The sequence below is a fragment of the Mytilus galloprovincialis genome, chromosome 8 (assembly GCF_965363235.1).
Source record: "Mytilus galloprovincialis chromosome 8, xbMytGall1.hap1.1, whole genome shotgun sequence".
NCBI lineage: Eukaryota > Metazoa > Mollusca > Bivalvia > Mytilida > Mytilidae > Mytilus > Mytilus galloprovincialis.
This window is the reverse complement of record NC_134845.1, coordinates 48,996,262-49,068,350: the sequence shown is the minus strand read 5'-3', so window position 1 is coordinate 49,068,350 and position 72,089 is coordinate 48,996,262. Positions and strand designations below refer to the sequence as shown.

The 72,089-nt window shown below is 32.2% G+C and overlaps 1 protein-coding gene and 1 long non-coding RNA gene across 2 annotated transcripts; both read right to left on the bottom strand.

Moving 5' to 3' along the window:
* Positions 1-39,295: 39,295 nt before the first annotated feature.
* On the bottom strand, positions 39,296-41,415 carry LOC143043339 (uncharacterized). The gene is made up of 3 exons (XR_012968322.1): positions 41,211-41,415; positions 40,048-40,124; positions 39,296-39,376 (listed from the first exon to the last, which is right to left on the bottom strand). It is a non-coding gene; the product is annotated as an uncharacterized LOC143043339 (long non-coding RNA).
* Positions 41,416-45,863: 4,448 nt separating this feature from the next.
* Positions 45,864-51,281, bottom strand: LOC143042116 (perivitellin-2 67 kDa subunit-like). Its single transcript, XM_076214371.1, has 4 exons — positions 51,040-51,281; positions 49,948-50,528; positions 48,991-49,150; positions 45,864-46,679 (listed from the first exon to the last, which is right to left on the bottom strand). Exons 2-4 carry the CDS (start codon positions 50,274-50,276, stop codon positions 45,909-45,911), a joined length of 1,260 nt encoding a protein of 419 aa, XP_076070486.1. The 5' UTR covers positions 50,277-50,528; positions 51,040-51,281; the 3' UTR covers positions 45,864-45,908.
* Positions 51,282-72,089: the final 20,808 nt, after the last annotated feature.

Below are 72,089 nucleotides of genomic sequence, written 5' to 3'. Positions count from 1 at the left end.
AATTAAGCAAAGAAAAAGAGGTATTATATGGCAAGTCGTTCTCGTCAAAACTATGTTTAAACCATTTTTCGAAAAATTTACACACTGAGAATTACAACAAAGCACACTGAGATTTAAAAACATCAAAACGCACATTGAGAATTGAGAATTACACACTGAGAATTGAGAATTACACACTGAGAATTAAAAATTACACACTGAGATTTCATAAAGACGCACTGAGATTTCAAAAATGAAAAACGCACACTGAGAATTGAAAATTACACACTGAGAATTGAAAATTACACACTGAGATTTCAAAAAGACACACTGAGAATAAATAAACTGAAAACACATACTGAGAATTAGAAATTACACACTGAAAATTTAAAATTACACACTGAAAATTTAAAATTACACACTGAAAATTTAAAATTACACACTGAGAATTGTGCGCACTTTTTATGCGCACATAACTTATTAGCATACTTAATCTGAATCTATTACAAGCTTAAAACAACAAGGGGACAAAACTCGTTAGTCCTTCGATTTGGTTTCAAATTATTAATAAAAAAACTTTAGAACTACAAGAACAAGAAAAATACCCACTTACTCTTATTACAAAATATAACCAAATGGTGAAAAACTTTATTAAAATTATAAGAAAACATTTAAACAATCTGCAAAAGAATGCAGTGAAATTTTTACTCAAGTGTCTATTATAGCATATAAACGTAACAAAAATATAAAAGATTAACTAGCGAAATCAGGGAAACAGTTGGAAGACCTTGAAAAGGGACACATGTTTAATTACTGGTAGTAATGATCTGAATTATAGGCAACAAACTTATGAATATGAGCGATGTTAAGTCTTGAAATTTATTACGAATGTTGGTTGAAGGAATCGCATTTCATTATAATGACAAGAGTTCTTGAGATCAAGATATAAATCTGTTGAATTATTCATCTCATGAATATTCATTAGTAATTTGCATATTAATCTCAGTGCGTATTTTGGAAATCTCAGTGTGTAATTAACAATTCTCAGTGTGTGTTTTTCAATTTATTTCATCTCAGTGTGTCTTTTTAAAATCTCAGTGTGTAATTTTGAATTCTCAGTGTGTGTTTTTTATTTTTTTAAATCTCAGTGTGTAATTTCGATTTCTCAGTGTGTTATTTTAGGTTTTTAATTCTCAGTGTATATTTTTTTCGAAAAAAGGGTTTAAACATAGTTTTGACGAGAACGGCTTGCCATAGTATTACCTGAATTCGACTGCAGTCCTTTTATCAGTGTTTGTTGTTGCTGTACGATTGTAGCTTGCTGTTGAATAAACAAAGACTGTTGTCTCATCGTGTTGTTCAGTATAGCTAACGTATTCTCCATTCGGTTCAAACGATCCTGCACAACGTCCGGATTATTCAACAGCAAACGCCTTTCTTCGGTTTTCACAGCAACGTATATTAATGCATGTATACAGCAGAAAAAGTGAACTCTGGAATTATATATCATGGTACTTATTACTTTTTAAAATCTTATCTATAACGTAACTGACCTTGATCATTCTGTCACATATGATCTTAATAAAATGCCTGACCACAAGGACGGTATGTAGATAGGACAATATATGAATTTGAAGTAATTTCTGGAAAAGTTAAAGTTCGTATTCACAACAATTGCGAGGTAGAAGTGAATTTAAAAACAAACATTATTTTTTTTAATTTGTGTCAAATCTGACTGAAGACATTCAAAATGTATGGAGATTTAAATAATAATCTTTAAATTCTCCCTCATGAATTCGTCCGAATTTAAAACATTTCTATACTAAATACATGGCTAAATAAGAGACAAGTCATAATTTAGGTTTGTTTGCTCGCAGTAACTTTCTTATTTTCTCAGCGAAACAACATTTATATCTTGTGAACATTTTACAATTTACAAAAATATACCACAATTCCATCTATATACATTCACAATGTCCTCTAAATACATATCAATACAAACATAACTGTAATATATTATGCAGAGCTTAACGTTAACTTCGTCTATCAAAGTTACTCGAGCACATCGATAATAATCAAACGTAATCAGGACTTATATATGCCTATATATATATGCCTGTTGTTTGCTTTATGGTCGGGTGGTTGTCGCTTTGACATTTCCTTTCTCAATTTTACTATAAAACCCCACCCGTACTACCGTCCTCGAAATATTCGTGCAGAAAACAACAGTAACATCAGACCACTTCTGATTTACATACTAGCCAAATTTGTACCACAAGTCTAAAGATAGAAATAGAATAGGGAAATTCCAAATATAACGGAATAGAAATAAATTGACTTTTCCACCATGATTGCGTGCATTTTTGAAAATTAACGTGATGTACTTGGAAAATATCATTTGCTATTCCAAAAATTCTTTACAGAAATGGACCAAATCCATGATATTTGCGTACGGTCCAAATACTCACATGTTCTGAAACATAAATAAAGAAACTAAAAATGCAATAAAAAATGAAGGGTTCGTGTTCTTGTCTTCGAATTACAAGCCATTGAAAATTTGGCGGGAAATAATTCTCTTTAGACTTTCATATATATTAACGTTGACACCTTTTTCTTTCAAAATTATGAAAAAATAGAAAGGATTTTATAGATTTTTCAAATATGGCTTTTTAAACTATATGTAATAAAATTGTACGAAAAGAAAAGCAGAGGTTTGCTGGGGAAACTTTTTATTTACACTACATGGAAAACCAGAGGAATCCAAATATCTGGCAAAAATTGAAATACAAGTAAAGCGAACATCCTTAAAGACAACTGAGTTATGATATATATTTTCGTACATTGTGCGCACCTATATATATATATATATATATATATATATATATATATATATATATATATATATATATATATATATATATCAAATATGTTTATTGTCATGGGGAGTATATTACGTTAAAGAATATTTGCTTCCCACCTTTTGGTTTTTGCTTCGTATCTTTAACCCTCTGTCATTTCCCTAAATTATGCTGTATAATAATTTGTGAAACACTATATCAAAAAACGCCTATACTTCTCATAACTTTGTTAAAGCTATCTTCTCAAATAAACTTTGCGTAACATATTTATAATTTATGATTTTTCTTATCAACTCTTGACAAAGAAAATGTTCCCATTCATTGTTCTATAAAACATACAGACATCTGTGCCTATAGAATTTATAAACAAAGACTAACCACAAAGTTATAAGCCTATCTTTTTATTCCTTAGATTTAATGTATCATACATTTTTTTTATTGTAGAAGAAAATTTGCAAAGGCTTAGGTGCAGTGGCTTCTTTTTTTTTTCAAAACAAATATTGAATATTAAAAAGGCACACGAAAGAGAATAGAGAGGATAGCGTGTTGTTCAGTGTAGGCCGAGGAATTAAATTAAATGTTTATGCACAAAAACGATCCTCGAGAATTTGCACCGACAACAATCGACTGTTTTCTGAAAATATAAATAAATTTCAAAAGTTAACAAAAATTTTGAAGCTCAATTCAATTATTTAAGACGACAAAACAAACACATAAGATGTATAAAATCCTAAATTAGTCAAATTCATTAAACTTTTTTGTCCATAGAAACAGATGTAAACAATTCAAATTTACAAACTTATCCTTTTATTTACCTTCTCTAGTACAGAATTTCATTTCTTTTGTTTAATTCTAACCGTGTTTCCGCCTGTTAAGAAGTTCAATGATCATAATAACATTGTTTATCAGATATTAAGGCGGCTACATGATTCTTGTTGATTACTCGTGAGCTAGTGTATTGAGATTGTTGTCGTATTGACTTATACCCAACATCTCTGTTCATTCAAAGTTAGTTAACAATGACAATTAATTCATTAATTATAAAATATTTACTGTAACGATCTAACAAAGCAAGACATATTTCCATTATTCAGTTGAACAATTGAACCAGTAGTTTCACAAAGGGTTAATATTGTTTAACAAAATCTATGGAAGTTTCAAATTAATTCAACAGTAATTTTGGTAAATATTTCATGATAACATAATAAAAAATTGCGAATGGAAATGTAACATAAATAAATAGAAAATGGAATATGACCTATGTTATAAGATCAATATACTCTGTTCTTTAGCATCAGTTATGACGTCATTACGAAATATACTTGAATAATGAATTTAAAATACAGGTCAAAGATACCAAAGGGACATTCAACCTCATGAGTAGTAAAAAAACTGACACTGCAATGGCTTAAAAAGAAAAATTCAGGAAGACAAACAATTATTAAAGTACACAAAACACAACACAGAAAACTAAGACTGAGCAACACGAACCTGACCCAATACTGGGCGTGATCACAGGTTATCCGAAAGGGTATGTAGATCATCATTGACATGTGGCCCCCGTCGTGTTGCTCATATTAGTTCAAACCCGGTTATAAGTCTAATTCGGTATGTCACATTTGAGGAAAAGGGGACATTACAACTCTAGGCACATATCCGCCATCATATGTGATATAGACAACAGGTATAATATCATAGCTTTGGAGTTGTCAAAGATGACTAAAACAACCGAAACCGACCTTTTATTTAAATATGCTTTGAAATGTTACAATTTGTTTTGAGAAATGAAATTACATGTCCAAGTTTATGGCCAAACAAGGACTTGTTTTACCATGAGACCTCTTTGTTGGGTTACTACTGTAATTCAGAATGATTATAACAAATGTCTATAAGATTTCAAATTATAATTAATTGAACTTAGATTCTAAAATCAATTCAGATGTCGTGTTACGGAACCTAGAACATACTGTTCCCTATTATCCACCCACATTGAATTATAAAGAAAATTAAGTTGAATGTAATTTGAAATGTCTTTCCTTCGCTTTTATCTTGACTATTGATTAAACAATAGAAAATACTTATGGTTTGCAAGATTGGAAAAACATAACTACATGTATTATACATTACACTGAAAAAGAATGAAACTGAACTGAACAAATAGTTATGATTTTGATTGCCACAAATTTCAGTTGCGTGTTTGATATAACAGTATCCGACTCATGCAGGAATATAAAATAAGGAAATTTGATATGATTGCCAATGAGACAACAATCTCATACAAGTTCAAAATGAAGCAATTTAAGACGAAGGAACTTCAAGACTGAAAAAGGGTTGAGGTACATGTAATGTGTAGTTAAATTTGTTAATATCCCAACTCAAAAGTAGTACGTTAACAAAAGATTAGTGCAGTTATTCATTTGTGCTGATTTTTGGATCAGAGTATAATATAAAAAGGTGTACATATTGTGGAAAGTTTATCAACATTGAACCCTAAAATTTAACCACGTAACTATGTGATAATATACCTGCTTCCAAACAAGCCATCATACATGTACATATCAAAATTTCCAATATGGCTGAGAAATCTGAGAAATAGAGGAAAAGACTACCATTGCCAAGTATCTGAAATGAATATCGCATCTTGACAAAATATTACTCTCAACAGATGTTGATAGATATAAGAAGATGTGATATGAATGCCAATGAAACAACTCTCCTTTCAAATCACAATTTGTTAAAGTAATGAGCACGCTCGAGTAACAGACATTGTTTATGGATACGTTTTACAAATGTAGTACGACGAACCAACCATAAAAAAAACCTCTAAATATCCGTGGTAAAAACAATTTGGTTCCAAATTTAAATGTAGCAATAAACATGATATAAATCACTAAGTCCGATAATAAACAAGATAAAATCATGCTCAGGTGTTTCTAGTTGGCGTAAAGTGGTCATTTGTTTAAAATAATACTGCTTTATGGTTTGTTTGAAAGTGTTTCTCATTAGGAAACATTATTAACATGATCAATAATTATATTTAATATCATATTTGTATTATGGTCAGTACATTAACTTTTCATGGCTTATTCAACTATATAAACTATATAAATGGATATTTTGTATTATGGTCAGTACATTATTTTTTCATTGTTTTATTCAACTATATAAATGGACATTGTTGAATGCGTCTAATCAGAAACGTTGTTTAACTATTATAGCCGCCTTTATTGATCAGCTACCTTATGACAGGATCTAATCATCCAAGAATTAGATTGGATTCTAAAAGTACATGACAAGACATCCTTTGTAATACCAGAAACACCTGATTCCTGATTGGATATCTAACCTGATATTTACTTCTTAGTTTTGAAATTATTTTAATCAAATATCGAAACGTTACTATGTTTGTCAAGTGAAAGTTGTATATGTTGGACTATAAAGAAACTGTTTTGAGAATCTTAGAAAATACTTCGAGGAAAATAGTATTTGAATAACTGTAGTAAAAGGACGAACTGTGTTGAAAAGTTACAAAATATTGACTCAAAATGACTAATAACTCCAGTTTATTTTATTCAGAGAATGTAACACAAACCGGAAGTCTGACTCCTACCGAACATTTACTTGTTCCTATTATATACGTTGGATGCCTTTGTGTTCTTGGAATTCCAGGAAATACACTTGTTATTGCTGTTTATGGCTTAATGCGTAAGTCGTCGGTATACAGAACAATCATTCTTGTCCTAGGTGTGAACGATTTGTTGGTATGTGGAATTACTTTACCCTTTGAACTTTATACCATGAATAATCACCTTTCTTTCCGTGAAAAATGGACATGCAAGGTTTTCCGGTTTTTGAATTATCTGTTTGTTCATAACTCAATTTTGGTTCTACTGCTCATGGCAATTGAACGATATCGAAGAGTTTGTCGACCGTTAAAACTTCAAATGTCAACTAAAATCGGAAGAATTTGGATTCTTTTTATTTTCTTATTTTGTTTAGTGTATACTGTTCCAAACATTTTTATAAGAGGGATACACACAGTCCAGATTTATGCAAATCTAACTGGTCACGAATGCGCAACATCAGACGATTTTATCAACAGTAATATTCCCATCATTTATACGTCCATAAGCTTCTTTATATGCCTTGGAAGTATAGCAATTCTTATTATTGTGTATTTTTGTATTGGAAAAAACATATTCGAACATTTCAAATTTGTTAAAAGTTTGAAAATGGAAGGTAAATCAGATCATCAAGCAACAGTCGAATGCACCGCCAATTCGAAGTCGATATCTATATCAGACAATTGTGATCTAGAATCCGTTGGTAGGATTTCAATGCATTCCAGATTTTCAAGTTCATTCAAACAAAAGTGGCCAAGCATGAGATATTCACAAAGACCGAAGAAAGTTCCAGCACACCACAGCAACAAAAGTACTAAAATTGCTTTATTAATAACAATAATTTTCGTCTTAAGTTATATCCCGCATTTAGTGGCGAGCACTATGTCAGGAATTCATGGCGACAGTTTCATTTCCAGGTATCTGCCATTATCAGTTTTTCATTTAATGCAAAGAACATACGCCATGAACCACGTGGTAAATCCTTTTATCTATGGTTTCATTGACAGAAGATTCAGAATTGAATGCAAAACTGTTATAATACTAATTGTCCAGAAATTTAAATGCAGACTTAATAAAATAAATAAATAAATATCTTGATACGCTCAATGTACGGTTACAGTTTAATATTTTTAAATTGTCTTTTCGAACTTTTCTGATATTATCTAAAACATTTAAAGAATTTCTAAAATGATCAGAAAGTTCGTTTAGAGAAAATAAAATAGATGTGACATTGATTTAAGTTTTATTTACCTTTCTTCGTCTCATTTTTACTTTGCATAAGTTCTACTCAGCGGGTATATATTTTTCAAAATTGTTTGTTTATTGCGTTTTTGATGGACATGTATTATGTGTTAAATTAAATGCTATCAAATGTATTGATTCTTTGATATTATTAATTTTAGATAGCATGTTAAATTACAATACCGCAGTAGGAAATCTTTCATATTTTTATTTCATTAGTAATGATGTCGTGACAAGGTACATAAATAATATAAAAAAGAAGATGTGGTAAAATTGCCAATGAGACAACTCTCCACAAGAGACCAAAATAACACAAAAATTAAGAACTATAGGTCACAGTATGGCCTCACGCAGTATCTTCTTCCAGATTCCACATGGTGCATACATTTGTATATGTACCTTATAGTTAACAGCTCGTCAAATAAATCGTTTTATATGTCCTGCTTTCTGCTTTTTTGTATCGAGACTGAGTACCTTATTCAGTACTTGTCAAACATCTTGCATATCATCGAAATAAATACCCGATGAAGGTTCTTCCAGAAAGGAATTTTATCAAATATCTATTCCACAATTCGCAAAAGATTAAAGTGAATAGATGTTGCATTAGAGTTTTTTTTATATACCACAAATTTATTATTTTGAAAAAGGTCATTTAATGGTAAAAATTATTTTGCAACTTAGATATATAACTTTTCAATAAAAATAGCATTGTTAGAACGGAATGACAAGGAAAGGTGTTAACATCTATTACAAATAGGGAAAAAGTTGCTCAATGTGCTCAAATGATGATATGTGATTGAAATATTTGATATTTTTCTGTTTTTCATTTCTTCCATACGCTTGCCCAAAAAAAAGCTCATGTTACAGACCATTTACGTATAAATATACGTTTGCACCATTAGGTTTTATCATGTATGCCTAAATTTTAGTATACAATTACGCAAATCCGTATAGAAAACTTTATTTAAGTTTAATATTATGAAAGCCACGTTTGGAGAATAACACTAAAAATCAAAATGAAAGCAAGTGAATAAACAATGCACCTCCGAATAAGTAAGGACCACAATCTAAAATAATCAAAAATATTACTGGTTTGCACATACATGTACAGTGTTCGATGTGAGCCAAATCTCTGTGTTGAAGGCCTTTACCTATAATGGTTTACTTTTACAAATTGAGACTTGAATGGATAAGTCTCTCATTGGCACTCGTATCATATCTTCTTATATCTATACACATATGCATGAAGTATGTTTGCAACAGTATATTATTATACAGCTATTAAAAAGTCATAAATCGATTGAGAGAATATAAATCCGGGCTACAAACGAAAATTGACACATTACATTTCTGCTTTTTACCACATGCAAAGTGGTGCGATTTCAGATGCGGAAATTGATACTTTCCTGAAATAAAATGAAGAACCTGCCTTTATTTAGTGATAGTAATTGCAAATATTAATATGAACTGTATTGAAATTCATAGAATTCAACAAGTAATAAGTGTTTGTTTTCAATGATTACAATTTCAGATTTCAAATAAGAAAAGTAGAATGGAGAAACATTATTCATTGATTGTAGTACGTCACATAAAAAAAATCAAATTGTTATGAAAACAAAATGTTACTATAATTTAAAAGGATATATACAGTGCAGACGACATCTTTTGTTTATTTGTTCTCGACAATTTTAGTCAATTTTGACAATGCACTAGTGAAATGATCAACGAAACATATTCATGTTTTATAAGGCATATACATGTATAAAACATAGAGATGGAGGTTACAAATAATTTTTAAGGTATTTTAAAACTCATTAGTCGAATATTTACACACACACACACACACACACACACAAAAACTCCATGGGAAAAAAAACAATAAAACATCAAGAAGATGAACGTACTGACGAAATACAAAATAATGAACTTTTACGTAGCAACACACATTTAGGATTTTAGTTTCGTATTATGGCCATGGTGTTTTTTTTTTAAATACAAAAGTCGTTTAGAATAAACATTATATTTAGACAGTTGAAGAATAAAACAGCCTTCAAATTTGATTAATATGATCAACAACATTGTTTTTGCACGTTGTTCACATGCCATTGTTTTTGTTTGACAGTCCGTATTTTAACATCCGTTCCGCCCATAGGTCAAGCAATTACTGTAGTGTTTTTCCATCAAATCTTGGATATGATACAGCCTGTTGCCATGTTTATTCCAAAAATGGATTACATTTCACCATATTGGAAATCAAATCTATGGAAGATGCTGTTTACATACATACTAGTATGCAGATATATATTTGTTAAAAAGCCAGTGAAAGAGAGTGGTTAAGAATTATGAGTCAGTGTCAATTTTAAGTTTTTTCCTAATTGTGTATTGTTTCCTAATATTATAAAACTAAATACTGTTTAAAGGAGATGTTAGTTTATTGAGCAAGTACGTATGCTTTAGCAAAAGGCAACATAGTCTTGAGTGTTCATTTAAGGTATCAATAGCACGCAGCAATGTTTAAACGGAGTCGTTAAAAAGTCCATAATTTTAATAAACTATACTGCAATATGGTTCGGTTCTTTTAAAACAAAGTAGGATTTTCCGCGGCGACAAAGGACAGGACAAAATGTAACTTCGCTCAACAACACACTGATCAAAGATAGAATGGATCTGTCATCAAACTGACAATGATGAGTCATAGTATAGAATCTATAGAGAAGTGTGACGTCAATCAGTTTAGTAAAATAAAACTGTGAGTCGTCCTCGTTCAAGTATTGACGAATCCACATCCTCTATCCAATACCTTTGAAGCCTTTATTTTGAACATAACAACAATTTTGAGCATCTGGCAATAAGGTTTCAAGGAAATCCCGCTATTTAATATCCTTTATACGGATTCTTCTCCAGTAATTCATACTTTCAATTATAAAGAAAGGAGATTGGCATCCTCTTTCTTTCATAATTAGATCAAACGTGAAATGTACACGTCAGATAATAATTACAAAAAATTACAAAAAAAATGAGGTTTTTGTTTATTACTATTAAGGATGAAAAATTATCACCTTGAGTAATTATATAGTTCTGCAGCTGCTCATTATTTCAGGTGCGAAACAATCATTTGTAAAATAGGGCGTAGTTCTTGGAAACGGTACATGTACTGCAGAGCGGAGTTTAGACGAAATGTTTTCAACGATTTTGTTTGCCCTCTATGCCACCCCTTAAATCTGCCATTGTAATTTACCATTATATATTTAAGATGAAGAACATCAATATACAGTTTATTCATCTTGAATTATATATCGTAGGAATATTTTGTCGAACACATCTCTTTCATATCTATTTCGTAACCTACAAGCCATTTGCTGAAATCAAAGTTAATTGAACTCTGTTAGATATATTTATCCTTGTCAATCAAAACAAATCTACTTATTATTAAAGAAGTGTTTATATTTTAGGTGTTACAACACCGATACACTAATTGATATTGAGAGCATTTGTAAAAGTATCCCTTTTTTGACAAAAACAGTCTTAGATGCATGATTTTTGTATTAGTTGTAAGTGGCTTTGAACTAGCTGTCAGATAACTGAGAGTACTCTCAGATCTGTTCCTAGTGTCTTTTTGTTGTCGGGATGTACAAGTACCCGGCAACATCCACTTGTATTTTTGTCCATCTGATGAGTTAAGCTTTTTTCAACTGATTTTTATAGTTCGTTCTTATGTTGTACTGTTATACCACTGTCCTAAATGAGGGAGAGGGTTAGGATCCCGCTAACATGTTTAACCCCGCCATATTATTTATGTATGTGCCTGTCCCAAGTCAGGAGCCTGTAATTCAGTGGTTGTCGTTTGTTTATGTGTTACATATTTGTTTTTCGTTAATATTTTTTATATAAATAGGGCCGTTAGTTGTTCGTTTGAATTTTTTTTACATTGTCATATCGGGGCCTTTTATAGCTGACTATGCGGTATAGGCCTTGCTCATTGTTGAAGGCCGTACTGTGACCTATAGTTGTTAATGTCTGTGTCATTTTGGTGTCTTGTGGACAGTTGTCTCATTGGCAATCATACCACATCTTCTTTTTTATATTAGATATGTGTCTCGCTGACAATCATACAACATTTCCTAATTTTCAAGTGTTTAGATGTCACAACACCATCTTACCAACTCGCATGAAGAACATTTTTAAAATTAGCCATAAGCTGACAAATAAAAGTGCTTTTAGTGTTATTGTTTTCCAAAACTAGCAAATGAATTGACATGGATGAAACTTTTGCTGAATGAGAAATTTAATTTGTCCATTTTGAGACCAAATTTATTTGTGCATAAATTTACATTATAATTTATAGGTAGATATGGTACATGTAAATAGTATGGTAATTATAATTTAAGAAAACAAGAGTGCTAGTTTTAGTAGTTTGTATACTAAACAAATGCAATCTTCGGTGCAGAGATCACATATCCGTTCCGTTCAATACTTTGTAACACTACACTCAAGGGAAAACGGTAGTATTACATTTTCCTAGCATTAGGTTGGCCTTTTGTGTACCCAAGACAGGGCGTAGGAAGTCAACTTAAGAGCGCTGTGATTGGATGTAAGGGTACAATATATTTTTTTATTTGTCTATTAATAAGTGGTGGATCATTCTATATGTCCCAGGCATTTTCTTTTCTGCTAGTCCCAAAGGGGATAATTGCATTTCTGTAAAAGGTTTTACATCAAAAGGGCCAACAAATCTATTCGCATTAATTTCATTTTGAATTTTTTGTCTCACCATCTCCGGTTTTGTCTTTGCTGATAATAAATTATCAACTGTATTATGATTAACAGAACCTCTGAATCCAACATCGAATCCAAATTTAAAGCCGTTAACCAAATAATTGTATATTTTTATATTATGTCCTTTTAACCAATATCCAAGCCTATCAACCTTGACTTGAGTATTGCTATGAAAATTATATTTAACCTCATTTTCTAGTGGGGACAGTTTTTTCTGTCCTTGGGGAAGAGGTGTCGTCTCTGTTATTAGATACGGAGGGACCACGAAAGGGCTGGTTATTCCCACCTTGTATCTTTTTTATGTTGTTACTGTTTTGTGTGAACTTGTAGGGTAGCCGAACCGGTTTTTTACATGCTGAAAATGAGTGGTTAAAACCACAGTTAAAACATCTGTGCTGAAACTTGCATTTATCATTGAACTTGCACCCTAAACCCTTATGAAAAGAAAAACATACTCCAACTGGCCAGCGAGTATTTCCACTTTTGTTATTGTCATTCCCAGTTTTCAGGTTTCCTTGTAGTTTAGCTCTCATATACAGTTCTAGGTGTGTACACCCCCATTGCGCTTCTCCTTTTTCTACTAATTTCCTAAATTCTATATCATACATTTGCCAGTTCCCCCCTTCTCGTGACATTTCCAGGATTATTTCCATGTGGTGGGGAATTACAGACCCTAATTTAGGGTTTTTAGTGCAAATTATTGCCGTGAATTTGTTCCAGGCTGATAGCCATTGGTTTAGAGTTAATGTTTTCTTGTTCTGTTCTTCAGTAATGGACAATTCAGGGTTGTCGGCCCCATGAACCAGTTGTAGTCTGTATTTTGTCTCATCATTTTCTAATAGGGCGTGGAAGTTGATGTATTGTCCCGCCCAGATTTGTTGTTTAATTTTATCTGGTATGTTTCTCCCAGGTTTTAGGGAGCAACTTACAAAGGCTGATTGACCCCCAATAATTTGTTTGTCAACGGTTGGTTGTACAGCCAGAACCTCTGGACTGACAACTACAATGTTATTGTCATTGTTTTGCTCTCCATTACCTTGTATATTTCTGTTCAGATTTTCCACATGATGTTGTACTTCAGCCTCCTGAACGTCTGAATTGCCATTATTTTTTGAAGCTATTTTGTCGAAAATTTCTTCCATTCTCCTTTCCATACGGCTAGCTACCCTTTCTGTGACACGATTGGTTAACTCCTCCATGACATCTGGGGACATAACTGTTGGATTATTTGGAGGATTTGGAGGCCCCTTGGCCTCACAGATGAATTTTGCTTTCTCTAGGCAGCCGTCTTCATTTTCTTAATGGCACCTGCCACTCCAAACGATGCTTGTCTTTTGGGAGGCATTGTCCAGAATATACTAATGCAAAATTAATACGATACTTCCAATATAGTATTTTTTATTTATAATAGGCCTATAATTTTTTTTTTTTTTAATTTAATTTGTCTATTTGTTTTTCTTTATATTTCAGCCTGATTATTCAGACATGTTAATCTGTTTAAATAATTAAATCTGGAGATACTCCCAGTTAAAATTGTTTGTGTTAGATGTAAAAAGCATTCTGCTGAAAAAAATTATATATATAATTTTCTATTGTTTACTATGCATGACCTACTTTACTGTCATTGTTATAAAAGTCAAGACTGGTAATAATGTGCTGTGTATTCTGATATCAATCAAAACAGTAATATGTGGGTTTGATATGTAAATTTGTGTGTTAACGTGTATTTATATATGGTAAGTACTACTCGAAACATGATTATGCATCATAATGTCGATTGTCATTCTGTTGCGAGTATCCACCGGAAGTTTAAAAAATATTACAAAATTTTCAAATGCGGTTCAGATACGTGTTAATTTCCATTTTCTGATTTAATCTCTTTGCAGGCATAGATAACTGCTCCTCTTACCGACTTGTATAAATGGTATTGACCTTTTGTATTCAGATGTACTCCATCGGAATTAAATTTATCTTTGCATGAATTTTTATGTGTGGTGTCGAAGGAAAATCTTTTGTTATGATCCCAAAAGATAAATTTCGATGATTTTTCAACCTCGATTTTTATAATGTTATTTATTTTTTGTGCTTTTTCGAAATACATATTCTTGCATTCTCTATCTCTGACGCTATCTTTCATTAATCTGAAATTATCCCGTGGAAAGCGTGGCATGATGGCACATATTACTACTCGTCGCACGCCATACGTATTTGTCAGGATCGAACAAAAACTTATCATTTTATATGCCACTTCCTCAACCGACGTGTCCTCTACTACATCGTTACCACCAGCTAGTAGAACAACACAATCGGGTTTAATAAGTTTAACTATGCCCAAGTCGAACTTCATCATTTTATGAATAGTTCTTCCTCCTACGCCATGCCACTCCACATTTGAAGTTTTTATCAAATTAAAGTCTAAATGGTGTCTATGATCGTGTCCTGCTTTCAGGTAGTTCTGAAGCCGATGGCAAATGGAATGACCTAGTATGAGTGTGTTTAAAGGCATGCTTAGATAAAAAATATATATAAAAATTGAATGTCACCAAATTTCTGTACTTGTTTCTCCTTCGGCAGCAATTTGGAAAAGAGGCTGGATATTCAAACATGTGCTTGTAGCAGCGCCCCCTTTCAATTAAAGAATTCCAGAGAGTTTCAAGTCAGATAATAACATATGTACCTACTTAACTATTTTTACATATTTCCAAAAATTTACAGAACATGATAACACAAGACTGAATACAATAAAAATTAACAGTCTTTATTAATTTTGTGCCATAAAGTCACCTATGCTGCACATAAGTGTATTTATTCTTTAGCATATAAATGAAACAATACATGTACGTAGGGACGGTCGTACGATACCAAGTGGAAATTACAACTCATAAAACGAATGAAAAATGACAACGCTATGAAAAAAAAACACGAAACAAAACGTCAAAGAGATCGAACAAGAGACAAACACAAAGAAGAAAACGAAGGTAGCCTAACACAGTTAGAATTTAGTTTTACATTTGATATAGTGATTTTTTTTATAACAATAGTTTTTGTGCAAGAAAATTGATTTTATTAGATAGCTGAAGAATAATGTAGCCTTTGAAATGGGCTAATATGAACAATAGGATTGTTTTTGCACGTCATTCTCAGGCCATTGTTTTGTTCGACAGTCTGTATTTTCACATTTTTTCGCCCATAGGTCAAGAAATTACATTGGTTTTCTTTCAACAAGTATTTGATTAATGCAGTCTGTTGCCATGGTTACGTAAACAAGAGACCAATCTTCACCATTTTAATTATTGGAAATCAAATCTAAGGAAGATACGAAAGCCGAGAAGGATCATTCAGAATTCAGAATTCAAAACTCGCAAATCAAGAAAGATAATCCTGTTTTATTGCAGTTCAATCCAAACACAACAAATATTGTCTTAATCTGATCAATTGATCTGATAAAATATACCGTAGATTAATAATATAATAGTGCACAGACAAACATTATAATGTTCACTTTTCAATCAAAGGATATGTGCCGACATTATGTCAGACAAGTTAAACATTACTTGTTATCACTTTTACTCCGGGTGAGAGAGATATCGAGTGTCACTTCAATCCTTGTTTGATTGTTATTTTTTCTTATTCTTTTCATGACTTGAGAATCTTTCATAATATCAAAATAAGAAGATGTGGTATGATTGCCAATGAGACAAATCTCTACAAGAGACTAAAATGACTCAGAAATTAAAACAACTATCGGTCACCATACGGCCTTCATCAATGAGTAAAACCCATATCACATAGTCAGCTATAAAAGTCCCCGAAATGACAAATGTAAAACAATTCGGACGAAAAAACAAATTTGATATACAGCAAAAAACGACAACCACCGAATTACAGGCTCCGGACTTGGGACAGGCACATACAGAATGTGCAGCATCCTCATTTATACAACACAAAAAGTATGTCGTCCACTTTTCGATATAGTGAATGAGAATTATTGTCAGGTGTAAAATTAGAGAATAAGCAGGCTATGAATGGAGATCGTAGCGGTTTTTTTTTTATCCATACAGGGAACACATTGATAGTTTTATGCTGAAAGAATTTAAGCATTTCGCATTGTGTCCGAAAAGACAAATTCTCTTTCATTGTAGAGGATGCTTACATAGTTTTGACATACTATATTTGACTGTAATATAAAATTTCAACTGTTTTTTTTTTAAATGATTATTCATTAATTTATTTCTGTATTTCTTTAACCCGAAACCGCCTTGAAACTGGTGAAAATGTTTTGCAATGTTCCTGGATATCAATTTTACCCAGGGTTTTCGGATTTTTTCATTGCTGTCATTGGGAAATCTAGTGTCAAAATATTACCTTCTAAGTAAACACTGAAAACTTGATCTTTCGATGTAGGTTCTTTTTTAGCAAAGACACTATAAGTTAAAAATTCACAAGAAAACTTTCTGATAGTAACAATAAAAAAAACATTTGCACTAAAAAACAACATTTCTAAATAAAGTTATCATTTCCCTCCTAAAATAGCAATTAAACGACGAGTACAACAGGTTACAGAAATTTTGTGTATAATAAAGATAAACAAGAGGCTGTCACAACGACAGCAAACCGGATTTATTAACATTTATTTGTGTCCTGGCAATATCACAAGAACCATTACTGATGAATGGTGAAAGTGAAAATCGTCAATTTCAAATTTGACCTCCATTTTGTCATCAGTATCAACATATTAAAATTTGAAAAGCTTAGATTGAATGGTTCATGAGTAAATGCAACCTGAATGGAAACGCTATTTTACGATCTTTCAAGAACCATAACTCCTGAACGGTAAAAGTCAAAATCGTCATTATTGAACTTGACCTCTATTTTGTCATCAGTAACAACATATTAAAATTTCAAAAGCTTTGGTTGAATGGTTCATGAGTTAATGTACGGACACGACGGGAAAAACCATTTTTCAATCTTTCAAGAACCATAACTCCTAAACGGTAAAAGTCAAAATCGTCATTATTGAACTTGACCTCCATTTTGTCATCAGTAACAGCATATTAAAATTTCAGAAGCTTTGGTAGAACAGTTCATGCATAAATGCAAGGACACGACTGGAAACTCCATTTTTCAATCTTTCAAGAACCATAACTCCTGAACGGTAAAAGTCAAAGTCGTCATTATTAAACTTGACCTCCATTCTTTCATTAGTAACAACATATTAAAATTTGGGAAGCTTTGGTAGAACAGTTCATGCGTAAATGCACGGACAACTCCATTTTTCAATCTTTCAAGAACCATAACTCCTGAACGGTAAAAGTCAAAATCGCCATTATTGAACTTGACCTTTGTATAGTTGTCAGGAATAACATATTAAAATTTTAAAAGCTTTGGTTGAACGGTTCATGAGTTAATGCACGGACAACATTTGATTGCCGCCCGCCCGCCCGCCGTACATCCCCAAATCAATAACCGACATTTTTGTCACAAAAATCCGGTTAAAAACAGAAGCTTTGTGTCAAATTAAGTGAAAATACTCCTATGCAAATATATTCCTGGAGTACCAGCTATAATTTATGTTTTAAACGGCTGTATACCTCTCTGGAACATGCTAATTATCCGCATATGTATCATATGTACATTTTGGTTCAGTGGTGCTAATGGCATTTGAAGCAGTCTTCTTTTTCATATAATGACATCGGGGTTTTATATGATTTTCTATTTGGTATGGGATTTGCTCATTGTTGAAGTGGTAATAAGCATTGTATGTAACTTTCATAACATTTTGTTGAGGCACATAAAGTTAGAGCGCGTAGACGACAAATTTAACATTTTCCATTAAATGGGCTTGAATGGTGAAAGTGATGCCAGCCAAATTTAAACTTGATCTCAGTTTGATGGTAATTAGAATTGCATATAAGTTTCATAGCATTTGTTAAAGGCAAAATAAAGTTAAATTGCGGAAACTTCCAAATTGTAAATTTTCCCAAGAATACGTACAGACGGACAAGCGTTAAAATTAATGCCCCTTCCGCTGTAGCTGAGATTATTCCGGCGGCACGTCTGTCTGTGTATACCTTCATATAGAAATAGGCCATTTACAAGAATGGATAAGTTTGAAAAAATGTTTGTGTGTGGCAATTTTTGTCTTAAAATGAGAGGGGACATAGTTTTGTCCACTTTTTGCCCTGGCTCCTATACGTACACTGGTATTATGACATATGTGTTGTAATAGCAATGAAACGAGTCATTTCGAATACCGGTATGAAAATGAGACTGTTCTATGACGACTTTTATTTATTGAAGGCACCAAATTATAAAATACAAAATTATTGTATTTATTGGCCCTTAGTTATCATATTCAATAGCGTATTTGAATAAAATTTCAAAGAATTAAATTCACTATAATACAAACAATTCATTATTCTTAGCTCTATTTTAGAACATGTAATTTAAGTTTGTTGAAACGAAGTTAGTATAAAATTTGTCAAAGTAAGCTTTAAGAATTCCTTTTTTAAAGTTTGTCTTTTAATTTAGATTTATCATGCATGTCTCTTAAACAAAGTATGCGACGTGTAACAGTTTACAAGTCTTGGTGTTGTCATATATGCATTTTATACGGTGCACTTATTATAGATATATTTCAGACTCCATTTATGAAAGAAAATCTATAGAGCAGAGCATTTTGGGTTTTATTTTGTAGCTCTATTTTAGAACATGTAATTTAAACTGGTTGAAATGAAGTTAGTTTAAAAGTTGTCAAAGTAAGCTTTAAGAATTCCTGGAGGAAGGAAATCACGAGTTCACCAACATTCCAACTGACTTCATTTTCAGAAAACGACATCTGTAACAAACACAAACTTTTAGCTACTTCTTTACAAGCAGAACCAAATACAATGAAAGTCCCAACTATGTACTGGCTACCGAAGCTACACAAAAAACCTTACAAATATAGATTCATTTCATCTTCAAGCCATTGTTCCACTACTAAATTGTCTGTTTTACTTAACTAGTACACTTGGTACAATAAAAAACCTGATAATAAATTGTTGAAATAAGGCCTTTGAAATTAGTGGAATTAATTACTTTTGGAGTGTCAAAAACTCGTTGGAAGTACTTGATAAATTGCATGCATATATTGGTGATTTTGAATCTGTTCAAAGTTTTGATTTTCTACCCTATATACCACTTTGCCTCATATTCTTGTTAAGAAAAAAATCACATCCCTAGTTAACTGGGCATTTAAAAAGTCAGAATGCGAGTACATTGTTCAAACTCTTTTAGGTCATTTTTTAGCAGCAATAAACAAAAAAACTATGTCAATTGGACATGCTTTGATACTATATATGCGCTTAAATTTTTACTTGATAACATTTTTGTTCGCTTTGGAGATTTCGTATATCGTCAAGTTTTTGGAATTCCAATGGGGACTTACTGTGCACCACTTATTGCGGACCTGTTTTTGTATTGTTACGAGTTACAATTTATGACTAAAATTAGCAAAGACCCATCGAAACAACATTTGATACAAAAAATTAACAATACTTTTAGATATTTGGATGATATATTGGCTTTCAATATTGACGACTTCAGTATGTATACTAAAGAAATTTATCCTGTTGAACTTACTTTAAATAAAACTAATACTAACAATGACCACTGCTCTTTCCTCGATCTTGATATCTATATCATTAACGGGAAGCTTAATACAAAAATTTACGATAAAAGAGATGATTTTTCAATTCCTATTGTTAATTATTCATTTTTAGATGGTGATGTTCCCTTGTCACCATTTTATGGTGTTATATATCTCAACGTGTACGATTCGCTCGTGTATGCAACAACGTATTAGATTTTAGCGAGAGAAATTTATGTATTACTGAAAATATCACAAATTTCGATATCACAAACTGGTCAAAACATTTACTAAATTTTATCACCGGTATAAGGAAATAATTCGTAAATATAACTCACCATGCAGAAATCTTATACGTTCAGGTATTTCACATCCAATTTCTTATGGTAATATTCTTTACAAAGCACAAAAATGTCAGTATTCACATCAAGAGCTTACAAAACCTTTAAACAGACTTATTAAGAAGGAATATAGTTACGATACTGTTGTAAGGTCATTAAAGATTGCGTATTTTGACGTTAATATTGATTCACTTATAGGGTCTTTGCATCGGAACTAAACACATTTATTTAAAAAAAAAAAAAATATTATCATATGATGAAGACATAATTTTTCAATCAGTTTAATTGAGGTCTGGAGCTGGCATGTCAGTTAACTGATAGTAGTCTGTTGTTATTTAAAGTATTATTGTCATTTTATTTATTTTCTTTTGTTACATCTTTTTACATCGGACTCGGACTTCTCTTGAACTGAATTTTAATGTGCGTATTGTTATGCGTTTACTTTTTTTACATTGGCTAGAGGTATAGGGGGAGGGTTGAGATCTCATAAACATGTTTAATCCCGCCGCAATTTTGCGCCTGTCCCAAGTCAGGAGCCTCTGGCCTTTGTTAGTCTTGAATGATTTTTAATTTTAGTTTCTTGTGTATAATTCGGAGTTAAGTATGACGTCCATTATCACTGTACTAGTATACGTATTTTTTAGGGGCCAGCTGAAGGACACCAACGGGTGCGGGAATTCTCACTACATTGAAGACCAACTGGTGGCCTTCGGCTGTTGTCTGCTCTGTGGTCGGGTTGTTGTCGCTTTGACACATTCACAATTTCCTTTTTCAATTTTATCTTCTTTTAATTTAGATTTATTATGCATTATACATAGTATGCGACGCGTAACAGTTTATACGTAGGTGTTCTCTTATATGCATTTGATACGGTGTATTTGTTATGGATATATTTCAGACTCCATTTATGAAATAAAATCTATAGAGCAGAGAATTTTGATTTTTTTTTTGTGTATCAATTTAAAATGTGGATTCAAATATTTTTCACTTCAAACGATAAAGTAAAACTTCTTCAAAACTTATATGTAATGTATAGTTCGGCGTCCGCAAAAAAGAAGCCAAGGAGATAGTTTATCTCTTCTTCACAAATACGTATTTCATTGAATCTCGATATTTATCATGTTCATATTTTTTCTAACAATGACGTTCTACCTCCATAAGCCGGGAAATGTCATGGCGGGTCACAATTTTAATATATAGATATAGGTACCATATATTAGTTAATATTATATAGAAATGGGTACATTGTTTTAGACAAACATAGCACACCCCTACCCAAAAAAAATCGAAGTTAACCCTTCCACCCAGATTAAAATTGAGAATTCCAAGATTAAAGTTGAAAATTGCAATATTAAAGTTGATAATTCCAAGATTAAAGTTGCCAATTTGAAAAAAAAATAAATAAAAAAGGATGACCCTAATACGCTTTCGTAATAAATGGAATTACATAAGTAAATGCCAAAAGTATCATCTTTCGACAATCATAGACCGTAACTCTCAAATAACATAAAGAAAAATTGTCAAAAACTTAACACGAATTTTGTTGATATAACAACATAAAATTATCAGAATTTGATAAACGATACACAAAATCTGTCTTGTGTATATACATATTTTAGTAACTAGATTCTACCGTTGGAAAACTAGGTTATTATAAGATCTTGTTTGCTTAACCTCCAGAGGTAAATATTTCATACATATTTAAACTTTACGAAAAAGCGATGATTTCAATATTTCCATTGTGAACGTTCCATTTCAGTGAAGCAACTTTCCAGCTGTAGTAGTATAGGGCAAGGGTTTCCTTTCTTATTTTCTTGATAGAGGGTTGCTACTTGCAAGGACGCTGTGTTACCATGGGTGTCAAATGGTAAAGTTAGATGTATCCCTATGAAGGTTTAACGGACCCTTTACCTTGTTTCAATGGGTTCGTGTTCTTAACAATCTTTCTAGAATAGCTTTCAGTAGCATATTAAAGTGTAAAGTGCGATCTTTTTTGGCTTTCGTAAGCGCGTGGAATCATGATAGATTAATGTAGGATTTTTGATTTTTGAATTTTGAATTTTGAATTTTGAATTTTGAATTTTGAATTTTGAATTTTGAATGATCCTTCTCGGCTTTCGTAGGAAGATGATATTTCCATACATATGCACACACAAGAATATAACACAAGCCTTATTTGTTTAAAAGCCAGTGAAAGTTGGTGGTTAAAAATTATCAGTGTCAATTAGTTTATTTTCCTAACTGTATTGCTACCTGATATTATAAAACTCAAGACGACAATTAGAGAAGATGCTGGTTTAAGCATGTTTGTACCCTTTACAAAAAAAGGCGTTAATAGCACACAGCAATGTTGCAATGGTATCTTTAAAAAGTCCAGATTTTTTAAGAAACTGTACTGCGATGTGGTTCTTCAGTAAAACAAAGAGGCGACAAAGGATAAAACAAAACTTATCTTTGCTCAACAATACACTGCTAGGACGTAGCTGACATCAAACGTACAATGATGAAATGTTGTATAGAGATTTATAGCGAAGTGTGACGTCAATCATTATAGTAAAACAAAACTGTGAGTCATCTACGTTCAACTATTGACGAATCCACATCCTCTATCCAATACCTTTGAAGCCTTTATTTTTAACATAACAACACTTGTGAGCATCTGGAAATAAGGTTTCAATGAAATCCCGCAGTGTAATATCCTTTATACGGATTCTTCTCCAGTAATTCATACTTTAAATTATAAAGAAAGGAGATTGACATCCTCTTTCTTTCATAATTAGATCAAACGTGAAATGTTCACGTCAGAATATAATTACAAAAACAGAAGTTTTTATTTATTATTATTAAGGATTATCAAGTAATTATAAAGTTTTGCAGCTGCTGTACGTTTCAGGTGCGAAACAATCCTCTGTAAAATAGGGCGTAGTTCTTGAAAACGGTGCAGATCGGAGTTTAGACGAAATGTTCTCAACGATTTTGTGTGCCCTCTATGCCACCCCTTAAATCTGCCATTGTAATTTATCATTATATATTTAAGATGAAGAACATCAATATACAGTTTATTCATCTTGAATTATATCTCATAGGATTATTTTGTCGTACACATCTTTCCATATCCATTTCTTTACCTACACGCCATTTGCTAACATCAACACCACTTGGACTCTGTTAAATACATATTTCTCAATGTCAATAAAAAAAAACTACTCATGTTTAAAGTGTTTATATTAATTTAGGCGTTACAACACCAATGCACCCTATCAAATTTAGAGAATTTGTAAATGTAAACCTTCTTTGATAAAAAAAAAGTATTAGGCAGAATTCATTTGATTTTCGGGGGAGGGGGCTATGGGTTTTTTTTCTGGACAAACTTTGTTTTTCGCCAGGCGAAAAACAAGCTTTTTTTAGCAACAAGTCGACAAGCCGAAAACAATTCTTTTTTTTCAATTTTAGCATTACATATAGTGGGCAGCTGCGGGTGAAACAAACATTTTTTTTTCTCAGGGTCAAAAACAAATTATTTTTTCTCCAAAAACTGAAACCAACTTTTTGTTTTCCAAAAAATCATTTTTGTACTAAATAAACGGATTGATTGAATGGTGTTGAACACCACTTAAAACAATATTGTGCTATTTTGTGGCGGTCAATTGTTCTAGTTGTTGAAACTTCAAAGCCGGTCGGGAGTGCCTGGGAAAAACAAACAAACTTTCGATTGGAAAACTGACAACCCAAGTCAATTTAAATTCACCTGCCACGTGTGGGACTCAAACAAACAACCTCGACGTTTACAGGCTAGTGATATAGCAGTTCGATTACGTGTACATAGCAATCGGCAATTAAGACTCCCTGTACTAAACAAAGAGGATCTACAGGATTTCGAACGTTCTACATATAGATTATCAAAACGAATATTTCATCATCAGAAGAAAGTCGAAAATAAATTTTAGATTTCCCCGGGTACTTGCTAAGTGCTAAAATACATGACAAATTTAAATTAGCACTAGTTAGTGAACAATGTAACAATGTAACACTCCGGGCTCATAGTTTCTTTTTCAAGAATCTACGCTTATCCATTGTATCTATATCAATTAAGTTACATCATACCCGGTCGCATCGTTGACAGTGAGGGAGGTTTACAAGGGTAAAGCAATATTGGAAGGAAAGGGCGGGAGTCAGTGAGAGGGAAGAGTATGAAAAGGGGGGAGAAAAGGGATATGTTTGAATCTTATTTACCAATTTACCAAACTAAGAAAGTAGAGAGATTGGAGTAAGGGGAAGGAAACATGTCGTAGGCGAGTCGGAAGTGGCGTTTGGTGGGTAATGACTTGAGAATGAGGGACTCCTATCCACTCCTCCTTACTCCAAGCGGGCCAGTTTGAGTCCTTACTTCTTAATGATAAGAACGTTATCGAAAACCAGTCAATTGCAGTTTTCAATTTTTTGGTTTTACTCGTATACATGTACGAGTCGATCAGGCTTCCACATGTCAATACAGCAGTGTTGTAGATATGATATCCTAAGACATGCATGCGAACTATTGGTAAAATGTTATTTATCTCGGAGCATGTGTACTGTCGACTATTGCAAGATATGTTTATCATTTCCGTCTATTTGTGCACTTTATTCACCCGTAGTATGCATGTTTATAATTTGGGTGTTTCTAAAGGTCGGAAACGGAAAACGGAACGGAAACGGAAAGAAATATTTATATGGACGGAAACTAGGGGGGGGGGAATGGATAGAACTACAAAAATAAATAACGACTGAAATAACGAAATGAAACAACAATTATGTTGACAATAGGATAGTAGCTAGATATCAAAGAAAATAGTAATCAAATACATAACAGCTAAAAATCCAAGAGGCTACAGAAGCACGTGCCATTAATCTAGGTCTATGTGCATCTTACACAGCATTATAGACTTGAATAGTTCTTGAAAAAAATCTCTCGATCTTCTTAAGTTTTTACCCAAAACACAACGGAGAGGATAATAAAAAAAGTCATCCTTTAAGGGAAATCGTTAGTTTAAAAAGTCTGTTTACAGAAATTTGAATTGTTTATAGATCTTGTCTTGCTGATCATTTATGTTTAAAAAGTTTCTAGTTATCCGTTATAGATTTCAAGGATTGGTCAAATCATTAAGAGTGAAAACTCCAATAGCGAGTCGACTAATGATTTCACCGGACATGCTACCCTTGCCGTTGTGGTAATTTTTGCTACTAGTATTAAAAATGTCTATCGATTCATTATATATTTCAATATAATAGGCAAATATGGAAAGTGGTAAAATTCGTCATATAAAGGCGAAAACTTCTACAAGAAATCATTTGTCCGTTCTTTTGACGTGAATGGAAATTAGGTAGAGCTCATGTTCTAAATATGTTTTTCATATCAAGTTTTCGCTTTTCATAGCGATTTTCAATAGACAGCACTTGCATTTTATCCCTATGTTTTAATTTTAGACAGGTTATCTAACACACTTGCTAAAATACTATGATAATTGTTGCCAAGTTTTAAAGTTGGAAAGATTAACAAAGACGAAAACGGACGACGGACGCCAAGTGACGAGAAAATTTCAAATGGTAGGGCAGGTCAGATATATAAGAACTCTCAAAGTATACTACCACTAAAGACTAAAACAGGTATATCAGCAGAAAACGACCATGACAGAGCAGAAACATTGAATGAACAATTCAGAGGACACCAATTAGATTGTACCGTTCTATCCAAAAATGAAAGATATTATAACTTAAGTATAGGCTAGCCGAGAGTTAAAAATTAGAATATGGAATCAATACACCAAAAATAAGCCATAGAATGTCTAAACAATATATAATAAATTCGCGGCTATCATATCATTATTCACCAATTTTTCAACAACCATCAATACCAACTTAATACCTTGTGAAAGTAAAACAGCAGACATTTGTGCATTTGCGCTAAGTATCTAAAACATACATTCTCTGCAAGATGCCCTAACACTTAGTTTGCTCCAACATAATGCGTAACCGGCTAGATAATTACAATGTATAATATCCTCAATGATTTACGTAAATATCGCATTTGCAACTATGTGCAGTCATCAATGATTGCTCTAAAACATCGATAAGAACACATGAACACGTTACAGATATATGTATGTTATATTTTGAAAAAGACCCATATAAACTCCTAAAATCGAAATTTAACAGTTACATGAAACCTGGTTATACACAATGTTGTGTTTACTCATTCCTATGCTTTCCGCAGGCAAAGAGTCGTGGTAAATTGGACAACACCAACAAGGTCCAACACTGCCAGAGACCGTTGATTCTGGGGTATCCCAACGAACTGATCTGGGTCAGGTGTTAATTAGTAAATGATATCAATGATATCTTGGATAATCAGGTGTTTGCAAATTGTCCGGAAGATACATCTAAACGATCAGATGTGTAGTGTAAAATAAAGTATCATTTTCGTCATGAAATTTTATAGTACAAAGAAGAATGAGTTTTCAGTTCTCATGACATATCATCAAAATCTTCAAAAACTACCAATATGAATAAAAGTCATTTCTATGTTATCGGGTGTCACATAAGAAGCTGGGTCAGTTTATCCTTCATGGGCGACTGAGATCACCCATAGTTTTTGATGGCGGTTCGAGTTGCTGAGCTTTAGTTTAATATACTTGTGTTTTGCGTATTATTGTTTGTCTGATGTCTGTTTGTCTGTTTGTCTGTTGGTTTTTTTTTAGTAAAGGCGTTGTTAGTTTATTTTTGACTTGTGAGTTTGGATGTCCCTTCGGTATCTTTCGCCCATCTTTTAATGTTAACTATAGTAAAAAAGCATACCAAATGAGTGACACTATTTTCAATTGTAATATTATGAAATTAAATGCACGGCTATTTGAGAATGATTGAACTTTTAGAGGAGACTTAAGGCAAGTGGAATGATATTTAAAGCTGTGTTGACAAATTGATTTTGAAAACCCTTCACTAGGACATGCCTACGACTAACTTGGTTAAGGCTGCAAATCGAATAGCCATGTGGGCTACTAATAATACCAAATAGTGTAGTAATCAGGTGAGATTGGTTTTGTATAGTGAGTGATTTTGTCAAGTTTTACATAAAAAAAGTCTATTCAACTTTCTATTCTAGTCCTTTTCTGTATATGAGAACATAGCCATCCATTAAAAAATCTTCATTTTAAAAGAAAAAGAAGACATTTTCCCATTTCCCTAACGGGCTCGTCTAGGTATTCCACATGATATAGTCAGTATCAAAAACGAAACTACCTATCATTCTATATGCATCAGGTGAAAAAGGTTTTGTATAATGAGTGAATTCATGCAAGTTTCTATTCTAATTCCCAGGTTCCTTTATCGATTTGTTGTCCATATATCATTGTCCTATTAGGTTTCTTTTACGTTTTTCTTCCATTACACAAGAAAAGATACAACGAAAATCACCAATGCAGAAAAACGCAACAAGACAAACCACATCATTAATCTTGATTCAAGGCGAGTAAAAAAGAATCAAAGAAAAAAACGATGAAAAGCATTTCCTTAAAAGTTTACTACTTCACAGTCTATATATAGAATCGAGGCCAATGCCCCCAGACAGAATCGCATGAAAGACATACATGTACGCATGAGCATGAACTTATCAAGTATACCATAAACATGGTCTCATCATGTCACGGTATTGCTAATTATTTCAATTCTTTAGGGAGAGGGTTGGGGTCCCGCTAACATATTTATTCCCGCCGTATTCTGTATGTGTGTGCATGTCCCAAATCAGGAGCCTGTTATTCAGTGGTTGCCGTTTGTTGATGTGTTACATAATTGTTTTGTCGTTCATTTTTTGTACATAAATTAGTCTGTTAGATTTCTAGTTTTAAATTGATTTACATTTGTCATTTCGGGGTCTTTTATAGCTGTCTATGCGATATGGGCTTTGCTCATTATTGAAGGCCGTACAGTGACCTATACTGGGATGTTGTTAATGTCTGTGTCATTTTGGTCTCTTGTGGAGAGTCGTCTCATTGGCAATCATACCGCATCTTCTTTTTATATATTTATGCTTTAAAATCTTTTATTTAAAATTTATTCCTCTGTTTTTCTTTCATTTAAACATGTGTTTAACTCTATAAAACATGACTATGTAGATAGAACAACCAAAAAGAAAATATGTTAATTCTTTCTGTTTCCGTTTTTCGTTTCCGTTCAGTATTCCGTTTCCGCCGTTTAGCAACACCCTTATAATTTATATGATTACATTCATTGCCATATTTAGTCTAGAAAAGATTAAATCGGATCATACCGCCTTACTGCTGTCATCTAGAATTCAAACGTTGAGTCTTTACCATTACCAATAATTTTCTATATATATTTATACATGTATCCTTGCTCTCAAAAATACAGACAAATTGCGTTTGATTATTCATTTATTCATTCTTTTTATTTATCTAGGTTAGTACGAAGACAAAAATAAACGAATATTATCAAATATATTTATAATTTTCTTTCAAGAACACTTCCTTACTCATAATATTGATGGAAGGATATGCCGCAAGTCAAGCATTAACCAGTCAATTAGAAACAAAATCGGAAACAATTTTAAATTAGTTTTTTTTTTCTTAATTAAAAAAAGAATAAAGACCGAATATTGAATAACATGTTTCATTGATAATTTTGTTTTTCAATTAAAGAAGAATTATAGACCGTATAAAAACATTAACGATTGAATATTGAACGAAACTTTACATTGATAAAAGTTTATTTTTTTAAAGTTATAATTTTTGAAAATTATTTTTTTTTCATTTATCATTTAGATCGATTGTTTGTTGTATTTCTAAGCAATAAAGAAGATATAGTATGGAAAAAGTACAATGATAAAAGCAAAAAGAGCGATATACATGGATCAGTTCATGTCATCATTTTCGACAGTCCGTCAGCATAAGAGATTACAAACTATTATATGTGTTTTGTATACGTTTTAATATATTTTGTATCAGAGCCTAGATTGTTTGTAATGTACTAGTAAGCTTTTCCAAATTAAAGTAAAGTTTTCTATGTCTATATTTAAGTCTGCAAACCCTTCACCAAAGTTCATAACTTCAGGTAAATTAAGTGCCCTTTTACATGTATATATTTTCAGTTTTACACAGAAAACTCACGGGCTATGATTTACGACAAAAGGAATTTTTTGTTCCCTATTGTAAATTCTCTCTTTTTTTTAGCGGAGATGTTTCTTGTACGCCATCTTACGGAGTTTATATATCAAACTCGTTTATTATGTCCGTTTCTGTAGGGACGTTTTGTATACTAATGATCTATGTCAGTACCTGTCCTAAGTCAGAAATCTAATGTTCAGTAGTTGTCGTTTGTTGATGTGGTTCATAAGTGTTTTTTGTTTTTCGTTCTTTATATAGATCAGACCGTTGTTTTCCCGTTTGAATGGTTTTACACTAGTAATATTCGGGGCCCTTTATAGCGTGATGTTCGGAGTGAGCCAAGGCTTCGTGTTGGAGACCGTACCTTGACCTATAATGGTTTACTTTTATAAATTGTGACTTGGATGGAGAGTTGGCACTCATACCACATCTTCCTATATCTATATATTACTGCTAATATATTAAGTCACTGATTTATTTCCACAAATACTTAAAGCCGATATTGAAATATTTCATAGATACAAAGATTTGGTTCAGAGATTTTGTTGTACTTATTTCAAACGAAACAACACATCCTAATCCTTATGGAAATGTTTTTAACCGAGCCCAGAAATTTAAATACGATTCAGGTAAACTTACTGATCCATTGAATAACACTGTAATTATATTTTTAAATATTGTTTGTATTGGTGCAAATCTTGATTGTATTAGCAATACAATAAAATCAAACTAAATATTATTGTTAGATACAAATGAACACTTACAATTATACAATTAGTCGATATCTGTGTCTGGGAATTGCACAAGGTCACGTGTTTCTCGGACTTTACATTACATCTGTTGAATGTTGGATGTGAACTGATCGATATTTTAGTCTTAGATACATATTTTGTTTTACATTATTAGTTATTATAGAATTTGAAAGTTATACTAGTAACTGCAAGTACTTTGGTAATGGGGATACTAAAGGCCGCATTTCTTTCTATCCAACATTTTGTAAACGTTGTGTCGCGTTTGTTGTTGTTTTCTAAACGCTACAAAAGTAGAAACAAATACATTGTTTAATAAGTCTTTACTGACCCTGTTTGAACTTTTAATAATGCATGCACATGTTGTTGGTAAACAGACTTTTTACAAACGTAGAAACAAATACTTCGTTTAATCAGTAAGAAGTTTGAAAAAAAAGTAGCGTTTATATTAACAAACGACAAACTGCAGACGCATTTTTAGCGTTTGAATAGTTTGTCAAAGTTTTTGTAAACTTTGCAAACGTATGTTTGACAAAAATGATCAAAACATGTGCACGCTTAGTCGTTTGCATCGTTTGTGAGAAAGAAATGCACTCTAATAAGTTTTTGTTTGTTGTTTTTATTACTTTGTACCGATCTGGTGAGTTAAGCCATTTTCAACTGTTTTTTTTATAGTTTGTTCTAATATTGTACTGTTACAGCACTGTCCCAGGCTTAGGGGATGGATGGAGGGTTGTGGCTCTAGAAAAACTGGCGCAACCCATCACATTCTGTATGTAGGTATAGGAAGATGTGGTATAAGTGCCAATGAATGTGCCTGTAATTCAGTGTGTGTGTTAATCGTCTTGTTTTGTTTTTTTTCTCTTTGTTTTGTACATATAGCAAGCCGTATTTTTCTCATTTGAATTGTATATTTTTCATTTTGGGTATTATTTTTACAGAGAATTATGCTGTATAGGTTTATCTCATTGTTGAAGGCCACATGTTAAGCAAAACCCTTGTGTTATATCGTCTATATGGATAGGATTACTAGTGAAGCAACAGAGGACTAATTATATGTTTTTCGTGGTGTAAATAGAAAACAAAAACATTTAAATGAATTTTGTCGGAATATTTCTTTTAAACACACAAATGCTCAAATATAAACTAACACTTATTCTATTGTTTCTGAATATTTCATGTCTCAAAGTTGACTTTGGTTTAATACCAATACACATCTAACAATAACTATCATGATGTAATGCGGGAAAATTGAGTAGGTGAGTTTTTTAATGGATTTTCAATATCGATGTTTGGTTTAAGAATATTACAAATAAAACTTCCGCTTCAAAGATCAATTCTAGTAATTTCAACATTGAAAATGCAATTATAATGATTAATTGTATAGACCATTTTTTTTATTGCAAACATTCCAAAAAAATAATTAAATCGTTATCATTTTCAATTTTTATTTCAAATTACAATTCAAAATTCTCTTCCTGATATTTTTTTTTGACAAATGAAAATTGAAAACTGATATCATATTATAATACATCATGCATGCTCTAATTTCATAATAAAATTTATTATACTAATAATAGTATGTCCCATTCTTTCCTTTATAACTGATATTGACAAGCAAGATCAATAATTATTAAGAGTATAAGAGGGATGAAGTCTGCAACTCATCAGAAAAGAACTTTTAGGAAGTAGAAAAAATAAATACTGCACTTTAATATGTTTTTGTAAGGTTTCAATTAAATTGCTTTCTTTCAATTATTTTATAATACTGTGTTCTTCGGTCATTTAGTCGTTTGTCTCATTGCATCATGGCCCTTAATATTAATGCTCTTCATAAACACGTGGTACTTTTGGCTGGTAAAGATTATTTGTCTGAATTGACGTCATAAGACGTACTCCTGACATATATACAATGTATATACATGTATATATATATATACCAATTTGTCGTCGCTGTACATGTATGTTTTAAAAGTGCCTTCAATCAATAAAACTGTAGTAGGTTCATTAGAGATCTCAAGATCGAGTGTGGTCTTAGTAAGAGTACTGCTACAGTTGGACCTCTCCAACGATAGTTAATTTTACCTAATTCCTGGGGGGGGGGGGACATGTTATCTGCTTCTATTGGGTTTTGCTGCAAGTCAACTTACCGGTTGTGCGTACCAAAAACATTTTCATTTTTCATTGGTACATGTATCATTAAACCAACCCTTCCTACGTACCACTAGGATAGGGATATTTGTCAATTGACATTTTATCAACAAAAAGAGGGCCCGGGAAAGTCAAACTCATAAATCGAAAATGAACTGACAACACAATGACTAAAAATTAAAAAGACAAACAGACAAACAATAGTACATATGACACAACATATAATACTAATGAATACGCAAAACGAACCCCACCAAAAACTGGGGGTGATCTCAGGTGCTCAAGAAGGGTAAGCAGATCCTGCTCCACATGTGGCACCCGTCGTGTTGCTCATGTTATAACAAATCCTGTAAAAAGGCTTATTCAGTAGGTCACATTCATGAAAGGATAGGGGATTGTAGTTACGACGTAAGGAACACGTCCAATATCATACGTGAAACGGTTATTCCATAACGGTCAACAACTTGTGATGGTGTCCGTAAAATTTACGAAAGGATGATTTCAACTTCACCATTTGAATATCTTGGTTTTATAGCTTCCTTGTGAGCAGCAAGCACGGGAATATCGTATCAATTGGGAGATATCTACTCCGTATGCGGGTGATGCTGGAATGTTGCTTCTTAGAAAAGAAAAGTTCACAATTGGAAAGCTGAAATCATCTCTTTTGTCGTAAAGTTTTGTTTTCAATCGACCCTCATTGTCAATTCATAGATGTAAGTCAAGATATAAGACCGACTTTATTTATCTGTTGTATCTTTTATCTCTAGTTCGATTGGATAGATGCATTCAACATAGTCACCAAATTGAATTATTTAGTGAGAGAACATCATCTATAAGCGGAAAGTAAAGTTAAAGGATATTGCTAACTTCTTATCTTTCTTCCTAAGAAGTTCCTGGATGAAGTCAGCCGAATAGTAATAATTAAAACATTGTTGTGACGTCATTCTATTGTTTTACGAGGGTTAAGTTCAATATCGTAGCAGCTACGTAGCCGTAGCAGGTACGTAGCGGCTACGTAGCTGCTATACATATTTATGTAACAATTAGTCTATAGCTACACGTTCAATAGTCAAAATCTACGTAGCACTACGTAGCTGCTACGATATTGAACTCAACCCTGGGCCGCGTTCAATATCGTAGCTGCTACGTAGATTTTTACTATTGAACGTGAAGCTCTAGACTAGCTGCTACATAGATATTGATAGCAGCTATGTAGCGGCCACGCAGCTGCTATCAATATATATGTAACAACTAGTATATAGCTACAGTACACGCTCAATACTTAAAATCTACGTAGCACTACGTAGCCGCTACGATGTTGAACGCAACCCTGTTCATTATTTCAGTGATTGGACTAACATGTAAGAAACCATTATGTTACCTTTAGCTGTCCAATATTTTTTCAGAACAGCCCTCTTCTTTCTTAAAAACATTGGACTGCTAAAGGTAGCATAACTGATTCTTACAGGTAAATGATAGTTCAATCATTGAAATAAAAAAAAAACAATAAAATACACCAATGGTTTAAGTCATGTAAACAAAAGTACAACCAAAGTATAAGTTGATTATGCTCGTTGTTTTTGTTGCCGTATGAATTTCTTTTTTCAAAAGACTTATCCTCGTCCATCTTTAGGTAATCAAAATTGACCTCTGGTGTTGCTCTTATTCTTCATTACACCATTTCGAACTACAATTAAAATGAAAAAAGCAATAAAGTAATTCGTCAAAATTTTGATAGATCATGCCGCAATACAAGGGTCATGAACAATCTAAACCTTATCCTGTGTATAAAGTGCGAATCTAGAACTTCCTTCAAGAACTAGGGGACTAAAATAGTTTTTATAATTTTCAGGTTTCGGCGTTGATTTACAGGTTGTTGTATTTAAGTTGATAAAATACGAGTATAATACAATGGTGTCCGATTCGTACTTTGTTAGGACTTTGTTCGCTGTGATCGTTTTATAAAAGTTTTTTTTTCAATAGAACATGAAGACAAAATAACGTTTCGGTAACATTTAAAAACACCAAGGACTGAATACACAATTAAACGAAAAAAAAAAAGCGACACGACCTTGCAGAAAAAAAAAAAAAAACAGAAAAAAGGGGAAAATGGGGGGATTCAGGTAGTACCGTTTGGTGAACAATAAAACAGTCTCATGAAAATTCTAACAAAAGAATACAACTGATTGCAAGTGTTATCTCTTCGTTTGTTCATATTAATTATATATTTGAAATAAAATCGACTGCGGTGCACTCGATATGGTTTAACAAGAACCTGTCTTCATATGCTCTTCTTTTTTCTCTCATTCACCTAGTAAAAAATAAAACCCGAGAAGAAACAAGAAAATAAAAGGAGTGGACTACATTTTGAAATATAATATATATATAAAACTTGCCATTATTATCTGCTTTAACTATATCCTCTTTGTAATTTACACTGAAATAAGATATCTGAATAGGATTATGACTACACATTTGATTTTAATCCAAAGTTTGAAACAACACAACCACTAATAACGACATCTCTTTCTTCGTTTTGCATTAAGAATATACTCTCATCACTTTATGATTTATCCATTTTGAAACACAAAACGCATGTAAAGATACATGTATTCACAGAAACTATCAGCGGACACTATGAGTGGTCCTTGTGCACGCAAAAAATCATGAAACGCATACCCTGTGTCTTATTCTTCATGTAGCAATATATTTTATTTACCTTAAGCTGGACTTTCTTTTTGCCTATTTTTTTAAGTTGAGCTTCTGTTGAAAGGGACCAACATGTAGGATATATTTTAATATAAAGAAATTTTATTCCCAAAACAATGTTCATACTTGATGAAAATAAATCTTTGCTTGTTTTGTCTTTTGTTTTACCTTTTTCGAAGTGTTAAACAATGTTTTAAGTAAGATTTAAGTTCTAACAGATCATTCTGTAAAATATTGAACAGGTCGCCGGCCTGTGGCCTCAGACCTGTCCAATGTTTTATAGAATGGATTGTTAGAGGCTTATATCCCTTACAGAACCAAGTCGCCAAGAAGAGGGGCACATTTGATTCCCATTGGAATGCCGACAGTCTGAAAAACACGTCCTCCGAACATAACAAATATGTTGTCAATCATAAAATCAATCATCTTGATAATGTCAGATTCAGTGAAATTTTTGTTAGAATCAAAGTGATCTTTTACAAAGTAGGATTTATCCTTCTCTAAGACAAGATACTTGTATCTACGATGGCCATTCTTTTTTATGAAACAAAACAATACAAACTCTTTCAATTTGTCTTTTAGTTTGGAATGTTGAATACTTGTGTAAAGTGTAGAAAAGTCAAATGTTTTAGTACTATTGCAAATAAAAGAGAAATAGATTGTATGTATTCTAAAATATCTTTGGAATTTTTAGTTTCCACATCTGATTCACGCCACCTCTAGAATAGGCAGTCTCACAATAACTTTCAAGCCCGGCTTTGATTGCTGATAAAATAAATGTTAATAATTTAGAAAGAGGTTTCGTGGAGAACTTGGAAAACCCAGTAATATACCGTTGTTTTTAAGGACACTTATGTAGTTTAGGTATCAAATACAGTGATGGAAGATCCAGTTCTTCATCTTTGGTTGAAATTCCAAAGGAACATAGAACAAACATATGATTATCCAGGATTTCCTCTGTTGTAAGTGTCGTGAGGGTATATGTTGAGTTTCCATGTGATTTGTCAATACCTAATTTGTTTATCAAGCAGTTAATGTTATGAGTTTTACACACAAATACGATGTTGTTTGAGGCTTTATCTGCGGGGACAACAACGTCCATGTATTTGTCATGAAGGTAGGATAAGTATTTTGCAACAGTTGGGTCTTTAAAGATTGACGTAGCATTGACAATGATTCTGTTTTATCTCAAATCTCACCTTATGCTCTAAACAGCCTTTCTTGAGCCACTTCAACTCCAAACAAAAAGAAAACTGCATGGTTTCAAAAGTCGCAAAAATAAAACTGAAAAATATCACAAAAAGACACCTTTCTTTTTAACATGCAAAGGTATTTAACATACAATGTAGTACCACACTATCGCCTATCACACAAACTAGAATACTATAGAATAGACTTGAAAACTAGCAAATATATTATTATGTTCTTTCTTCAAAAATAGAAACCAATGATTAAAAGAGTTGTCACCACCCAAGTCCCCGTACTCCCTGGTATAAATGCAAAGTTCTTGAACTTCTATCGGTTCTGACATACTAAATAACATACCAGAAACATCAACATCACCTAAGAAGAAATTATTTGCGAACGATGGTCTTTTTTTTTTTAGAACAATCATCAACCAGGCAGACCATGGCCATTTAAAAAAAAAAAACAACTTGAATATCAAAGATTGCGAGAATAAATAGAAAATCAGCTCCAATGCCCCCAAAAAGTAAAGTTATTAGAATAACATATAAAAACTGCACAGTCAATGTTGATGACTGCAAATACCTGGACGTAAACATCCCTAAAGACTTAGTTTGTTAGTCTTGTATCATTTTAATTTTAGTTTCTTGTGTACAATTTGGAAATTAGTATGGCGTTCATTATCACTGAACTAGTATATATTTGTTTAGGGGCCAGCTGAAGGACGCCTCCGGGTGCGGGAATTTCTCGCTACATTGAAGACCTGTTGGTGACCTTCTCTGGTTTTTTTCTATAGTCGGGTTGTTGTCTCTTTGGCACATTCCTCATTTCCATTCTCAATTTTATTATCCTGTGCCAAGTATTAAAGGAATATGACCGGTATTTTTCATTTGTGTTTAAAAAAAAAATTACCTTGCCTTGCTGTTTTGAATAATCCTTCGGTATTTTTATACCCCCGCTTTAAAAAAGGGGGGGTATACTGTTTTACCTCTGTCTGTCCGTCAGTCCGTCCGTCCATCAGTCCGTCAGTCCGTCCGTCCGTCAGTCAGTCCGTCCCATGAAACTTTCGTCACATTTTTCTCAGGAACTACACATCCACCCTTTCTGTAATTTGGTATCAACATTTATATATGTCAGCCATACCGTGTGATGCGTTTTCAGATTCATCACTTGACAACTTCCTGTTTACCGAACACTTGTCTGATTTTACACATTATAGCCAAGTTGAAAATTTTCGTCACATTTTTCTCAGGAACTACAATACAAGGATTTCTGAAATTTGGTTTCAGGATTTATATAAGTCAGCTATACTGTGTGATGCGTTTTCAGATTCATCACTCGACAACTTCCTGTTTACCGAACACTTGTATGATTTTACACATGATAGCCAAGTTGAAAATTTTCGTCACATTTTTCTCAGGAACTACAATACAAGGATTTCTGAAATTTGGTTTCAGGATTTATATAAGTCAGCTATGCCGTGTGATGCGTTTTCAGATTCATCACTCGACAACTTCCTGTTTACCGAACACTTGCATATTTTTACACTATTAATATTATCCACTTGCGGCGGGGGTATCATCAGTGAGCAGTAGCTCGCAGTTTCACTTGTTGCATCTAAATAAGATAAGACCTTCGGATTCATCCGACGGAATATTAGCGATTGCACTAAACCGGCAAAAGCAGCAACATATAGTAAAACCCACAGGGGAATATGTTTGCACAGTTTGGAATCCATAAAGCCAAACGAACTTTAAATATATTGAACAAATACCAGAAAGAGCAGCAAGATTTTTCAAAAACAATTACACAGACTAAAAACAAGGTTGTGAATTAAAACTTGCAAAACAACAACGAAGGGAAAGTCTCTAAGATCGTAGGGAAACAAACAGAATATATACGCTATTTAAGATTCAGCATGGTTTAATATAAATTGGCGGACAGTTATCTAACCCAAAACGGTAGCAGAACCAGAGTTAAGTGCCATTTTTTATTATGAAAGAATAAACAGTAACGCCCATGGTCGTTGTTTTTTTCTTCCAAAGCTTATCAGAGATTAGAATGAATATTATTTTAAGTTTCCTTAGCCGACACTATATAGGTGTTCAGAGCTGCTCTCAAAGTCTCAACGCAAACTCTCAAAGGAAGTAGTCAGCAGAGCCTATATATATATAGTTTTTATCGTATATAAGACTGTTTTTAATGGTATATGGCTTTGAAAAATCTAGATGTGTTGTCCGACTCTGCTCACAATTTTCGCAGTTCCATGTACATTCATCATTGAATACGATTGCTCATTTTGAAGAGTAGCTTCATATCACAACTCAAACTATTGAAATATGATTAAATAAAATGTATAACCACGTAAAGTAAGTTTTAACATTTGTTCTGCAGTAATTGAAAATTGATAATGAGCATACACGTTAAACCGGAGAAACGCATTATCATAACATGTAATGTGTTTAACTTAACATTCTTTCTAATGAATGATAAAAAACTGAAGCTTTTCTAACACTCATTTTATTTTGAGCAAACAACACAGGTAAGTGGGTAGTCATTTACATATGGTGGACAAGGTAATGATCCACATTTGGCAAGGACGTCATAAAAAAGTTTGCCATCGCTATCACGTGATCCAGCACGTAGGTATTCAGGACTGATGTCGACACACACAAATGCCGATGCCGCTGGATGACCGTGATACCCCGAAGCTAAATATCCATAGTATTGTCTCGTCCAACCATTATAGCAGACATTCGTGCCAGGAATCATTACTGTTGTTGCATGACATGTACGACATAAAGAACAAGGAACGTCCTCATCAACGGAGTTTGGAGCCCAAAATGTAGTTTCATATTCGGCACCATACATCCGACCATGATCAGTGCCACTAGTCTTGTTAAACACTGGATCAGGTGTCAGACAAACATACTCAGCAGCCGCTCCCGACTGTCCATCATGTCCGCCTCCAGCAAAACCTTTCAAAAACGAGTCATGTTATTTATTTTAGATAGTAATATGAAATAGGTAGAGATTCTACCAATGCACGCAATTATGACACGACATTTTGCAACTCGAAAAAAATGAAACTTTCTAATTTAAAACGCGGGGCTCGTCTATATAGCGTGTTGATTATTTGATATTTAACTGTCTAGAGTGGATAAAATTCATATTCTACAAGATTTGGTAATGCAATCTATTTATCTAATGATTTTAATACAAAATGCAAACAAAGTAATCCCTCTTTTTGGATATTCTGCCCAAAAAAGGGTTCTTTTCATGTAACGTCCTCAGGTACGGTCACCTTTTTCGTGACTTCACAATAGGATTTAGCAAGAAAATATAAAATTAAATTGATTGAATTGCATTTTACGCCAGGGACGTATAAATATTCAAGGCACCAAATAACATAACTCGACATAAGAAAAAAACAATATAAGGTCATCTTTCCTTGGAGGGGACTCAAACCTTACACCACTCATGGTTCATCGTCCTTTGCCGAATAGGATCGAAACCATCGTTTCTTTAAATTTTCCTTATAGTGTTCCTTTAAGTTCAATTCAGGTATTGTTTGACTATAACGGTGTGTTGTAATTAATCCGGCAATTATAAATTGGGTAAAGAGCGTGTTTATATTCACATGTAAAACCTTACCAGAATAAACAAGCTCACTGGTACTGTTTGGACACTGCTTCCGTCCCCATCTGATATATGTTGAGCCAGTTTCTAAAATCAAATGATTCGTAACTTCCTCCCCGGCGCCGGGGCTGGAACCTGTACTTTTTATTTCTAACTTCTACGACAACACCGCCTAGCATTGCGCAGAGACCTTATCCCCTCCTCTAACTCTAAGCTAGAGTTAGAGGAGGGGATAAGGTCTCTGCGCCTAGCATTGCGCAGAGACCTTATAAGGTCTCTGCGCAATGCTAGGCGGTGTTGTCGTAGAAGTTAGAAATAAAAAGTACAGGTTCCAGCCCCGGCGCCGGGGAGGAAGTTACGAATCAAATCTACTCTAACATCGTTAGGTTGATTTTCTAGGCACTTTATACATATTCTAACGCCTGGTATTTCTTATTCATAAGAAATCCGATGGACAAGGTATAATTTGCAGTTGTCACTACACATAGGCAGAGATATACACCTAGATTTAGAAAATCATGGACCTTAACTACGATGACTCAGCATAAATTCTTCGTTTACAGTATGCATAGTATATTTAAAGCCCTGCATGGAAAATAAATTAATATATGCATATTTGTAATCTAAATTGTTTAGAAGGGCTTATGTTTACTCTTTGCAGTTATATTAACTCATATATCCTTATTATGGCTAAATCAAAAGCACAAACACATCACACGAATGGATAACAACTGTCATATTCCTGACTTGATTCAGGCATTTTCGTATGTAGAAAATTGTGGATTGAACCTGGTTTTATAGCTAGCTAAACCTCACACATCGAAATATTAAATTTTATATATAATTAAGGCCAATACATTTACTATGTTAATACTCTGCTTTTATACTCATAGCAAAGAGAACTTTTTTCAGTATGGTTGTTAAATTCAACTTCAGCATCGTACACAAGTGAACATACGGTTGACAAACGAAGCGAAGAGGGTCTTTTTGTGGTCGGAACAAGCAATGTCTTAACATATACAAGTTCCATCCGAAAAGGACGGGTTGTTTGACAAGCCCCACAAAACCACAAGCGCCATTTAACCGGGGTCAAAATTCTTAACCCGAGGCGTACTGCCGAAGTTTACCAACTAGCACAACCGAAAAGGTAATATCTTATTTATAAAAACGTACGTGTTGGTGTCCCTAATTGTGCAAATTTTTCCTCTAAAATGCGAAGTCTATTTAGTACAGCATCAGGATCATTTATAAGTAATCTCTTCATGTCCTGTTGTTCCGAATAAACTAGAGCAAATACATATATTAAAACATAGCAAGTGTACGTTGCATTTAGTTCCCGTACATTCATGATGTCTGGAGATTATACCAAAATTATCAGTAATGTCAAAGTTTATCAGATAAAAGTTGACAAAGTTAGGATTTACAACGAAAGTAAGAATTAAAGATTCATGTACAATTGACGTATAACTGTAACCATAGTTAATGTTTCTAACTCCAAAAGTGAATGTGATTCTACCTTATTTTCATTTATATTTGATCTTGCTTCAATTATGAAAACCATGGGGAAAATGTTTACATAATGTAAATGTCTAACGTAAAATATATGCACCAAAAATTTGATATCAATTTCATATTTCAAATAGTTTTAAATATCATTGAAAAACTAAAAAACAAAAATTCTGGTTCTTTGTTGATCGAAAAGAATGGTGATAGTGTTATCTTAAAATGCGTTTGGTCGATATGACATGTTCTATTTCTGTTTGTTGTATGTTGCTTGAATTTTTATGTTTACTTTTTTTTCAGTTTTCTCTTTTTTCTATTTGCTGATTTTGTCATCTGTCAATGTACCGCCCGTGAATTGAAAAAAATCAGAAAAAAAACGTAACAAATGTAGCAAAAAGGGCAAAGTTGTATCCTGTAGAACTTCTAATACAATTATGTGCGAATTGCAGTCTTCTAGACGTACCGGAACAGCCCTATTTTTCTCTATATCTCCAAATTGTCGCAGTGATTGTTCCGATTTTTCATATATAAAAAAGTTATGTAACTCATATAATTTTAATTTCTTGTACACTTTGATCACAAGTTTTGAAAAATAATATCTCATTTCTGGACTAAGATTACAAAAAAAATGTAGTGTTAAAATGATCGGTAGATTTTTTTAATATTGCTTTAATTAGATCAAAAATTCTTTTGGTATATATACACCTTGTAGAGCGCCACATGCGGGATGTCGGCTATGTTTGACACGGGGTGGCAATTTTGAAGCGGAGAAAAACGATCATAGTGAGTTCAAATATCAAATTATTTTTTTTGAGAAGTGTTAGTACAAAATAATGTATTGCACGGAAGGAACATAAACATAATATATTACCAGCAAGCAGTAGCAGAAGTTTTCAGTGGTCTGTGTTCTCAAACACGTCTCCCTAGGTTTTATGATTAAAAAAAACCTACTTTTGGCGATTTTTTCCAATATTATTTATATAGAAATGAATTCCTATCATGGAATTTTACCAAAAGACAGCTTCTTATTTCTTGTTTGCAAAAGTAATGGTTTTAAAACTATTGTTCATCAAAATACAATGTGTCGCTCGGGGTGTCAGATTTTGCATCTCAAGGGGTGGAGGCTTCAATAATTAAAGAATAGATTTGCATATGATTCGCGGCGTTTATTTGATACCTTCTCTGTTTTTAAGTTCAAATTAGCTTAGGGTATTTCATTTTTCCCGTTTTTGATTTTGTTTTGTTGATCATTTATTGATAAGCACATCCATGTATTGCAATGTGTAGAAAATGTCCCATTATGTTTGTATTTATATCTTATTTTATAAATGTGACCTACCGAATTAGACGTTTTACCGGATTTGTAATCACATAAGCAACACTACGGGTGCCACATGTGGAACAGGATCTGCTGACCCTTCCGGAGCATCTGAGATCACCCCTAGTTTTTGGTGGGGTTCGTGTTGTTTATTCTTTAGTTTTCTATGTTGTGTCATGTGTACTATTATTTGTCTGTTTGTCTTTTTCATCTTTAGCCATGGCGTTGTCATTTTATTTTCGATTTATGCGTTTGACTGTCCCTCTGATATCGTTCGTCCCTCTTTTATTTGTTTACCATCTGACTTGTTTGTTTTTTTCACCTTTTGAAAACTATTTCCATTAACAGGTCTAAAAATATTTCCACTATTTATATCTGTTTTTGTTTATCATTTATTGACAACTATATCCATTGCCTTGTCTAGAAAAGATTGCATCTGATCAATGACATCTTAATGTGGTCGTCAATAATTCAGAAATTGAGTCTTTCCTATTACGAATGATTATCTAAATTTGTTTATACTTGAGTGTATAAGAATACAGACAATTGGAATTAATTATAAATGATTTATGTATGCATTATATCTTGTTTTAGGTTAGTATGGACACTATAAATGCATATAGAAAGTCATTATAAAATCAAATCTATGCATTTGATATCACATTTAATATTTTGGTGAATTTATTTTTAAATATGGAAATGTAAAAATTCATGTTTGCATGACAGTCAGTCATTTCTGTACCTAAACGGTAGCCAATTCAGATATTTGTTGGCGAAATAATGAACGTTCATTTCCTTCCGTGGCTAATTTTGTGTGTGATAACGTTGGCTTACTAAAGGGTTGTTAGTTCATCTAAATAAAGGCAACAGTAGTATATGGCTGTTCGAAAGTCATAAATCGATTAAGAGAAAACCAGGGCTAGATACAATGTAAAACGCACAGTTTAAAACGTAATCACCAATCGGTTGTTCTGTTAAAAGAAATTACTGAGGAATATTTATGAAAAAGAGGAGCAGTAACTCATCGCGATTCACGTGCAACCTCGTTTTTAAGTATTGTTTTGCGTTACGCATGTACTCAAAAGAGTTTGTTGTAGTGTTTTCTTATTTTGTTTTTCTTTAGTCTTTTTTTGTTGTCATTGGACGTTTTTTTCCATTTGACTGATATTTTCATTTTTCCCTGGTATCTTCTCTTTATTTATGAGATAATTATTTGGAATTCACGTTGGCAATCTAGTCCAATGTTGAACTGATTTTCGATTCTAAGAAAGGCAACTCTGATATGCTTTAAATTTTGACATACTGGTTTCTTTTTCCATATCGGAAACACTTCATACTGGAGCTACTTAATGTAATGTCCTCTAACTGCCATTTTAAAATTTGGTGTTTATATTACAGATACTGTAGATACAGTTCAGGCCCATTGCCTCATATCTTGTTTAATAATGATCTCAGTTTTAGGAGAAAAAGTTACAACATAATGACCCGGCATTCTTATTGAGAAAAAAGTAAAATCACAAAAAATACTAAACTCTGAGGAAAATTCAAAACGGAAAGTCCCTAATCAAACGGCAAACTCAAATGATAAAACACATCAAACGAATGGACAAATTCCTGACTTGGTAGATGCATTTTCAAATGTAGAACTTTCCATTCCTATGTAAGCAGCTTCGGGCATTACCCCACATGCAAATGATGATGCCTTTGGTATATCTCCTTTTGTCATTCGATATTCCAGAGCATGCGTTTGATTTCGTATTTCACGAAAGCTATAGAAACACTGGTCCAGAGAATCAAAGTTCAATTCGTCCCTATAAATGTTTTACGGACACCATAACGAGTCGGTTGACCCTTATATGATATTTGTGTTAGAAATATATATTTCGATTGTCATAAAAGCAATCCCGCCTTCTTATCCACGATTGTGACTTACATTTGTATTTGTCATCGAGTTTGTATTTTAGTATCAAAGGAAAGCCACCGTTATTGCTTTGATGCACTGAAAAGTACTGGACAACGAAACGTTCTTACAATGTAACAGGACTGGATTGGACGCTTATTTACCTGAACCATTACTGACCGATACATTTTTTACTTAATCACTCGCAATAGTTAGACTAAGTGTACTTACCTGTACTGAACAAATTAGCAAAATCTGACATTTTTCTTTGTGGTAACATTATTTGTCAAAGTACGACCTTCAACATGGAGTATTTTCTCATACCGAACAGCAAGCTATAAAGGCAGTTTACCATGAAATGATAGTCACACTAACACGAAACGTAATCATACGATCCTTAAAAACTAAATGATCCTCGAAAAAAGTTGTTTTCATAGTTAACAATTTCACAAAAAGTAAATTCTTTAAATAATGTATTATTTATTGATACTAACATTGGTTTTGTTTTTGAAAATTTAAAACATAACTATAGAATATATATCAGTATCCAATACATTGTCGATACAAGGTCGTGCACTATTTATGACGCCTTTTTACTAAATCTGTTGGATGTGCACTGATTGTTACTTAAGTAAGGTAGAACATTATCTTTTTATTTGTATTCAATTTGACTTTGAGTGACTGCTATCATTCAAATTTTGATGCTTTGTTTCTTTTGTTTTGATAACAGTTACTTTTGTAAAACGTACCAATCATTTGAGTTTAACCGATTGGTACTGTTTTTTATAGTTTATTCTTATGGTTTCCTGTCTCAGCTTAGAGGAGGTAAGCGCCCACAAACATGTTTAACCCCTCCATATTACTACGCCAGGAGCATGTAGTTCAGTGGCTGTCGTATTTGATTTTCGGGAATAAATTTGTCGTTTAAAGTTATGTCGTTTGTTTTTCTCGTTTGAACTGTGTCAATTTTTTAATATCAATGCCTTATATAACCAACCATACAGTATGGAGTTTTCTCATTGACGAAGGCCTAATTGTTGCAAATAATAATATTAATAATATATATAAATATAATTTTGTACGATATGAAGAACAAACAAAGTCGTGCTCTTCATAGTTTAATAACATTAGAATCATCTGTTCGTTTTAATTATAGTTTATTGTTTAGTTTGATTCCCCATCTCATCTGACATCCGCCCCCACGTCTATCTGTATCGTCACGATAAGGTGCGGTGTACGAGTTAGATCTGGCGCACAAATGTCTTGACGCACCACCCCCGCACTGACCGCCGTTACCATCTGGATACCATTCGTAACAAAGTTCGGCATTCTGCATCCACAAAGGTGCATTTGAAGGAACTGACAACATCCACTGCATTCGACAACCTCCACTTCTTCTATCTGTGTCATCTCTATAGTAACCAGTGTAGGAGTTGACATTTGCACTTAGAAGCCTTGAAGCACCACCTCCACACTGACCACCATCACCATCAGGCCACCATTTATAACAAATTTTAACATTTCTAAACCAATCTTCGTAGCCATAAGACATAATTCCCCATCGCATTTGACATCCCCCACTGCGACGGTCAGTGTCGTCTCTATAGTAGTTTGTCATGCTATTTATTGTCGCACAAAGAAGTCGCCCAGCTCCACCGCCACATTGACCGCCATCGCCATCAGGATACCACGAATAACATAGTTTTGTTCTGCTGAACCAGTATGGAACCGTTGTAGCTTTTTCAATTGTAGCAGCAATTTTAACTACCTCATTATGATTTGGTATAGCTTGTTTTAAAAGCTTATTTACTTTGGCCTTGTAGATATTTAAGATACCTGTATTTTTATCCGTTTTTCCACTTGTATAATACCAACCAATTACACGAAGTAGTTCCTGTAGATAAGCTTTATCTGTATAAACCTGCAACAACAGAAAAACACGCAGAAATATAAATATACAATATTCGTACAGTCTAGGCAGATAAATATGAAAACTTATTTGACGAGATTTACGGAGAAAAGGCGAGAGTTGTAGTGTTACTTCTTTTTTTGAGCGTGTGTAGATAAATTTTATATTAAAATTAACAGATGCGCCACGACCGTATAATACGCTCGTCGTCTTGAGAAAAAAACATGATTTGGTAACAACACAGGGGTTTTACAGAAATCGTGTTTAGTATATCCTGACTCATTCCTTATTCCTGCTTAATAGAAAGTTAATATAACAGACAGGAAAGAAAATGCTCACAACATGTTTTATATATGCTTTTTTTTACTATAAAACTCAATACAAATTCAATAACTCAAAAATAAAAAGAATCATCACGGAAAAGTATACAGATCTTTAAATAATATAACTAATAGCAAATGTGTGAAATTTTATGCAATAATCATCAATAGTCTCTGAGATACGGCGCGACATGTGACCCTCCCCCTTTTTTTTTTACAAAAAAACCCTCAATAACTCAAAAATAAAATAGAAGAAAGAATCGTCAAGAAGAAGTATACAGATCTTCAAATCAATATAACTAAAGTGTGTGAAGTTTTATGTAATAATTATAAATAGTTTCTGAGATACGACGCAACATGTGAGCCCCCATTTTTTTTACCAAAAAAATCAGTTGCTCTATTAAAAAATCAAATTTTGAATCATTACCAAAAAGAATACAGATCTTTAGATTAAAATAAGTAGGAAATGTGTATGGTTTTAAGCAATAAGCATAGATCGTTTTTGAGATAGGACGCGACATATGAAAAAAAACACACATCCCTGTTTTAATTACAAAGTTCAGTAACTAAAAAAGTTTTAATGTAATTTTCACCAAAAAGGTATACATATCGTTTGACCATCGTAAGAAACAACTATTTGATATAAAGTTTCATGAAATTTGGATAAGTTGTTATCAAGTTACAGTTCGACATGTTTAACCCAGACAGACGGACAGGCGGACGCCGGACATTTGTATATGTACCATACTACGTCCCGTCAAAATTTTGACGGGCGTGTAAAACGGTTTTCTGACTTACTTACTGATGTTACTATTCTAAAATGGGCAGAATCAATTTGCGCCAATTGCAGTTTTGAAAAAGTATTAATTGCGCCGCTCTCTTTTATTTTGATGGTGGTAATTGCGCCAATAAATGAAATGAAATTGCGCCACATTTACCTGTAAATATGTTTTACCTATATCATACCTATATCATACATGTACTATAATTAACCTTTCCACTTAAGATTTAACTGAACACTCATCAAATTTAAGAAACCTCACCAAAAAATAAATTGTTTATTAATAGAATATTTTTCCCCGAGTCAAGATGTCTGATATACCAGTCATTGTTGAAGAACACAAATTCCGTCAGGCATTTGTAAAGAAAACTGGAGAAATAAGGTGGAAATGTACAGTTAAGTCGTGTTGTTCTAGGTTATTCACAGATGAATCGTGTACAATTGTTTTGAATAAAGAATTAGATCATATTCACGAAACAAATGTCCAGAAATTAGAACGTCAAATTTTGAGAACTGCGTGCAAAAGAGAAGCAACCGATATGTTGTCAGACCTTCAAAAATAATAAATTCAGAGCTCTTCAAAATTGAAAAAGAAAATTTAGAAAAGAAAGATTTAAAATATGTGCGTCAGTCAATTTATAGAGAGAGAAGAAAAATGCATCCGGCTCAATCTAAAAATCAAGCATAAATTCACAGAATATTGGATGATGTTGGTATTGTTACAAACAAAGATGATGACTTTGTATTGTGTAATAATAAAACATTTATAAATCTATCATTTTTTTTTTAATAAAACTTTGTTCTTTATAGTGTAATGTATGTGTGCTAGCGAGATTATTAAATTCACTGTATGGCAATATAATGATTACATATATCTAAACATCATTACTGGAGACATCTTTATCAGGGCAGCAAGCATATTATTCACCCTGAAAGGTGTTCAAAACATAGATTAATTTCCGGGTACTAAAATGTTTGAATGTGCTTTGATTTTTACCTAATGTTCTGGTGTTTGCTTCAGGCAAAAGTTCAATTTTAATGTATATACTTAACAAAAATCATTGACTACGAACTCTGGCTTAAGGAATTATATTATTCGAACATATATTTCGAATAATATACACATTACTTTTTGGAAATTTCAACCAAAATTTCTTCTGACCCACAAAGATGGAAAAGCCTAAGAGTAAATGAAAAAGAAAGTTTAAAAAAAATATAGTACCTGTATGGCCTTTTTCATCGATTGTCGTTTTTTGTCATCAGAAATCATTTCAGATATTTCTGTCAAACTTCCACCAAATAACCATGGATCTTTCATAACTGAAGGCTGCCATGCAGAAATTCCGCCAGTAGCTAACAAATTAGTGCTGCCTCCGTAATACCTGTGAATTTTATTTATCGATTATAATGTTATTTTCACAAATAATTAAATATTCGGAAAGTAAAAACGGAAAGTATTAGACACGTTTATCACATTCAAGAAGGGGCACATTAAAAAAAAACCTGATGATATGCCGGCCGTTAGTGTAAAGAATGAATACATGTTCAAATATGTTGCATTTGAACAATGAAAACAATCTGTTTATTTCATCAAGTTACATGTAACCGCAATGAGTGCGAGAGGTCGTTGGTTCGAGCAAAGGCCTGGTAAAACCAAACACATTTAAATTTGTATTTGCTGATTCTCTGCAAAGCAAGCAGCTATAGGAGTTAGAGCAAATACCGGTCGGCTAGGAGTTAGATAATGTGTCCAAGACGGGTGACATGTCTTATTAAACTTGCACTTTAAATATCCGACTCATCAGTTTACTTAAGAATTGAATGCTTCTTTTTGTAACTTCATTGGGGTGTAGACGCGTTTGATTGCCGTGTAGCAAATCAGAAAAACGTATTATAATGAAATATACATCTAATGTACTTATTACATATAAAAAGGGTAAATATTCATATAAAATACACATCTAGTCCTGAGTATGCATTTAATTTGCCACAGGAAAGTCATAAAGATTCATATGCATGACCAATATCTGTTACTTTTTTTATTTTTCTAGTCACAATTATTTTGAAGATATAATTAGTTACTTAGTATACATTTTTCATTGACACTTTCTTCTTTTAAATGTATCTAGACTGGCTAAAGAGTGCAAACTTATAATGCTTGAATAATACGCTTACTTACCGAACACTTTTCTGAGTAACCTGTGTGAACTTTGAATCAACTGTTTGTGTTCTAGAGGATCCTCCACCGCCTAGTTTTATTATTTTGAAGAATGTTGCACTGGCTTGGGCTTTAACTTGGGTATCTGTTCGTCCTTGGTAGTAACTCTGATCCGTTGTTAGAACAAGTCTAAGAAGGCCTCCAAACTTTCCCTGACTGAAGTAGTGAGTGCCAAAAGTCTTGATAAATTTCATGTACTTCAGACAAGTGCTACTATCAAACGTGTTCGGGAGAAACCTTTCTAAATACATTTTTGCAACACGACCAAATTCAAGTGCCGAATCAGGCATCACATTTATTTTATATCCGGATGTATAAGACGTCACTTCCTCTATGTACTTGGATGAATTGGTCAGATAGTCTTAGAATGTTTCGTAAGAACCACTTGCTAAAAATATTCCTTCTCCGATACCTACGTCTACTTTTCTTGCCATTGATTTCTTAACAGCATGACTAGTTTTAAGAATTTCAATATTAGAATTTAGCCATCCACTTGGAGTGTTTACAATACTCCAAACTTGGTCCGGTATATCATATTCTACCTGTTAAAAAATGATACGATTCGAGCTTTATGTGTGTATAAATAAAATGATAATCTTCCCTTATTGGACATTATGTCATAGATATACATGTGATATACTTGTAGAAAGAAAATATATTCATACTTAACAAGTGAAATGGATGCATACTATAATTTATGGATAATTTCTGTGTTCATCTCCACTATTTATATAAATATACAAATAAACAAATATACAGCATGGTACATGTACATGTACGTCTTGCCAGTAGGCTTTAGTTTTCTATATATAATTGTTTTGTTAATTTGATTGTATTTTTTGTTGTCTTTCGATTTCTTGCCAATGCGTTATCATTTTCTCTCGATTTATAAGTTCTTGAATGTTTTTTTCTCTGTATCTTCTGCTCCGTTTTGTTGTTTATCTTAAAAGATATATCACGATTATAATATGTACTGCATATTAAAAAAAAAATCAGATTACATATTTTTGTTTGTTCATCAATTATTTTCTTATTTAAAAATAATTTACTTACACCATTCAAAATCTTTGTTATTTCAAAGTCGCACGAGAAATCGAAGACCGGATACCTGAATCCATCTGTTGAGCTTAAATCTAAAGGTAATAAATCTAGCTTTGTTATGTCAACACCATCACGTAACCGGTTTAAAAATGTCGGAATCTTCTTACAAATCTTAGCAAGTAAGACATTGGGGAAGATCACAATTATGAAAAATATGCACTTTTGTTTAACCTCCATTCTACTCGATGAAAGTTCTGTAGAATTTAGTTTAATCGTCAGCTGTTGCAATTAATTTACAATATGTCTCGGAATTTGTTGTATTTGGTTACATTTGAATCGCGTGATGAAATTGTTTGTTACATATTGAATTTATTTAAGTTATCATGTTACTATTATGAATTATTAATAATTAGAAAAACGCTGGTCAAGCAACCAGTGTTTGGTAGAGACCCTTAATTTCCCTGGGAAACATTTAAATCGGATTAACCCCCAAGGGTGACTAGGGAATAGAAATATGGTCACTTGGTCTTCTTCCGACCGGCAGTAAAACGCTTGCCGAAGTGGGGCGTCCGTTTGGCTGTGCGGGATGTATCAAGTTCGCAGTCACGTCCGGTCAGATTGGGGACGTTAAATCTGATGCCTCGTGTAAAGAGAGTGCCACGCTCTTTACACGTTAAGAACCCTTGCAACAACTCTTTGAGGGGTCCGTAGGTGGCCTGTTGCAAGGCAAAAATTCTGTCCCTATCCACTTGACCCTCATTTTCCAGTGGCAGTCCAAATTTCCCCGACTATCATCCCAAATGACCTCTATTATGACAAGTCCTACCTATTGTATTTATTGTGAACTTGTTCTCGTCCTGAATATGCATGATATATTTGCCACTGGACGTTAAGCAACCAACAATCAATCAATCAATTTAAATCGGATTATAGAAGGAAGATAACCGTGCATAACTTAAAGTTTTAAACCTTGTCATATTATAGGATTAATAGGATTTTTTTTCTTTAACATAATCTCATCATAGATACAATGGTTCAATCTAAAGAAGTATTTATATTTCCTGTTTGATGAATTTAAAGAAGAAATGATAGTCAGAATATGTAATCATAGTATCTTCAATCGTGTACATTTCACATTCAATGAAAATGTCATGGATGTCCCCCAAAAAAGGAAAAGAAAACCATAACAAATGTATAGATTAAAGAACGTTTACAACAATTTAAAATGACCAACTTTTTAATTGACAATTCGTAGATTTATCCAGGGACTTCATTCTTGAGAAACGGGTTTCGTCTCTTAAAAGGGTTGCTATTTCATAAAAGTATCCTAAGTCTGTTTCAATATCTGTTTTTACGGTTATAATATATTCATGCACTTTCTTTTTTTAATATGGCATGTGCCTTCTAACATAATAACAGTATTGATAAGTAATTCTAACATGACGTGTTTCTTCCGCTTTGTTAATAAACTCATGCTCTAAATCCAATAAAATTTGCTTGCGCACGCGTATATTGACAACTGCAGAATAATGAATTTTATCAAATTGACATGCAATTAATATATTTCATAAACTTAAAACACTTCCAAACTCTTAAATGATGCACATGATGGTACTAATTCATTTATTATGACTGTAATGTGTTGCATTCCAAAATTGACATATTTGACCTATACTCGACAACCTCCCTCTGAAAAATCACAGTGCCACCCGTTTTTTTCTTTACAAACAAAAAGGGAGGTTCATGGAAGAGCCTACACAAACGCGTTACACTTATATACATTTGACATAGAAATTACCGTAATTGTCCTCATCAGAATCGAAATAATTATTGCAAGCTATACTTTATTGTAGTTCTAACATGATTAGGCATTTTATTTGTGTTATTTTAGCCCTCACTATCGCTCGGGCAAAAATAATACGAATATGATGCCTACCCATGTTAAAACTACAATAAAGTACAATAGCTTGCATCAATTATTTCTGAAATTAAATACTCACTTAAACTTTCCAAAGTTTTCAAAACAACTTTCCCTCCAACAAATGTGTTTCACAGACACATGAATTACTCTGGGCACTTATATTTTGTTGGTAACAAGAGTATAAGCCACTATGTTATTGTAGAATCTGGTATTGTCTTTGAAATATACCAAACACTTATATTGCTCCCCAATACTCACTACTTCGCCAAATGAAAGTTTAAAGTATCATTCAAATGACAATGTTAAGAACAGTATTAAATTGGCACAGGAGATTAATGTCTGAACTTATGCGACATAAAACTTTATTTCTGCTACACATATATTGATTCATATTGTTCATCTTGATAGCACTCTAGTTTACAAAGTAATTAGCACAAAAACAATTTGTCTATCAACTCAGGCCAATATACGAAGTAAACATAATAAGCGTACATGTATTTTGAAAACAGTTGTTAGCTGATTGCACAGAATGTACTTTATATTAAAGCTATGTTTAAATGGATTATTCTTTCTTAGACTAATTTTCTTTATCATAAATGAGGTTCTAAATTTGATATCTCATGAAGAGAAGCATAGAAAAACAAATTGCTACAAAGTAATCAATTACAATACATCTTGTATTATTATACTTCACGTTAAAATGCCATATTTTGATTGGGTGATAAGAGGGTGTTAATTTATTCTATCACATGCCTGAGAGGGTGACAATTTTTTAATGTTACCCTTTCGTCTAGACCAATCAAAATCCGATAGTTTTTTAAAGGACAATGAATTGAATTTACATCAATTAATTATATACAATGCAAAAGTTCTACGTTTGGATTAGATTAAATTATTTTACTGTCAAAATAAAAAAAAACTTATTAAGTTATTATGTATGTGACGTCATAGAAAAAACTTTTAAAATAAAATGAATTTATGAAAGACCGTCATGATAGGACATTCAGTATGAAAAAAAATTAAATAACACATAGCTGAGAGCTGAGAGGTTGATAGATCAGATTGGTCCTCCTTGAAAAAATGTTAATCTTGGCTTCGCCATGGTTGACAAAGTTTTCTCGGGGGGGGGGGGGGGGGGTAACAATCTGCTCCATCACCCTCTCAGCTATGTGTTATTGATATAATATCACACTTAATGCAGATAAAAGTGCATATCAAACACATTTTGCTGTCATTGATATTTATAGTGTTATGTCTAACATATGACACACACGGTCACATTATAAGTATACACAACATAAATATTCCCACGCCCTACATTGTATATAACATACAACTCCATAATTGTACTCTAAGTTAACAGTGCTAACCATAGTAGGAGAAGCATATTTTATATCCACGTCAGGCATAGGGTCACTTCTTTTTTCGATTTGTTGACTATAGGACTATAGGACGTAACGATTTATTTACACTATTGCTATAAAAAAAAATAATAACTAAGGCCACACCAAATTAATTTCTTGTTCTACGGATTTTTGGACTCCAAAAATTGGGGCGAGCGAGCGATTTGAAAATTTAAATAAAAAAATATTTAATTTGCAAATTTTTGAGGCGAAGCTTAAAAAGTTAAGGCGAGCGATTATATATTTTGTTTGTAAACATAAAATAGTAGGTTTTCACTATATTAAAACTTGATTTATCACTTGTACCTTGCCATTTCTTTAATTTATAAAGTATTTTTTCCTGTTCAACAAGAAATAATCAGATAATTGAATTATTAAATTTGGTCTAGTATGTATGTGTGACTGACAATGAGACAATTCTCCATCCAAGTCATAATCAGGTTCAGAACAACCCCTTAATGTTATGAATATCCATTTTATGAGGGGTCAATAAGTTATAATATATTTTTTTTTGTAAAAACACTTTTAGTACAAAAGGGCTAATATTTTCCCAAAGAACTATAATATCTATATGGTATTAAATGGTCAAAACATGTCCAAGAATTTTTAGAAAAGTTGTTTAAAAATATAATGTACTTTCTCCTCTTTTTGAGTAAAAAATTCTAAGTTTTCAAAGGTTTTGTATAGTAGCACTATACAAATCCTTAGTATTTCCTGGGAACAGTTAATATATATGTTCCTGGTATTTCTATTTTCTTTTCTACAACAGTAAACATGGTAAAATGACCCCTTCAAGGCCCTTGTCTGAGGGATAACCTGATAATAACAAACATAGGTCAAAGTACGGCCTTTTACACAGAGCTTTGATCCAGACCAAACAGCAACCTATAAGGGACCACAACTTAGTATTGTACACAATTCGAACAGGAAAACCAACGATCTAATTTATATTTCCAAACGGGAAAACACCCAACAACAAACGATAACTGCTGAACAACAGGTCCCTGAATCAATCAGGACAGACACAAACCTGCAGCGGTTATGACCTTCAACATACATTATAATTTCAGTTGAAGGCAAATCCTTCAGAAGTTCTTTGTACTTTATTTTAACAACGAACATTTTTTGATAGGGAATATAAGTCAGGGGAAAAGAAACTAATGTTTTGTTCTGTACAGGTATTCCCGCTGTTATATATTTTTATCGGAGCACTCCCACTCCACTCATGCTGAAACAAATATTCTCACAGATATTTACAGTGTTGTGGGGTGCTTATAGGTTTAAAATCGTTATATGAATGTTATACTGTGATTTTAAAAACAAATGTTGAGATCTTATAATAATACTTACAAAAAAACGGTGCAGGAAATGGACATGATTACATTTCCGGATGCGGAAAGCGGGAATATAATAAAAATAAAAAAAATCTTTTTTGAAAAAAATAGGTGCGGGCGGGTCCGTCGAACCAGGAATTAAATTAGTGTGGCCTAAAACTCCAAGCAAAACATTTGTACAACCAATAAAATTGATTAGATTATATTAACAAAACAATGTTAACTTATGTTTATTTATTAAAATTTTTAAGTTTGGTTTATTTTTTTAATATTCATGTATATCAAATTAAAAATATATATTCTGCTTAACATTTTTTCTCAGTAACCATGTGCTTAATAATAGATAACACAATCAAAGGGTATATACTATAGTAATTGTTTGATTGGCAAATTTTAATGTTCAGGTATGACATTATTTTGTTTTGGCTTAAATTGATTTTTAATATATAATCATGGGCATGCATAATATTTTCATATTCTTATGAATTAACACATTTTTAACAATTTACAGACAAATAAAAATTCGAGCCAAACTTTACATTAAGAGACAATATTTCTTACACTAGTAAGCAAATGATGATATGATGAATTATCAATTATTGTCTAAATAAAACAGAACTTGTTCATATTATGAATATATATAATTAGGTTACTTTATCTATTTTTATTTTCAACAAAGAAATTATGGTATTTTTAAAGCAAAGACAAACTTGTTTTTATTCTTATGAGTAAAACTAAAAATTGTAGCTTATTTGCTTTCTGGTTAAATCCTAGAATATGACAGAAATAAACCAAACCACCAAATAACCTGACATTTTGTGTCGATCATTATATAATTAAATTTGTGGTAGAGTTATATGCATTTCCAAGTTGATTTTAAAGAGTTATACAAAATTTCTAAGGTGACTATCTGAATTTAGCTTATATTGAAAATTCTAGGTTTTTTTGTAAGCCTGACATTTTCTAAGATCATTATATAGTTGAGATAGCTGTAGAGTTATATGAAAATCCAAGTTGATTGAAAAAAAATATATACACATTTTTCCTTATAGTTGAATCCTTTTAAAAAATCTGAATGCAATAGACGAAACTACCAAAACAACCTGACATTTTGTAAGATCAATATATGATTGAGTTAACTGCAGAGTTAAATGAAAATTCAAGTTGATTTGTAAAAAATATACAAATTTCTATAGGTGTCTATCTGAATTGAGTCCAAAATTAATATTCTAGCTTTTAGTACCTAATATTCAATCCTTAAATTTGACAGTAATGAATCAAACTACCAAATATCCTGGATTTGTTTAGTTTAATATGAAAATGAGATACAATGTAAATTGGCTGATTCAGATCAGTTTAGATAAAATCAAAAGGTCAATACAGGCTGAGTACGGCAGAGACTGAATCAAGACTGGTCAAGGAATTGGTTGAGAGCATATTCAGATTATTCAATGATTATTAACATGTTTTAAAAGTACTCAATGGTTTAGTTTTACAAATTGTGACTTGGATGGAGACTTGTTTCTTGAGCACTCATACCATCATTTTTTTATGTCTAATTTTTAAGTCAAGTTGAGACTTAATTAGAAAGCAGTTGAGATTACGTCAAGTCATGTCAAAACTGTGCTTACACTGTTTTAAGTGTAATATGACATTTACTTTTGTTTTGCGTGCAAGTAATAGGACATCACGTTTTTCAGCCCAGATCAGTATAGACCATCCACTTTTTTCCTGTATCTTGAATTTGCACCGGTCCAAACTGCCTGACACGGTCCCTAAATAAACATGCAAATTGAATAATTACACAGAATTTAAAATGTTTGAGGTACTCCTCCTAGATCAGAAGAGTTTGTCCTTTTTAAATCAACTCTGTTGTTGGAGCTATGCTAACATCGATTATTTCTAGTTGAGATATTTTTATTTATCATAAAGGCGGTTTTACTTTGAAATCTTATGTAGATAATGATTGATAAAAATGTGTAACAACGTAATAAATTACAATACCATCAAACTAAATACAGAAACGACTTTTCAAAGAAAAATCTTTTGCAAATACATTTTACTTTTAATGAAATATCTATACTTTTAAACGAGAAGACCTCATTTTGTGTGTCGCTTCTCTTCCTTCCACAATCATTTAATCGTCATAACTAAGTGTCATATGGGTACCATGTATAGTCGAATTTGTCATCCTCGTTTTTTATTCTTCCATTTGGTTTATTTTGGGAGAGAAAAGATATTCACCAGTCGTTAAATCTTTTACAGGATTCACAGTTTTCATATAATCAACGAAGCTCTAGATGAATGCTCTAAATGCCCGCGATTTCGCAGGTGGGTTCTAGTGTTTCTAAAACTAACAAATGATACATAGTCACCAATGAGGTTAATGCACGGCACACATATCCCACAACCAATCATTGTATATCATTAACAACTACTTAATTGTACGTACATATAACTTAAAAAAAACTCAAGATTCAAGATTTTCAAGATTTTATTGTAAAGCAACACTCAAGCACATAAATGTGTAACATAAGGTAAATACACACTAAAAAATATGAATTATAATACAAAGTAGATTCAAAAAACAAAAACAACAAAAAAACTAACAAAAATAATAAAATGAAAAAATAATTCATACAAATTGATATACATATCACAACAAATTACTCAGCTTTCTGATAAAAGATGCCAACTGTCTATATAAATTAGCTTTACAGTAAGATAAAATAACAGATAATGTCTGCTTATTTGGATGCTTCGTATAATAACAAGGGATATGTTGTTCTCTAAAAAATAACCAGTTGAAGAGACATGCATATATTAAAAAGATAGTGAAATTCGTCTCCTACATGTGATATGTTCAGTCCTCCGCCGGAATATTGTGCCAACGCCCATGCCAGTGTCAATGGGAATTTTTATATTAGACGCTATTAATTTTGTCATCCAGATTCTTGCATTTTCCGGGATTTTTATTAAATAAGTTTTTAAACCAAAAAAGATTTTATAACTAGAATAAAATACACCTTTGGAAGATAATTGGACATTTTGATGCCATTTTTTGCATATATTGGTCATGTAACACCTGTGTTATCAGATGTTTGTAGTCAGCATTATTTTGGTTGACAAGGATATTTAAGAAACAAATCAATAATGTTTGTACTTAGAAATGGTTGAGTTACTTCCCCTACAGCAGAAAGAAACAAAATTTCCTTTATTGATGTATTCTATCCTATTGTTAAATCTCTTTTATATGTAGTATCAATGAGGTTCTGAATTTAATACTTTTTATGTAGGTATAGCTAGGTTTACGTATTGTAAAAAAAATATATAATTAAACTACCATTCCATTAATTGTAAATAAAAATTAACAACAAATGAGTTATACTGTTCATCAAATTAAATACTGTGACACAGTCACAACTTACAAATGACACAATATATTAGCTTCTTGAATTCTTAAAATTATTTGAAGGATATTTCTCTAAGTCATTTGCCATTCTGTTATAGAGTCGTTTGATTTTTATATTATACAAAATAGCTATCATCTTTGGCTATAATATATTTTTGCTTTTAATTGAAATCTAGTACATGTACATATTACTACACTTCAAATTTGACGGACATTTCAGATTCATCGATAACAAATTAGCCACGTTAATAGCAATGTAAAAAGAAAATCTTTATTTGAAAAACTATCCCGTTGTCTCTTAAAACAAATGTTAATAAACGGATGCGTAAAATCTATTGGCCAATCGACTCAAAAAGAATATTATGTTTCACCCTAATTAGTCGGTGTATGTCAGTGGTAGCATCAATGTTGTTTGACATCATTAGTGTCATTGTTTGATTTGTTCTCTAAACCGAAATGATGTTTTAGGGAAGGAGCCAGTCTGTATTACAACTGATTACAACTACCAAACATTGACGTAATATCGTACATTATTTTCCATTTTTCGGGGATTACAAGATAAAAAGTTAATCTTAATACTAACAAAAAGTAAAATCACAAAAATACTGAACTCCAAGGAAAATTTTAAAAGGAAAGTCCCCAATCAAATGGCAAAATCAAAAAATCAAACACATCAAACGAATGGATTACACCTGTCATATTCCTGACTTGGTACAGGCATTTTCTAATGTAGAAAATGGTGGATTGAACCCCGTTTTATAGCTAGCTAAACCTCTCACTTGTATGACAGTCGCATCAAATTCCATTATACTGTCACCGATGCGTGAACAAAGCACACAGACACAATAGGTAAAAATGTCAAAAATGGGGGTACAGCAGTCAACAATGTTACTCATTGAAAAAATCAATGGCAGATGAATTACAAATGAAAGACATGGTAAGAATTTTTCATAAATTTAACCCCCGTCTTGAACAATGAAAATTGTCAGTATTAAAAAGGGTTTATTGTGTATACATATACATATGCATATTTGAAAATCTTTCTTTGAGGATTGTGTCTTAAAAAATTGGTATCGTTGTTTATATTTATCAAATCATTCTAGAAGACACAAATGTAATAAAAAAAAAACAATGAACTTTAAATAAGCTAGAACAGGTACTTTCGAAGGTTAGGTGTCTCCTGCTGTGCATGCATAACCAGCAATATGAATAAACACTCGTTCAAAATTTGACTATTGGTACTCAGACTTCTTGTTTATATTTTATGGTCTTAGACATGCAAGACTGCGAAAACATCGTTATCTAATTAAGCTATATCGTTTAGGTCATCTCGATTGTGATTGTAAAAAAAGTTGCAGTGTTGGTACTATTAGTTCTTTCTAATAACTAAGTTGTTTAAGTTTTGGGGATTTTGAGCAAATGACTGTTAATATGAAAATATAATGTGGTATCATTGCCAATGTAAAAACGTTCCACAAGAGACCAAATAGAATAATATTAAGTCCAGATACTGTGTACATCCACACACGTAACGTATTTATTGAGATATTTAAACGCCATACTCTGAGTCCAAAGGAATGTTATTTCTGATAAAAGGGAATGTGAAAATTAGTAAGTTGAAATTAGCGTGTTAGTTATAGGTATAGAAACACGAGGTGATGCAATGATTTACACATTATTCAAACTAATATGCTATAGCTCTGGTTATAGGATGCCTATTTTTAAATTTTAATATAAAAAGTGCCAGCACGAAAATTGATACCCACAAAAATAAATAAATCCACAGTAGAGTTTAATACCAAATCATTTCCCATTTTGTTGATCACTGAAAAAATGGACGGTATACAGAATTATATAAAGTAAATTTCTAAATGATTGTAAGAAACAGCTAACGAGAACGATCAATTAATCAGAAAATATTTCAGTACGTATATAGATTTTACCACAAAACATCGTTGTTTATGATGTATACCAAAGCTACATAATACGCTTTTAAAACATCAAACGTGAGCCTTACGTATTTATTTTTATTTCGAATGCTTAGAATACAAAATATAAAATATAAGCAAAAAAAAAAATGAATCCAACATTATAATCAAGGTGCTGTTTATCATAAAACGTCAGATCAAGGTGAAGTGAACTACGAATGAGAGAATCCCTTACCATTGATCGTAGGAGTTTCTATACATTAAGTAAAAAAGCCACGAACAATCGTAATGTCCTAAAGTTAAGTACAAACTAATAAACAAACATATTTTCAACTCATTATATTTTAAATATTCATAATTTGTTACAGCTTTGACTATAATATAAAAAATCCACCCATTACAATGTGCCTTAATTATCTTCACGAAATTTAATTTTCAATACATATTTATCATGCATCATCCAGTCAAGCTAATTTTCGTCGAATAATTAAACACATGACAAATATATCAGAAAAAGTTATCATTGTTTGCCAATATTTTGAGAACATCAAACTTAAAATATATATAAATTGTGCATCATAGGTTTCAAATTCAAATGACCTTACTTTATTAAGTTTATGATAAATGCGAAAAAAAAGAAAAATAATCATAATATATTTATGCAGAACAATAGACATCTGATACATATCACAAAGTAGTACAACTTTTTAAATCAAACAGAAGTTTGTTTTTCATTGACAATAATTTACAGAGACTACATGAATCGTAATGTCCTTGATGTTTAAATTTTTATTAGGTACTTGATATAGAATAATTTTAATCATTTTAATAAATGTCTACAATAATAGCATAAAGAGCATCAAAAAGTGTTCATTCTTCCAAGAAAGAAAACACATTAGTGTTTCGTGATATCAGTTATTTTTTCAAATTATTTTGTAAAATATCAGATCAATTTACTTTCAGCTTATTAGGACTAATTGTAAAAAAAGATGTTGTATGAGAGCAGTTGAGCCAAATCTTCACAAGAGACCTAATGACATAGAAATACAAAACGATAGGTCTCTAAGATTATCCTAAGCTTGATATATAAGTATAGACGTCAGTCTGAGAGTTTTGTCTTTCGGTTTCCTCGAATTTATTGTACAGTTTTTAGATTGCCATTATCAAAACTTATACAGATCCTTTCCTTTTTTGTTATGTAATTATATTATATACCTGTGTGGATCTCAACAATTATATTCTTGTATTTCATTGTATTTTCTAATTAGAAATTTAAATGTGTTTAATCTATTCTTAAATTCTGGAAAGATCATTAGGCTTTCTATCTGAAGAAAATAAGTTATTTGGTAGGATATCTACCGAAGTCCAAATGAAGCTGATGTAAGAAGTAATAAGCAATTATATGATCTTCAACACTGAAAAAACCTCGTAATGTCAATTCAGATAATAAAATATGTGGCAATTGTGTTTATTGACACTTGACACTTAATTGCCTTTTTTGCCATACACACATTTGACACTCAACTGCCTTTTTACCATACACACACTTGACACTTAACTGCCTTTTTACCATACGCACACTTGACACTTAATTGCCCTTTTACCATACGCACACTTGACACTTAACTGCCTTTTTACCATACGCACACTTGACACTTAACTGCCCTTTTACCATATGCACACTTGACACTTAACTGCCTTTTTACCATACGCACACTTGACACTTTCAGCTGAAAATGTGAGATTGCCACGACACTTACTCGTTTAAAAACATATTCCCCGTAATGTGTGGTAATAAAAATTCAATTTCTCGTAAATTGTTTTCTTTGACTTTGTGTATCAGGTAGAACATTATAGCTAGCTGCATGGTTTCGCATTTTAAACACGCCTGCATTTTGAACGAATAAGAACGTTATTATGCAATGAAATTAGTTTGTTTATAGCTGAAGATTAATATATCTCTTGAAGGTGGGTAATTTTTACACCAAAATTGCGTTATGCATGTATTATTGTTTTTTTTTTTAAACAACCTAAATTTCATATCATTACCAGGTTTATGTCCAGAAATTACTATTGTGTTAAAAGACCTTTTTGCACGAACTTGTTGACTACTTGACAATTAATGAGTACTGTTGGTTCCCATAGAAATGCTGATTGTCCTTTGGGAAAGACTTCATTAAAATAAATCAATTGTGTATCAACAAAACAACCATTTTGAAGATGTCAATTTCAAAACAGTTTTGTTTGATGTAGAGTGGTTTTTAACAATGCATTTAATGAAAGACTATTATTTATTTTGAATTTATTGAATCGTAACATTAATTTTTGACTCTTCACATTGAATACTAGTAATCCACCGTCAATATAATGGAATTTAATGCGACTGGCATACAAGTGAGAGGATAAGCTAGTTATAAACCTAGGTCAATTCCACCATCTTTCTACACGGGAGTATGACTGTCTCAGGTCAAGAATATGACCGTTAGTGTCCGTTCGTTTGATGTGTTGAGGTATTGATATTGCCATTTGATTGGAGACTTTCCGTTTTGAATTTTCATTGGAGTTCAGAATTTTTGTAGTTTTACTTTTTTTCATTCAAGAATAGTGCTTAAATAAGGACTAAGTAGGTTAAAAACTAGAAAAGACAGTTAATCATTTTAAGCCAAGGTGTTTCAAACCCCGAGTCGTGGAAAATTAAACGCTTTATAGACGTCAAAATTTCAAATAGTCGTAGCAATTAAAAGATCTTCCTAAATAATAATGCTTTAGAACAGTCGTTACTACAGAAGAGACGAAACATACCAAAGGGATAGTCAAACTCATAATTCGAAAATAAACTGACAACGCCTGGGAAAAAAATGAAAGAAGACAAACACACAAATGATAGAACACATGACACAACATAGAAAACTAAAGAATAAGCAACATGAACCCCACAAAAACTCGGGGTGATCTCAGGTGCTCCGGAAGGGTAAGCAGATCCTACTCCACATGTGGCACCCGTCGTGCTGCTTATGTTATAACAAATTCGGTAAATAATCTAACGTGTGCGCAAAACATTTAGATGTGTCTTCACACCTGTAATGCATTTATTGATATGAAGGTTGTGATGGTGTGTTTATACGCAGCCAAGTCCGATTAGAATGATAATGATAAATCTGATGCCTCTTAAGAGGTTTGAGATAAGGATGGTAGATATCTCTATTCATGTTGCATAACCCTGTGAAAAATCAATAATTAAACGCTAGACATTCCCAAACCGAAAATTATATAGACAAGAGAAGTATACCTAAGAACAAAATTATTTTCATTTACATGTGTACAATATGACGTAATGTTTTTCATAGTTGATGTATTTCTAAAATTGTTTAACATTTCGTAGCGGTTCTATACTTTTACTTTAATCATCCCTTATATTTTTTAACTTTGTATTTACATTTCATCACAGATGAAATTTTTTTATTCGTTCTGTGTTAATTTGTGTTACTACGTTTTTGATTGTGTTAAGTCATTCCAATTGATATTTTATAGTGATCTTTCTATGTTGTGATGATACACTATTGTTTCAGAAAAAAGAGAAGGTTTATCACCATTAAAACGTTTTATACCGCTGGAATTGTTTGTACCTGTCCTGAAGTCAGGAATCGGATATTCATAGGTTATCGTCTGTTTCTGTAGTTCATACGTGTTTCTCATTTTTAGTTTTTTATAAAGATTAGACCGGTGTTTTTTCCGTTTGAATGGTTTAACACTTGTAATTTGTGGAGCCCTTAATAGCTTGCTGTTCGGTGTGGGCAAAAACTTCGTGTTAAAGGTCGTACTTTGACCTATTATAGTTAACTTTTTACATTGTTACTTGGAGAGTTGTCTCATTAGCACTCATAACACATCTTCTTATATCTATATATGATATTTTGTGGCATTTTTGGCATTTAACTATCCACTAGGAAGTCAAATTGTAGTTTTTAATTTCGTAATAAATTACAAACATCACCAAGTAAAGGGTGGAGCTATGAATCTAGGGTGGCAAACTTAAAACAGTTTCCTAGGAATTGACATTAGAATAAACACTTACACGAATTTGGAAGGTTATTCAGCTAATTACAAAAATATTAACCAATGACTAATTGATTTGTTATTTAAAGTGTACATAATCATTAGCGAAACAAGACCTCCTTAATCTTTTGTGCACCTGGGTTCAACTTAAGGAGATGTGATGTGTGTGCCAATGAGACAACTCTCCATCTAAATAACAATTTATAAAAGTAAACCAGTACAGGTCAATGCACGGCCTTCAACACGGAGCCTTGGCTCACACTAAACAATAAGTTAGGGCCCCAAAATTACTAGTGTAAAGCCATTCAAACGGGAAAACCAACGGTCTAATCTATATAAAAAATGAGAAACGAGAAACACGTATAAATTACATAAACAAACGACAACTACTGTACATCAATTTTCTGACTTAGGACAGGTGCAAACATTTGCAACGGGATTAAACGTTTTAATGGTACCAAACCTTCTCCCTTTTTCGGAAACAATAGTATAACATCCTAAGATACATTCAGTGTAATATATATTTGAAATAATAGAACATGTAATGAAGTATTGTATACATCTTCAAAAACACAAAAATGGTAAAAACTATCAGCACTTAAGCAATAAATAAAAGATCAAAATACTGCAGAAAAATCACGAACAATCGATATTATTATTATCATATCTGTAACCAAAATGTGTACTATTTTAAACTGGCAGCGAGGAAGATATTTCTTTTATGTTGAAGACCTCATTGTCACTTTTAGATTGAAAACATATATTACAATTGCTATTCCTTTGCTCTTAATCAGTGTTTCAATTGCGTATATTACTTTTTTTTTAATTGTTTTTTGTCATATTTTGAAATAAATAAAACAAGAATGTGTCCCAAGTTCACGGACAATCATTTTTTATGTTCAGTGTACCGTGGAAATGGGATTAAATCTCTAATTTTGTAATACAATTAGAAATGTCATATCATAGGAAACATGTTTACTAAGTGTCAAGTTGATTGGACTTCAACTTCTTCAAAAACTACCTCGACCAAAAACTTTAACCTGAAGCGGGACAGACGGACGAACGAACGGACGGATGAAAGAATGGACGGACGGACGAACGGACGAGAAAACATAAAGACATAAATGGGGCATTATAAAAAGTTCCTTGAGCCTTATTGTTGTTAGAAATTTATTTATGATGAATGGCAATGACTTATTTTGAATTTATTGAACTATAAAATTATTTTTTGACTTCACATTTTACATAGTCCGCTTCGCAGATTATTCAGTGTGACGGTTCAAAAAATAATTTTATGGTTCAATAAACTGAAAACAAATAATAACCAATCATTAGATATGTTTATACGACTACTAAAAGATATCAATAAAGAAAAACAAAATAGTTTTATATTTAAACATTCGTTTTGAGGAATCAATTTTTATACGTGTGCATGTAAAATAAATTTCGTTGTAGTATGTATATATATCCAGACAGAAAGTGAAGAAAGTGTTTAGACATATTTCAAATAAGACTGAAATGAGACAAATTCAGACAGTGTTAAGATTGATAAGAATGTAATGAGAGAAATTCAGATAGTGTTAAGATCGATAAGAATGTAATGAGACAAATTCAGACAGTGTTAAGATTGGTAAGAATGTAATGAGACAAATTCAGAAAGTAATACGATAAATAAGAACCTAATGAGGCATATGTGGACAATATTCAGAGTGTTGTGTGCTACACAAATTAAGACAGACTTAGTGTTGAGTAAGACAAATTTTGGATGATTGAACTTTTTAGAATGTTAAGACAAACTTTAGTAAAATCTGTGATTCTGGTGAACTTGTAGTAAAGTTGTCTATCTTCTAATTGTTTTTATCACTACTGCACTTTTTCTTATTGCATGATACTTGGTTGAACAAAGCTCCATAGGTTTTATAGCTATTCAAACATACCATTGATTCGGAAAAGTATTTTAAATAGCACCATACAAATACAACTTAACGATATCATTTTTGTTAGTATTCTCTCTTCGGCATACAATCTAAAAAATCAAAATATGTTTGTTTCATTAATAAAAATAAATATGTAATTGCGCTGTAAAGAAAAAAAAAAGGCATCAAGACTTTTTCATATTTATATTGCTCTGACTTTTGCCTGAAGGCTATGCTTTTAACTCATATATGTTTTTAGAAATCAAGTCTCAAATGCAGTTACGGTAATGATGTTCAAGTTAATGTAATGCTAAATATATATTTTTTTTACATACATGCTACTGGTATTTTTAAAAATTAAGACGAAACTTTATTTTCCCGCCATAAACATGATAAATCAGTAATGTTTCAGATGTGTTTATTTCAACAGCTAAAAATTTAGATCTTTTAATTTTTGTGTACTTTGTATTGACTTTTAAAATGGTCTTCATTTATGGAAATTTTAGTTTAGAATAATGGACGGACCTGACAAAAACATTTAACTCACTAAGAAATACAAGTATACAGTCTTTCCTGTTTTATCAAAAACCAAACGTTTGACTTTCACCTACCAATCGCTTTTAAACGTGATTTCACGACAGTTGCTTAGTATTTGCATTTTAAACGGTTAAATGATTTATTTTTGTAATGCACCAATGGTCCGACGCCCTAATATTCGACACCGAATAATTGAAAAATAGATAATATCTTTTTATATTAGAAAGCCTGACGACGTGCTTATTTTATATTTAAACTGTGTTTAGAACCGAACCCCCCAAAAAAATCCTATTTTTCAGTGTTCACTGATCTGTGCAATTTTTATACTACAAGGGCGGTAACAACATTTGCAAATCGTTAAGATTACCATGCCTATGTATATTGAAAAGACCTTTTCTTTTATGCACTAAAAGCTTTATTGACTGAATATATCCATAACGACAGGGTTTCCGCTGGCGGTCGACATTTTTGCAATTTGCGAAAAAATAATAATTGTGGCGATAAAAAAATCGCCATTTGCGAAAGAATTTGGCGAAAGGAATATTTATAACGATTTATTTCCTCCATCTTGTGTATTTACTTTTTTTCAAGTTTCTCGGACTTTACCCGATCAGACAATACTCGGAATTTACCTTGACCTCATTAAGATTTGGACAGGAAATCAATAATCAGCTGATTGCATTTTATAGCTATCGACAACAAAGGACTAATTAATAAAAGTGTCAATTGTATTGTTTGAAAAAATGATATGGTTAAATGGCTTCCGCTAAATGTCACATGCATAATTTATTTACCACTTTGCGACGCACGTGTTAGAAGCTAACTTTTGACGTCTCCTCTCCTTTTCAAGATAGTTTAGAAAAGAAAGCTGTTGTTGTGACGAAAAATGTTCAAAAGCAAGAAAAATCTCCGATTTAAAACTTTAATTATCGTTTGACTTTAATGTAGGTAATTGCTTAGGGAGTCTACTGTAAAGTCGTTTGAGTGACACACGTGTTTCAAGCATACAATTACGTCTCAACTTTTTCATTTACGATGGTCAAGGAAAGAAAACTGTCCAAAAGGTTGGGAACAATCCCTCGAATGAGAGTAACCCTTCAATGTAATGACTACACATGAGATGAATTTCATGTGATAAAAGCTTTTGTTTTGTTGTAAAAACCACTTCTTAACTAGTACAAAAGGGCACATCAGTATTTTTCTTTTGAAGAAACTTTCCCAACGAAATATACTGGTATTATATGAACAAAACATGTCCATGAATTTTGTTATATTCCAGGACTTATATCTTCTTTATTATCAAAAGTATAGTGGCCCCCTCATTTAGAAAAGTTGTTTAAAATACAATGAATATTTTTGCCTTTTAAGTTAAAAAAAATCTGTTGTTTTAAAGTAAATGTTTAGTGTTTATTCATTAAAATTTAGACTCTAAAATAAGTTTGAGAGAAGTATCATAGACACAATGGCGCGAATTATCTTATTTAAGGGAAGTAGGGGGGGGGGGTAGAAAAAAAGGTAAATTTTAAACGAAAAATATATCTATGTTACTTGGAGAAAAAATAATCAAGTGGCGAAAAATATATTTTTTTGGCGAAAGAGGTGGCGAAAAAAATAACTGACCCAGGGGAAACCCTGCATAACGATAATAACGTACTTAGCTTAAAAGATATTCAACCTTGATTTTTTTGTGCCATCATTTAAAGATTTTTTTTTAAACGTGATTGCATCTGAAATTCGATCTATGAAAACTCATTAAGATATCAGTCGTTAGTTCATTATTAATAGTGTTGACAACAGTTGCTTAGTATTTGCATTTTAAACGGTAAAATGATTTATTTTTTAACCAATGGTCCGACGCCCCAATAGTCTGACACCGAATAATTGAAAAATAGATTATATCTTTTTATATTAGAAAGCCTGACGACGTGTTTATCTTATATTTAAACTGTGTTAATACCGAACGCCTTGTTCGTCGACAGATCCAAGTTATTAAGGTAGGTTGGTAAATATGCATTTGTTAAAATTTCGGAAAATATTCGCCAATAATGGTAATAAAATATTTCCATGTCCAAACCTCTCGGGGGTTTGCTTAGCAGTTAAGCTGAAATCTTTCGAATCGTCTAAATCGAATTATAAGGAGAATTTCCCGTTTTCTCTTAATGTTCAAGAAATTTGTTAAGTCGAATTTTGTCAGTGCAAAATCAGTCTCAACGTCAAATAAACTACCACCCATTTAGATAAAGGGACGGAACATTAGAAGAAAAAACATTGTGTCACGTGATCAATACTAGGGTCTACTCGAATATCACATTGCTTTAATTAGCATGAAATTCAAAAAAATGATTTCCAAAATAAGTGAATAAAAAAATTAAAAACGAGACAAAATCGATTATTTTTCATTAAATATTATTCCCCATTAACAATATTATAAGAACATATTTTTTTATTCATATATTTTGTTCTTTATTTTATTGATTTCTTATTTATACATGTTGTATTTATGTTTGTCTAATTACTCTTTTTTATTTCATTTTCATACGTCGTTGAATTTTTAAATGTCTTGAATCTGTTATTCATGTTTTTGTTGTTTACTTTGTTTTTTGGGGGGTATAAGCCGGAGGATGGGGCAATTGTCCCCCCTTCCCCACAACCCCCAAACCCAATCCTCAATCCAATTTCAAATCGTCTTAAATGCAAAATGTATATTTTTCTATGTAAAAACGCCGTACAAGTCAGATACAAAACAAAAGTAACAACCAGTTATCGACTCGGACTTGACCTGACTACTCTTTCATAAAAACTGTACAGCAACGGTTGTTACCAGCCTTTTATTTTTTGCTACCTTTGTTCTGTATTTTATAGATACACGTAGTTTTTTCTACAACAACATGTAGCTTTTGTTTGATCTTCACGAAAAAAGCAAAAAAGACTGTCAATCCACAGCTTTTTAAATTCAGCAAAACAAATACAAGTGGTGACATCTTTAAAAAATAAAAGGCATTATTACGCGATCAAAAGTTTGTTTCATGTACAGAAATTTTTCGTGATCTAGCTAGTTTATTACTGCAAAAAAAAAACAATTTTGAATTTCATCAGTTATGAACGAATTGTTTTCACTTTGCTGTATTTTTGCCCTAAAATTATAACAGTTGCCCACAACATGGAACAGTAATTTATGTAAAAGTAGAGCCGGAAGGTACCAAAGCACACTCATAAACCGAAAAGTGAAAAAATGGCAATATTGTTTTGTAAATACAAATAATCAAATAAGGAACCCCACAATGCCGTTACATAGAAATATTTTTTTTCAAATTTAGGAAAGTTGCAGATAATAGGTAACGACAAACAGGCATAGTGATTACTATGTAACTCCGCTATTGCTGGAGGTACAACTAAATGAGTAAAAAAAAAATTTTGGACAGATATACCCATTATATTATCTCTCCATTTCCTTTATTAGAAAGTTAGGGGATACCAATCACCAAACATGCACCCAAATAAAACTACAGACAATATTATGTTCTCAGGAAGGAAACACGATTTCCATCAGTCCAACTCCTCACGGTAAAAGTTCGATATTAAGAACCAAGTGAGAAAACAAGGACGGGTTCACACAGAAAGCTATTGCAAGTGGATAAAACCGTCTATCCAATTCACTACTTGACTTCATAACATGACAATACGTTTACTAAATATTCCGGATAAAATTAGACTTAATGATAAAAGTCTATATTATAAATATTTTGCCAAATAGCTCCGTCATTGCTAGATATTTATTTAAAATCGTACAATCTTTATATCATCCTTAGTATCATATTTTTTAATTGTTATTATTTGTAATATTTGTTTAGTATACAGTTTTGATAATATTCTTATTTATCTTCTTGTACATTTTATATGTCTTGAGATATTCCCCCCCCCCAAAAAAAAAAAAAAAAAAAAAAACAAATCCTATTTTTCAGTGTTCACGGATCTGTGCATTCTTCACTAAATTTTCTGTTTGAAAGAGATGCCATCAAGATCTATAAGCAAATGTACAATGAGGAGATACTCAGGCTGCACCACTTTAATCTTAATTTGCTTTGTCACGATCAAACAATTGTGATCGATTTTGTTAACGGTAAAACTTGTAAATTAAACAAATTTCGATTATTTTTTTAAAATGTAATTAAATCTTTATTTCTTTTTAAATAAATACATTTATTGTTTTAAAAATGTTAAAATTCCTCTGATTAATGCTGATTTGTAAACAGTTGCATAAGCATTTATCATGTATTTCGATTTTCGTTGCAAAAAACTCAAAAGTTGATAACTGATAAACAGTTTTGTAGTCTTAGCTTTAGTACATTATAAAATCCTAAACTGTATGATCCTGTATGAATTTTCACATTTAAGTCTTATTTGAGCATAAAACAGTAGGTAAACAACGAGTTCATAGTATAATCAAATATACAAAAAGCATTTATGATGGTATAAGACAGGGTTGCAAAATATCTTAAGTGTCTACTGTTACTGTACATAGCTCAATTCAATTCAATTTCAAAATAATTGTTTA

Coding starts and splice junctions, on each gene's coding strand:
- LOC143042116 (XM_076214371.1), bottom strand. CDS start 50,276: ATGCCTGATTCGGCACTTGAATTTGGTCGTGTTGCAAAAATGTATTTA. Junction 49,151..49,947: donor GTTACTCAGAAAAGTGTTCG/GTAAGTAAGCGT, acceptor TAAAATTCACAG/GTATTACGGAGGCAGCACTA. Junction 46,680..48,990: donor CGATGAAAAAGGCCATACAG/GTACTATATTTT, acceptor CTGTTGTTGCAG/GTTTATACAGATAAAGCTTA.